This window comes from Eubalaena glacialis, chromosome 9 (genome assembly GCF_028564815.1).
Source record: "Eubalaena glacialis isolate mEubGla1 chromosome 9, mEubGla1.1.hap2.+ XY, whole genome shotgun sequence".
NCBI lineage: Eukaryota > Metazoa > Chordata > Mammalia > Artiodactyla > Balaenidae > Eubalaena > Eubalaena glacialis.
Window position 1 is genome coordinate 106,314,416 of NC_083724.1, and position 68,001 is coordinate 106,382,416.

Here is a 68,001-nt window from a genome sequence, read left to right on the forward strand (position 1 = left end):
CAAAAACTAACAATGCCTCCTCAAATACGGTACACTAAAGTACAACCAACCATTTGTAGAGGATGCACACATGTGACAATGAATGCCAGACACATGAACTAACTTACGTGATTGGACATGCAAACACACATTCACATCTTTGAAAGTTCGCAACTTGAATTTTTGTTATGTAGGGGACTTATGTACTGTTGATGTTAATATTCTATATATGTCTATTACATCCATTTGGTCCATAGTGTTATTCGAGTTGGCTGTTTTCTTATTGATTTTCTGTCTGGATGATCTATCCAATGTTGAAAATGGGCTTTTGAGGTCCCTTACTATTATCGTATTGCTATTACTCCCTTTTGTTCTGTTCATATTTACTTTAAATATTTAGGTGCTCCACTGTTGGGTGCATGTATATATTTACAATTGTTATATTCTCTTGATAAACTGACCCCTTAATCACTATATAGTGACCTTATTTGTCTCTTGTGACCAATTTTGACTGAAAACCTATTTTACCTGATATAAGTATAGCCACTTCTGCTTTCATTTGGTTACCACTTGCATGGTATATCTTTCTCTATTCCTTTACTTTCATCTTAAGCATGTCCTTAAAGCTAAAGTGAGTTTTTTGTGGGCAGCATGTTGTTGGACCTTCATTTTTTAATCCATTCAGTCTCTCTGTTTTTGATTGGATAATTTAATCCATTTACACTTAAAGTACTCATTGCTAGGTAAGAACTTACTGTTTCTATTTTGTTAATTGTTTTCTGACTGTTTTATAGTTCCTTTGTCCCTTTCTTCTCTTCACATCTTCCTTTGTGGGTTTTTGTTTGTTTGTTTGTTTTGCTTTTGTTTTTGTAGAGGTAATTCCTTTCTCTTTCTGTTTTGTGTATCTACTAGAGGTTTTTTCTTTGTGGTTACCATGAGGCTTACATAAAATATATTATAGATATAACAGTCTATTTTAAGATAATAACAACTTACCTTCAATTTTATACAAAAGCTCTACACTCTTACTTGTCCTCCCTCCACCATTTATGTTATTGATGTCTCAGTTTACATCTTTTTGTATTGTGCATCTATTAACAAATTATTGTAGCCATGGTTATTTTTAATACTAAAGTCTTTTAACTTTAATAGAAACAAAAAATAATTTATATACCACCATTACAGTACTAGAGTATTCTGAATTTGACTATATATTTATCTTTACAAGTGAGTTTTATATTTTCATCTTTTTATGTTTTTACTTAGTGTCTTTTCATTTCAACTTGAAGAACTCCCTTGCAAGCTTTTCTTGTAAGCCAGGTCCAGTCGTGGTGAATTGCCTTAGCTTTTGTTTGTTTGGGGATGTCTTTATTTCTCCTTCTTTTTTGAATGACAGTTTTGTCAGGTATAATATTCCTGGCTTACAGGATTTTTCTTTCAGTACTTTGAATAGATTATCCTATTCCCTTCTAGCCTGCAAGTTTTCTGCTGAAAAATCCACTAATAGCCTTATGGAGTTCCCTTGTATGTGAAGAGTCATTTTTCTATTGCTGCTTTCAAAATTCTCTGTTTGTCTTTGACTTTCAACATTTTGACTGTAATGTGTCTCAGATGATCTTCTTTGGGTTGATCTTGCTTGGGGTCCTTTGAGCTTCATATACCTGGATGTCCATATGTCTCCCATGATTTGGGAATTTTTCAGCTATTTTTTTAACATCTTTATTGGAGTATAATTGTTTACATTGTTGTGCTCAGCTATTTTTTTTAAATAAGCTGTCTACCCATTTTCTTTCTCTCTTCCTCTGGGACATCCATGATGCAAATATCATTCACTTGATGATGTCCCATAATTCATGTAGGTTTTCTTCACTCTTTCAATTTTTTTTTTTCTTTTTATTGCTCAAACTGGCTAATTTCAAACAGCCTGGCTTCAAGTTCACTGATTCTTTCTTCTGTGTGATTGAGTCTGATGTTGAAACTCTCTGTTAATTTTTTTAAATTCTGTCATTGTACTTTTCAGCTCCAGGATTTCTGTTTGGTTTTTTTCCCCATGGTTTCTATTTCTTTATTAAGCTTCTCATTTTGTTCATACATTGTTTTCCTGATTTCATTTAGTTGTCTGTGTTCTCTTGCATTTCACTGAGTTTCCTTAAGATTGTTATTTTGAATTCTTTGTCAATCAATTAATAGATCTTCATTTCTTTGGGGTCAGTTACTGAAGCTTTAGTTTTCCTTTGGTTGTGTCATATTTGCATGATTCTTCACAATACATGTAGCCTTGCATTGATGTCTATGCATTTGAAGGAGAAAATACTGCTTCCAATCTTTACTGACTGGTTTTGGCAGGTAAAGACCTTCTCCTGTTGGTTTCCAGGCTGGTAAGATTACCTCCAGAATCACACTTGTGCTGAGTTGGAGCCAGGTCATGAGGCTGTTGCTGGGTCTGCAGTTAGTGGGTTTGTTACCAGGAACTTATGTGGGCATTCATCTTGTCTGGTCCCTAGGTAGATGGGATTGCTTCCAGGACTTTGTTCAGTAGAGTGGTGCTCTGGGGGCATGGGTGGGCTTGTCTCATGATGGGTGTCTTGGTGAAGAGAATTGCTCATGGATATGGCTGGTAGGCTTTGGAGCTGAATCATAGTTTCATTTGAGGTTCTGCTGTCAGATGAAAGTTGGCTTGCCTGCCTCCAGGCACACTGGTGGGAGCAAGTGGGTCCCTGGGTTTCCTGACAGGTTCCTGGGCCAACAAGTCTGCTTGTGGGCTGTGGATGAGAGGGATTGGAGCTGAGTATGGGTCCCTTTCAAGATCTCCCAGTGTACAAACAGAAGTGTCTCCTGCTGGCTCCCTGTACCAGCAGGATTACGTATGAACTGCAGCTGGGAGGGACTCCAGGAACTCTTAGACCACTGCCAAGAGGGGCTGGAGCTGGGTCATGAGTCACTTCATAGTCCACATCCAGACAGAGATATGCAAGCCATTTATCAAGGCAAAATTGGGCATGACTCCTCCTGAATCTTTAACATATTATGGTCTTGGTAGCAGGACCAAGGCCAAATGTGGCTATAGCCAATTTTAATGGGTGGTGGTGTTTCCAGGTCTGTAGCTGGGACCAAGGTCAGCAAGTCAGCTACCAAGGTTCAGGCCTGCCTTCTAAAAATGGCTCTCCTCAGGCTTGGACTCCACCAGGATTTCCAAATCTCCTACATGGATCTCAAAGCTCCCACAAGGGCACTTCTGTCCGTAGATGTTTACTAAATTATTATTGCTGAGGAAGGATGATTGAAGACCTCCTATTCTACCATCTTGCTATCTTCACTCCTCTTCAAGAGGCTGTCTTTAGATTTAAAGACACAAATACATTGTAAGTCAAATGATGGAAAAAGATATTCCATGCAAACATAATCAAAGGAGAGTTGGAGTGGCTATACTCATATCAGACAAAACAGACTTCAATTTTTTAAAAAGTTGTTACCAGAGACAAAAAAAAAAGACATTTTCTAATGATAAAAGGGTCAATGCTAATCAAGAAGATAGCAATTATAAACATATATGTACATAACAACAGAGCTCCCAAAACAGCAAAGCTCCAACATGAAGCAAAAACTGACAGAATTGAAGGGAGAGAAGACAATTCAGCAATAATAGTTGAAGACTTCCATACCCACTTCCAATAATGACTATAACAACTAGACAAAAGATCAAAGAGGAAATAGAGAACTTAAACAACACTATAATCCAACTAGACATAAAAGACATCTATAGAACACTGTACCCAACAACAGATGAATATACATTCTTTCAAATGACTACTCTCCAGGAAAGATCACACGTTAGTTCACAAAATAGTCTCAGTTAATTTTTAAATATTGAAACATACAAACTATATTCTTCAACAGCAATAAAATAAAATTAAAAATTATAGAAGAAAATTTGGAAATTTACAAATAGTGAAAATTAGACACTCCTAAAAAGCTGATGAGTCAAGAAAAACATCACAATGGAAATTAGAAAATATTATAAGGTGAATTAAAACAAAAAACAACATACCAAAACATGTGGGATATCAAAAGCTGTAAATTTGTAACTGTAAATGCCTACATTAAAAAAACAAAATCTCCAGCATTTATTTTTTCTAGATTTTTTTAAATTAATAAATTTATTTATTTATTTTTGGCTGTGTTGGGTCTCTGTTTCTGTGTGAGGGTTTTCTCTAGTTGCGGCAAGCGGGGGCCACTCTTCATTGCGGTGCGCGGGCCTCTCACTATCGCGGCCTCTCTTGTTGTGGAGCACAGGCTCCAGACGCGCAGGCTCAGTAGTTGTGGCTCACAGGCCCAGTTGCCCCGTGGCATGTGGGATCTTCCCAGACCAGGGCTCGAACCCATGTCCCCTGCATTGGCAGGCAGATTCTCAGCCACCGCGCCATCAGGGAAGCCCCAATTTTTTCTAGATTTTTTGATGATGGCCATTCTGACCGGTGTGAGATGATATCTCATTGTAGTTTTGATTTGCATTTCTCTAATGATTAATGATGTTGAGCATTCTTTCATGTGTTTGCTGGCAATCTGTATATGCTGGAGAGGGTGTGGAGAAAAGGGAACCCTCTTGCACTGTTGGTGGGAATGTAAATTGATACAGCCACTATGGAGAACAGTATGGAGGTTCCTTTAAAAACTAAAAATAGAACTACCATACGACCCAGCAATCCCACTACTGGGCATATACACTGAGAAAACCATAATTCAAAAAGAGTCATGTACCAAAATGGTCACTGCAGCTCTATTTACAATAGCCAGGACATGGAAGCAACCTAAGTGTCCATCGACAGATGAATGGATAAAGAAGATGTGGCACATATATACAATGGAATATTACTCAGCCATAAGAGGAAACAAAATTGAGTTACTTGTAGTGAGGTGGATGGAGTTAGAGTCTGTCATACAGAGTGAAGTAAGTCAGAAAGAGAAAAACAAATACAGTATGCTAACACATATATATGGAGTCTAAGGGGGAAAAAAAAGGTCATGAAGAACCTAGTGGTAAGACGGGAATAAAGAGACCTACTAGAGAATGGACTTGAGGATATGGGGAAGGGGAAGGGTAAGCTGTGACAAAGTGAGAGGGTGGCATGGACATATATACACTACCAAACATAAAATAGATAGCTAGTGGGAAGCAGCCGCATAGCACAGGGAGATCAGCTCGGTGCTTTTTGATCACCTAGAGGGGTGGGATAGGGAGGGTGGGAGGGAGGGAGATGCAAGAGGGAAGAGATATGGGAACATATGTATATGTATAACTGATTCACTTTGTTATAAAGCAGAAACTAACACACCATTGTAAAGCAATTATACTCCAATAAAGATGTTAAAAAAAAAAAGAAAATCTCAAATCAGTAACCTGACTTTCCACTTTAAGACACTAGAAAATGAAGAGCAAACTAAATCCAAAGCAAAAAAAAAAAAAAAGAAAGAAAGAAAGGAAATAAATATTATAGCAAGGATAAATTAAATAAACAATAAAGAGAATAAATGAAACTAAAATTTGGTTCTTTGAAAAGATCAGCAAAATTGACAAAACTTTAGCATAGAATGACCAAGAAAAAAGAGAGCAAATTCAAATTAACAAAATCAGTAATTAAGGAGCAGATGTTACTACTAACCTTACAGAAATAAAAGGTATCATAAAAGAATACTATGAACAAGTTTATGCCAACAAATCAGGTAACCTAGATGAAATGCACACATTTCTAGAAACTTACAAACTACCAAAACTGACTCAGAAAGAGACAGAAAATCTGAATAGACCCATAACAAGTAAAAAGAGTGAGTAGCAATCCAAAAACTTCCAATAAAGAAAACCCCAGGGCAAGATGGTTCCACTGGTGAATTCTATCAAATTTTTAAAGAAGAATTAATATTAACAGCTAATGTTTCAAAATGATAGAAAAAGAGGGAACACTTCTTAACTCATTCTATGAGGTCAGCATTATCATGATACCAAAAGCAAAGAATCTCAAGAAAAGAAATCTACAGACTAATACTTCTTGTAAAAATATATGCAGGGAATTCCCTGGTGATCCAGTGGTAAAGAATCCAACTTTCAATTCAGGGGATGCAGGTTCTATCCCTGGTTGGGGAACTAAGATCCCACATGCCACTGGGCAACTAAGCCCAAGGGCCACAACTACTGAGCTCGTGCACCTCAGTAAGAGAGCCCACATGCCACAACTACAGAGCCCACGATCCCAGGATCCCACATGCTGCAAAGAGAAAGAAGCCTGTACACTGCAACGAAAGATCGTGAATGCCTCAATGAAGATCCGGCATGCAGCAACAAAGACCTGACCCAGCCAAAAAAAAAGAAAAAATACTCAACAAAATATTAGCATACTGAATTCAGGATCATATTAAAAGGATTATATCCTATGATCAAGTGAGATTAACCTCTATAATGCAAGGGTGGTTCAACATATGAAAATCTGTCAAAGTAATATGCTCTATTAATAAAATAAAAGAAGAAACTCAATCCTTAATATGGTGCATTCAGGATTCAGGGCTTTCCACTCCATCAAGAAACTGCTCCAAGATAACCAATTACATTTTCATTTCAGAATTTTATAAATAGATTTTAGTCTTTCTCTTTCCTGAACCTTTGAGGATGTGAGACCCTATTGACCACTTGCTTTTAGTTCTCCTCTTTCCTATCCAGGCATTTCTCTTCAGTCTCTTTCATGAGTTCCTCTTCTTGTCTGACCTTGGAGAAGTAACCTTCTGTTCATACTTCCTAATGCTTCCTGGGACATAGTCATCCACTCCCTGGTTTATATACCACTTGTCTTATATTTCTAACCCAGGCTTCTCCCTTGCTCTCCAGAACCATGTGTCTTTCTGGACAATGAAAACTGAATTATTCAAGTTCAACATGGCTAAAATTGGATTCCTCATCATCCATGTCAAACCTTTTACTCTGCCTAAATTGTCTAATATATTTAACAGAATAACTACAAATCTATTCTTAAGCAATCCAACACAGTCACCCAAAGCACAACCTTGGAAGTCATTGCTGGCCTCTTCCTCAACACTCAAATTTCAAGGATTCACTGCTCCAAATCTTCATTACCTCTCCCCTGGACCATTACTGTAGTCTCCTAAATAGATTTTCCTCTTCTTCTCCCTTCAATTCATTTTCCACATTGCAACCAAATTGATATTTACAAAACTGATGTGGTGTTGTTACTGTAAATAATGATATTCAAAACATACTCAAGTGGGGCTTCCCTGGTGGCGCAGTGGTTGAGAATCTGCCTGCCAATGCAGGGGACACAGGTTCGAGTCCTGGTCTGGGAAGATCCCACATGCCACGGAGCAACTAGGCCCGTGAGCCACAACTACTGAGCCTGCGCGTCTGGAGCCTGTGCTCCGCAACAAGAGAGGCCGCGATAGTGAGAGGCCCATGCACCGCGATGAAGAGTGGGCCCTGCTTGCCGCAAGTGGAGAAAGCCCTCGCACAGAAATGAAGACCCAACACAGCCAAAAATAAATAAATAAATAAACAAATAAATTTTTTAAAAACATACACAAGCAATGTACCTGGACATGAGTGCACATGCACACACATGCAATAGCAATAGCATTATTTCAGTGCTTAAACAGTGCTGAATACTGGAAGGGTAAAAATGGTTTGCTCCATTAACTGCTAGATAAGGCCTTCTTCAAGACCCAGCTAAAACACTTCACTTTTTGTAAAAATATCTCCTAAAACCCCAACCCCTCTCCTCCCACACACACATATCCCATACCTCATATCTAGCTCCGGTCAACCACTAAGCATATCAATATCTTCTCCACAGCTCCAAGGTCCTTGAAGGATGAACTGTGTTTTTCATTTCATACCTTCAGTGCATATATCACTGTCTGACACAGTGTGATTTAGGAACTCAAGTGATATTTTTATTTGATTAATGGATTATTAAAGATACTATCCTAGATAGTGATAGTAGAGCCTGCTACTTGTTCTGAGACCAGTACAGTATATCACAATTTAATCTGTATACAGAGATATAGGAGAAAATATGAAGAAAATACCTCAAGTTTGGAAAACTGAGGAAAGACTAAAGAATCATCTCAACTTGAAAAATGGAGGTTGAGGAGGGATTTAAACATATCTTCAAACAAAGCCCATATGGTAAAAAAGAATTGCTCTTCAGGCACAGGAAACCAAGCTGCTCTGTTCCCAACTAGCTGTGGGAATTCAGCCTTGCTGCACTCATGCTTCTACCCCCATTAAATTACAGGGCTGGACACTGAGCTCCCTTACAGGGCTAGAGCTCTGTGATTCTAAAGTGATGCATTAAAAACAGAATAAATACAATATCGAATCATTACACTGTACACCTGAAACTAATATAATGCTATGTCAATTATACCTCAAGTTAAAAAAAAACAACAACAGAATAAAGAAAAATACACAAATGTCAGCACAAGGGGCTCTGTGAGATGCACAAAAGCATTTCCCCAGAGCAGAACTGGTTTAGGAATGAAGTGATTGTGAGAGGGGTTGTGGGGACTTGTTTGCTGAAGGGCATGATTATTAGGATGAATTTTCAACCATCCTGGAGAACTTATGTTGTGTTCTTCCCACAGGTGGTAGTGAGACTGACAGGGAAGTTTGAACCAGATTACCTAATCCTGAACCTCTCTGCTATTTTGATAAAAATTACAGGTCTAAGGAAGGTCTTTCTTTCCAGAAAGATTGCATCAACTCCTCTGGGCATGTAGAGAAATATCAGTAAAATGAGTCATCATTAATGCTTCTCATCATCAGAATAATCACAGCTGATAATTCTATAAGGTATGGCATGTTATAGGGTATGGTGGGGTTGGGGGGGCATTTTGTAAAAAGATAGTAGAATTTCGTCCTAAAATTCTATAAATCCAAATACAACTCTGAATATATTTTCACAGCAGTTTGAGCTTCCCTCCAGGCATCAGCAAGGTATGATCCTCCTGCTTTATCTTAAAAGAAGCTGCATGCTGGAATGAATTCACCGCTTTCTGAAAAAGACATGAAAAACCCAGGTGGCAGCTTGTGGCTCTATCGATGTTCTGCCATGACTCCTCTCCAAGTCTATATTTAGCATGATCTGATTGAGTGAGATCACATGCTCAGAGTAAACTAAGCCCAGAATATCAGCTATGATTTACTTCCAGAAGCAGTATAAATCTCCCTCTTAGAATTGTATTCGTTTGCTGCTGGCTAGGTTCCTTGTCCATTTTTATTACACCTCAAAGTTACAAATGTATAGAATTTTTAAATGGACAAGAGATATCTATCTATCAGATAGATATCTGCTCCACTGATTGTGCCCTGTAGGAACAGTTAATCATTTAAAAATATTAATTATGATCATTTGTTCAGGGATCCACTCATTCAGTGAAAAAAAAAAACAGCTTCCAGTCACCACCTACCTCACAGTGGATTTTCCACTGAGAGAAATAAATTCTGAATTTCTCTCAGCTACTGAAAATAGCAATTTCACCACAGCAGCAGAAAAATAACCCTAGTAGGTAAAGATATTTGAGCCAAGTTAGACTTTGGGAACATAGTGCCTTGACCTTGGGATGAGGCCAGAGAAAATTAGCTCCCTGTCCATTTATGGTGACTGAATCTGAGCTGGCTGGAGTGAGTGGGCACATCTTAGAAGAGAAAAAGTTGATATCTGTATTCCAGTGATCATAGCCTTACATATCCCAGGTGAGGTTGTGTGGCTGCCCTTCTCAAGACAATGCTGGGTCCTCTGCCTGCCTGGATGAGCACCTTTACCCCATGAGTCAGGAAGGGCAAGATAGGAGATGGCCATATGGAGCCTGGACTGGATGTGGCCAAGCCATTTCATTTTGCTCCTGGGGTTGAAGTTTTGTGCCCATTCAAAATCAGCTAGCCATTTCTTCCCAGGCAGAGCTTCAAACCCCACATCCACCTTGTGTACTCTCACTCCCACTCCAGAATGAGGAGAAAAGCCAATCAAACAAAACCAACCCAGAATTAACATAGAAGAATTAACAGAAAAGACCATTAAAATAGTTATTGCAAATGTTTTCCTTATGCTTTCAATGTTAAGTAAAGACTTGGAAAATATATTTTTAAATCACCTAATTCAAACCTTTTGACATGAAAACTATAATGTCTGAGAGAAAAAATAAACTAGATGAAATTAACAGTAGATTAGACATTGCAGAGGAAAAGATTAGTGACTTTGAAGACATAGCAATAGAAATTATCCAAACTCAATCTGCAAAAAATAAAATAAAAAAAGAATGAAATCAGAAAGAATCAGTAGGTTGTGGGACAACTTCAAAAGACACAGTATACATTTAATTGGAGGCCCTGAAGAAGACAGGACTGGGAGAACAGAAAAAATATTGGAAGAAATGGTGGACTTTTTTTTTTTCAAAGTTGATGAAACTCCACAGATGCTAAAGACTCAGTGAAGTTCAAGCACAAGAAACATGAAGAAAATCACACCAAGACACATCATAACTAAATTGCTTGAAATCAGTGGCAAGAATAAAATCTTAAGTCAGAGGGGAAAAAAACAATATGTACAGAGGGAAAAGCTAAGTAGAAGAGTAAAAACTATGCATATAAGAACACAGTGAAGTAACATCATGAAAGTATTGAAGGGGAAAAAAATCTGTTAATCTAGAACTCAATATCCATCAAAAATATCATTAATTTTAAAAAGCAAAATTCAGTGTATTTCAGATTTACAAAGGCTGAAAGAATACCTCATGAGTAGACTCATACATCAAGAAATGTTAAGGGGCATCCTTCAGGCAGACAGGTTATTATATTAGATGGAAACAGGGATCTAACAAAGGGACAAAGCACCAGAAATGGTATCTACATGAGTGAAAATATATGGTTGCTTCTTGTTGTTTAAATCTTTTTAAAAGATATTTGCTTCTACAAAAATAAAAACTATAGATTTTGAGATTTATAGCATGTATTAGAAAGTATGGTGGCAAATCTATAAGGGGTGAGAGGGGAGAAATGAAAGTATACTACTGTGGCATTCTTATATTATACATGCAGTGGTATAACATCACTTGAAAGTAGACCCTGATAAGTAAACCACAAACCCAAAGCAACCACTAAAATAACAAAATAAGGCATTTTTCTTAATTATCCAACTAAAAGAGAAGACACAAATTGCCAGTATCAGGAATGAGAGAAGTGACATCATCCCAGATTCCACATATATTAAAAAGAATTATAAGGAAAAACTATGAATGACTTTATGTGAATAAATATGATAACTTAACTGAAGTGGACAAATTCCTTAACATTCACAAGCTGCCAAAGCTCACTCAAGAAGAAAGAGATAACCTGATAGAAATAAAATAAATAAAAGCAATATAGTCAAAACAAATAAAACTCACTATTCTATCTGAGTAGATTCAGAGACTTAGAATCTCTGGAGTCTGCCTGGAATGACAGAATGTGATGACTGGCTTCCGCATTAGCTTACTGTTTAATTTAAATCTTGAAAGCAATCACGTTGTCATGAAGCTTGGCCAAGGCACTCCCATATGAAGAAACTGAATTTGTGGTTAAAACTGTTCCTACAAAGGAAACTCCAGAAAATTAAACAGAAGGGAATATATCCTAACTTATTCAATGAGGCCAGTTACTCTAATACCAAAACCAGACAAGGATATTACAAGAAAATAAAACTAAAGACTAATATTCTACATGAATATAAATGCAAAAATTCTAAACAAAATTTTAGTAAATCAAAGCCAATCATGTATAAAAGAGAAAATACATTATGTCAATTTGGGTTTACCAGGAATGTAAGGTTGGTTTAACATTTTAAAAATCAATGCAACTGAACATAGCAATAAGCTTTAAAATGTAAAAAATTAAAAATAAAAAAACTAAATAATTATTTCAATAGATACAGGAAAAGCACTCGACAAAATTTCACATGTATTTCTAATTTTTTAAAAACTCAGAAAATTAGAACCAAAAAGGACTTCCTCAACCTGATAAAGAACATCTACAGAAAAGCTATAGCTAACATAATAATTAGTGGTGATAACTGAATGCATTTCCCCCAAGATTCAAGAACAAGACAAAGATGCCTGCTCTCATGATGTCTAGTAAACACTGTGCTGGAGGTTCTGGCCAGTGTAAGCATGCAAGCAAAAGAGATAAAAGACATTTAGATTGAAAAGGAAGGAGCAAAATTGTTTTATTGATTTATGATCATCCATGTATAAAATTTGATAGAATCTATAAAAAAGCTGCTAGAACTAATACGTGAGTTTAGTGAGCTTGCAAAATTTGAGGTCAATTTACAACTGTTAATTCTATTTCTATATACTAGCAATGAACAATCAGAAGTTGGAATTAAGACAATACCATTTATAATAGCATTCAAAAATATAAAATACTTAGGGATAAATTTGACAAAAATGTGTAAGACCTGTACACTTACAACTATGAAATGCTAATGAAAGAAATTAAATAATACCTAAATAAATGGAGAGATATACCTTGTTCATGGATCAGAAGGCTCAATATTACTAAGATGTCAATTCTCTCCCAATTGTTCTGTAGATTCAAAGAAATCCCAACTGAATTCCCAACAGCTTTGTTTGGGTAGAAATTGATACTAATTCTAAAATTTATATGGAAATGCAAAGTACCTGGAGTGGCCAAAGCAACTATGAAAAAGGACAAAAGTTGGAGGTCCAACACTACCTGACCTCAAGTTTTTTATTATGTTGTAATAATCAAGACTGTGTAGAACTGATATCAAGATAGAAAAATAGATCAATGAACACAGTAAAGAACCCCAAAACAAACCCACACATTTATGGACAAATGATTTTTTTTGCAAAGATGTAAATGCAATTCAGTGGCGAAAGAATAGTCTTTTTCAACAAATAATGCTGAAATAATTAGACCTTCTATGTAAAAAATTTAAACTTTCATCCATACTCCACACCATATACAAAAATTAACTCCATGGGTCATGGACTTAAATGTAAACTATGTTTTCTACAGCAGCATCTGGTATGTAGGAATTTGAGAAAGGAATGACTGAACGGCCTGGTGGTACATCACAGACAGATTTTCCAAGGACTTTCAAAAAGTCATCATAATGGACTGAAAGACATCAGACCATTTTCATAGTTGCCAAGAGGCAGTAAATTGTGGGCCCAGTAAAGAAGATTTATAAGATTTCTATTTCCCAAAATCCCTAAAGAAAGAAAAGCAAAAAAAGGAAAACCAATCCACTATTAAAGGAAACCACAAAAAAAACAAATTGACTGACATTTTACTGCACTACATTTTTTCCTGTAAAACATAGGACATACTGATGTATCTTCAGAAATTTAAACAAACGTTTTCTGTGTCGTAGCCTCAAGAAATTCAAGCAATATAGTCAAAGCAAAGAAAACTCATTATTCAATTTGTCTGACTCTTTGAAGCTCTGGAGTTTGCCTGGGAAGTCAGAACACAATGACTGGATTCTGCATTAGCTTTCCATTCCATTCAAATCTTGAAGGCAATTCTGTCACGTGAAGGTCAGCCACGGCACACTCATGTAATGTGTCCCTTAGCAAATGGTGAGGAAACCGTGACACCTGGCCCAGGAAGCATCAGCTGTAACACTAAGAGCCACCCCAGTCATCTTTGCCTGTCCCATTTTCCCTTGCCCATCTTATGTGTACTTTAGGTTAAGATAGGGAATTCCCCAAAGAAGAGCAGCTCACCAAAACAAATGTTCCTGGGGTAATGAGCAAATTCATACTCCACTCTGCCACTGATCATGCATGCTTTTGCACATCTTGTGCAAGACCCTGAGTAAGAAGAATGATGACGGGCTTCCAGAGGTTTTCCAGTCCCTAAATGTGCTAACAACAGACCTTTTCTCTGTTCTTTATAGACTTAGCCCATGTTAAGCTCAGTATTCTTTTGCATCTAACAAGTTCAGGTGAGGATGGCTGTAACTCTTAACAAAATTTCCAAGATGTTCAATGGCTTTTGGGGGAGAAAGAGTCTACCTTCTGTGGTTGACAGGCAAATGGGAGCATACAGAGGTGGCCCTGATCCTAACAGAGAAAACAGGCAATGCAGTGAACATCTATCTGCCATTCATATCCTCTCATCTCTCTACAACTTGAAGGTTTCCCAAATGTGATTCTTACCAGAAAAGAAGCCAAATTTTCTTTTAAATGTATTGCTCATCCTAACTTCCTTTGCAGTTAGGATGTGGGCATGTGACTAGCTTCCATCCATCAGAGGCAGCCATGGGATACTCATCTACACAAGCTAGCAATGTGAGGACAGAGTGAGAGTAATAGCCTTCATCCTCGATGGCAACAGTTAGAGTTTCTGTCACCCAGTGCAGAGGAACCACTGGGCAGTAAGCTCAGGAGAGAATGTCCCTGAACTGGAGCTGGTAGACCAGCACTGTCCAAAAGAAGTCTCTGAGATTATAGAAATGTTCTGTACCATGCTGTCCATGGGGCTACTGGGTGCAACTGAGGAACTGGGTTTTTCTATTTTATTTTATTTTAATGAATTTAAGTTTAAATAGTAACTTGGCTAATGACTACCAGAAGAGACCTCTCCAGTTGAGAAGAAAGAGTCAAGCTTCCAGAAAATACATTACAGTGAACACATTACTGAACAACTATTAGCCTCCTCAAGGAGCAGCGGGGCATTGAGCGACACTTTCCATTTTCCCACTGGGAACACGAGTGCAGGACACAGTTGGGTACCTTTCAGCAATCACTCTCAGCAACTAAAGATTGCACCCTCCCGCCATCGGTACCCTGGCTTCTTACAGGCCAGCTGAGCCCACTTCCTTGCTCTGCCAATAATGAAATTGTAATTAAAACAACGTGTCTGAAAATCAGAATTTAACACCATGTAACAAGGACATGAAAAATTCTTTAAATCCTCTGACCTAATCATCCCACTTCTAGGAAGATACTCAAAGGAAATTAAGTGAAAAAGAGACAAAACTGTATCCCCAGAGATGTTACAACAGTGTTATTTCTAATGATCAAGAAGTGGGAACAGTCTAAATACCCAACAGCAAACTGTGCTTCAGCAGTAGAGTATTACGCAGCTGTTAAAAAGAGTTTGTGAAGAACATTGATGGAGAAGGGCTTTGAAAGCAAAAACGCTAGAGGAAACTGAAAGGAAAAGCAGCCTGTTTATGATGGTGGAAGTGGGAATGTGCTTTGGTTTTATTTCCTGCACTTTGCAAAATTTTCTCCTGGGGTGTTCTTAACCTGGAGTTATGGGCCCCCTGCTGGTAGAGGATCTCTAAGAATCCCCAAAACTGTATCCCAATATTGTGTGTACGTGCTGTGTTCCCACTTATGAAACAAGCTCTTGAAATGATGAAATCTTATTATTCCATTTTGGCTCTGACCACCAGGAAAACTGAGTCATTTTTTTTATAAGAAAACAAAGCATGAGGCTCTAACCATTCCCTTCCCTTATACAGGGTCCCCTTCTCGGGGCAAAGGAAAGTCATTTGTTGCCTACCAATCTCACCCCCAAGAGCCTGCGGGGCTCCGAGTGCCTCAAGAACTATGACAGCAATGGCTGAACGGGTTAATGGTGGGGTCTGAGGGCTGGAAGGAAGACCCACTTTCCCTTTGATATTTACACTCTTGGCTCAAGGGCCTTGCTTGTGTTTTTCGGTTGGTTGGTTTTGCACATTTTTCTTTCTTATTTGGGGGGGGGCATTTTTTTCAAAAGGCAGGAAATTTCTTGGCTCACTCCCCAGTCTGCCTGGACAGACGTCTCAAAAGACGTAAGAACATGTACCGGCATCCCCAGTGCAGATTCGTCCAGACCTGAGCCTGCAAAATTCTCCGCACTTCTTCCTGCTTCACAGAATCACAGGAATAAAAGATGTCACCAATCTCGCCTTCATTGGCTTTATCTCACTTACTTTCAAAATGCCCCAGGCAGGGGGTGTTTTGTGTCTCATTCATGTTCTAGAAACCTCACAGAAGGGTCCCCTAACACTTCTGCAGAGCTGAGTGCTCTTGGCCTACAGAGCTGAATGACCAGCCAGATCAACACCATGGGAGTGGCTGAGGGGACACACAGCCCCCAGCGCCAGTCGACAGCTTCACTGTGATGCCTGAAGGGTCATTTTTTTCATGACTCAACTTTTTGACTCCAGAATGCCTACACACCCGAGTTTCCTTGTGTGTGTACCCCCTTCCTGAGAAATTATAGAGGCGTGTGGAGAGAGGCCCCACACACACCGTGTTGCCTGGGGCCACTGTCACTCTACACACCGCTGCCCAGAGGGGTCACAAGGCTTCAAACACAACATCTCATTTCCTCTCCAAACACCCAAGTGCTGCATCATGTCCACCGTTAAACATGTTTCAAATGTGAGCTGGGCATGGGGGGACCCCAGGCCTCCCGACGGCCCAGCTCCTTGCTCTCCCAAAGTCAGATTTTTGGAGGGTTGAGGGGACAGCTTTACATTAAAAGCACACACTTTTGTTCATTTGCCGTGTTTACTAGCCGACACTAGCATTCCCTGCTCACGCTTCCCCCTCAGGCTGGCAGCTGAGGCCTGGGAGGGACTATCCTGGGAAACACACTGAGCCGCTGACCTTTCCCACAGTATCAGGGGCTCACTTGTATTTTTACCAACTCCTGCTCATGGTCCCAACCCACTTGGGGTTAGAATTCCATCCTAAATTGACAAAATCATTTTTGAAACATACCCCCAAATGCCAGGATGTCATCGCTATTTCCCACTTAGTTAAGTCACAGTTTCAATTTTTAAATTGCATTCCATGACTCTGTGCGTGAACGTCAGCCATGCTATGGTGGAGAGCTGTTCCTGCTTGCAGGGTATGCTGGCCCCAAGGTGCGTGAACGAGGCACAGAGGGTGGCCAGCATGAGGGGGCAATTTCCTCCAGGAAACCTAACTTTTTATTTTATATAAAAATACATAAATTTTATATGTAATATGTAATTTTGAAATTACATAAAGTATAACTGCATCATTTTATAGGTGAGTTTTGTGAAGACATACTAAGTAAAAAGGAAGAATCCAAAGTGAAGCTAAAATCCCACCAATGCAGAATAGACTTGGTGCACAGACACCCCTCCATGTGGCGATGCTGGTTCACACACCACAATGATATCATGGGCTCATCCTCTGCCTGCAATGAAGGAAGACGTTTTGCTGTTAATACTAAGAAACATCCCAAGTTCAGAATCACGAAAGGATCCACAAAATCCTGTTGCAGGAACCCATGTGGCTGACATGGAGCCCTCCCTCGGCCCCTGCGGAGATCTCAGAGGGTTGGCAGTCAGAATTGCCCATAGGGCCCACAGGTTGAGTGGAGAATTACTTTTTTTATTGGAACATTTCACATAGCTGGTGGTCAGCATGTCCTGACCTGTTGTCCATGGCAGGTTTGTGCTGTGTGTCCTGACTGGGACAGTGTGGGTGAGATGGTGGGGGCACAAACCTGCCAGGAGTAAAGTGGACAACACAGTGAATCCACAGTGTGTGTGTATGTCTGTGTATGTGTATCTATATAGTATTCTGGGGCAACACCATCTAAGTCCACAGCAAGAGACCCATTTTCTAGGGTTGTTATCAAACCAAACTTGGGTTTGCTATTGACACTTGGTTGTGGTTAAAGAAAGTATAGCATTTATTGCAAGGCACCAAGCAAGGAGAACAGGTAGCTAATGCTCAAAAGACCCAAAGTCTCAGATGGCTTTCCGGGAAGACTTTATAAAGACAGAGTGAGGGAGAGGGTCATGGGGAACAATAATCAGCTTGTGCACAGTTTTCTGATTGGTGGGTGGCGAGGTAACCAGGTGAGGTCACAGGGGTCAGCATTGTCAATCTTCAGGCTCCAGCTGGTCTGGAGTGGTCCCCTCATGGTCGCCACTCTCCATCTGATTGAGATCTTGTTTCTGTAAGACAACTGAGGTATGTGCGTTAGACTTTATCTTTACCTTTGAGACAGAACTAGGAGTCCTTGGAGCCGATCTATTGTTTAAGTTATGGTTATTTCTGTGCCTGACTGCCTCATCTTTGTTTCTGCATTCCTTTGTTTCTCCAATCATCAACTGCTGAGGCTTGTTTCTTTCTCTACTCATCGATGGCTTAGGATGCCACAGTATATTCCCATAGTCTTTTTCCTAGTCATCAGTAAGCAGGGAACTCTGGGGATTCTGTCACTGGGAAGGCCTCTACATAGGTCTGCTTGGTTTCATGGTGACATCCCCTTGCTCGCAGGCTGTTCACCTTCCTGCCAGCCCCCAGAGCAGGATCTGAGGTCTAGAAGCACCTGCCCCACAGCCCAGCAGGGCAGACAGATCCAAACATAACATTTCTTTTGTGTGATATTTTTGGGCATCTTTTCCACTAATTTCTGCAGGCCGAAGGGGGGGCGGTTTGTGAAAATGTATTATCTCCCCATTCAAGGAAGTCTCTGCAATCTGGAGAGAGACAAGACTTGTTTTACCAGCTCTTGCTCACTTTTATTCATTATTGAAGATTTTAAAGAAAAGGTAATAAGATAACGTGGACCATTCAGAAGGATGTCAGTAGTAAAATAACAAAAGTAGAGCATGGCACATCTGCGTGTGACCACACACTCTGAGTATCTGCAGGGATTTTACATTTTGACAAAAGTTCTCTCATAGTCAGGAATTCAGGATATAAGGATGGAGATATCTAAGAACATAAGCACCCGATGAATTTGGACAACAGTGAGTCAGTTAACATAGAATTATACTGGTAAGCCACTGTATTTGTAGTGCTGTGATTAGATTTCCTCAACCTGTGGAATTCTCACAAGGTTTCTATTTTTCTTTTTTTAACATAAAGGTAACAACTCCTCCACATCTGTTGGACAAAAACCAAGAAAGCCCTTTTTGGGTCCTCTCTGAGGTTAGTTTCAACACATCATGGTCAGTCATTGTATTTGTTTCCTATAGCTGCAGAAATAAAGTACCACAAACCTGGTGGCTTAAACAATAGCAATTTATACTCTCACAGTTCTAGAGGCCAGAAGTCCAAGATCAAGGTGTCAGCAGGGCTGTGCACCCTCTGAAGTCTCTAGGAGAGGATCCTTCCTTGCCTCTTCCAGCATCTTGTTGTTCCTTGGCTTGTAGCCACATCCCTCAATATCTGTCTCAGTCTTCACATGGCCACCTTCTCCTGGTCTCTCTGACTTCACGTGACTGCCTTCCCCCAGTGTGTCCTAATGTTTTCTTTTAAGAACACCACTCGTACTGGATTAGAGCTCACCCTGCTCCAGTATGATCTCATCTTAACTAATTACATTTGCAGTGACCCTATTTCCAAATAAGGTCACATTCTCAGGTACCAGGAGTCTGGGGGGAGGAGCACACATTCAACCCAACCCATACATACACAGTGTATAGAGTTTAGTACCTTCACTAAACTAAATCCACAACAAAATGAACCAGAAAGATATTTTGTGAAAGTTGGTGGACACTGATGACAAGGCACATGTAATAGCTATCAAAGCTGCCTTTAATTCTACCTTTGTATCATCTGATCAGAAATCTGGGTTTTCTCATCTTCTGAAATCAGTATAAATAAAAAATTCCCTGCAGTGTATACACAAACACACTCTGACATAAGGGAACTTTCTGGAGTGATGGAGATGTTCCATATTTCGGTGGTGTTTGAGTTGTACAGGTGTATGCATTTGTCAAAACTCATTGGATGGTTTAGATAAGATTTGTGAAGGAGAAAAAAGAACTGTAAAGTAGAAGTATGCATGATAAAGTGTTCTGGTGGAGTGAATGGATGTCTGTAACTTTCTTTGAAATGCTTCAAAAAATGAGGTGGATCACAGCAATTCCACTCCTAGGTACATACCCAAAAGAAAGGAAAGCAGGGACTTGAAAAGATATTTGTACACCCATATTCATAGCAGCATTATTTACAATATCCAAGATATAGAAGCAATCCAAGTGTTCATCAACAGAGGGATGGATAACAAAATGTGGTATACACATGCAATGGACAATTATTCAGCCCTAAAAAGGAAGGAAACCATGTCACATGCTACAACATGGATGAACCTTGAGGACATCATGCTGAGTGAAATCAGCCAGTCACAAAAAGACGTGTATGTGTATGAGGGACTCATATGAGGGACCTAGACTAGTGAAGTCATAGACACAGAAAGTAAGACAGTGCTTAGTAGGGGGAGAGGGAATGGGGACTTAGTGTTTAATAGGGAAAGAGTTTGAGTTTGGGAAGATGAAAAAGTTCCGGAGATGGATGTTGTGGTGGTTGCACAGCCATGTGAACGTACTTAATGCCACTAAACTGTACGTTTAAAAATAGTTAACACGGTAAGTTTTATATTATGTGTATTTTGCCACAATTTAAAAATTTAAAAATCCAAATAAAGTATGGAGTTTAATTAATTAAAAATATGAGGTGGATCAATATGGAGATGGATGGTTAGATATGGAAAACAAAAAACAAAAACAAAAGAAGTTCAATATTTTTGTAGAATCCAGTGGTAGGTGTCTGGGTCCTCACTCTCAATGTTTCTATATATTTGATGCTAAAATGGTGGGGAATCAGAGCAGCTGGAATGCTCTCAAGAGGGGGGAAGTAAGCAGAAAGGAGCCAGAGCTCCCAGGACGCGGCCCTGACTTCCGGACTGGTGGTTGAAATAGTGTGGCCGTGATGATGAAGCTGGGGCAAGGGCTGCTCCAGGTCCCCTGTGCCCCTGTGACTGGGGCATAGTCCTCACAGGAACTAAGATGTCACCATGTGGGTATTCACTTCCCAATAGTTGCATGGATGCTGCTACTCCATGCCAGTTGCAAACCCAGGTTCCCTGTCACCATGACACTTGTCGAGGAGAGATGATTAAAGCGGACAGTGGGGGCTCATTTGGCCATCATTTCCAAAGACACTATGGCAGTAATTTGATGAATGACCTACTTTCCTACACCTCACTGAAGCCTGTCACTTCTTAGAAAGGGCCATAGCCTCTCAGTACAATTGCCACCACCTCCCATCCTTTGACCACGACAGACATTAACAATGAAACCCAGAACTCCATCCTACCACGTCTCAGGGTCATTTCAACACAGAGCTGTCAGCAATCACTAACGTTCATTGAAGACTGGCCTTCAAAGTAGAAACTGTGGCCATCCTGAGGTCTAGACACTGGGTTCCAGAAGAGACAGGAAGCCAGTAAAATGTGTCCCAAGTGAGAAAGGGGCCAAGCAAGTTTCCACCCGTGCTGAAGCACAGGGCCATCGCTGCTCTGGGTGGTGGGGTAAGAGAAACAGAAGGCAGCTTCTGAAGCAAAGGAGGGAGAAAATGAATGTTTACTTTGCAAGTACGCCAAACATTTGGAGGAGCAGGGCCACATCTGGCAGATTTTCAACAAAGAACTTGCCTTTGTCCCTAAGCTGTAGCAGAAGCAAAGAAATGAGGTCCTAGAGAAAGTACGTCTGGGACAGAGCAGATGTCACCATAGGCAGAGAAGGGCTTTCACTCTCCATGACTCATCATGTTTGGCCGCAAGCTCGAGGAACCCCAGCAAGCATGGATCAGGTCAGCTACCACCCTGCGATAGAGGTTGCAGCAGAAGGCTCTGAAATCAGACGCTTCTGCTATGTGACCCTGCAGGAGTCACTTAACCTCTCTGAGCTTCAGTGTCCTGTCTGTGAAATGAGGAGCATGTGTCATGTGGCTGTTATGAAGGTTACATGAGTGATGCTTGTAAAACGTTTATCAACTGCCTGGCAGACAGTGGTGCTCAATAATGATGGGTGGTTTGTTGGTTGGTTAATTGTAATAGCAGTAGCTTTGCATTAGTAACAAGAACACCCATTACTATAATCCTCCTTCCCTGTGACCTAAGTGGCGGGTGAGGAATGGAACAGGCTGCCTTCCTGCAGCTCTTTGTGTGAAGCCACAGAGACTCCCCCCCACTACCGGCTTCAGCCCCATGCTGGGCCAGGGAAGCCCTCTTCACTCCCAGAACCCGTCCCTCCCCGGGGTGTTTGGTGGCAACGTCCCTTTTTGGAGGGGAGTGTGACCCAGGTGCCCCTAAGCTATCCAAGTTCCTCTAAAGAAGTCAGCATGGCTGGATAAAGGAATGAGTTCTTGCCCAACCAGGTCACACACTTTTATATCACCCTCGGGAAAGTGTGTAAAGGCACGTAAAGCATCCTGCCACTTTCTGCTAAAGCCCTGACTGCCGCCTGTCTTTGGAAGCCGGGGTCACCTTCCCTGGCTTGGCTCACACAGGCTGTGGGTATTCACAGCGCAGACAGCGTCTCCACCTGTCCCCCATCCCCACCTGCCTCCATTCTCCACTTTCCCCCCATCCCCACCCGACCCCCTTCTATCCCCAGGAGGTGCCACTAAGGAAGGAACAGCACAGCATCCCAGGATCCACACAGGAAAATTACTGTAGACACTTCACTCCCATTGACATTGAGCACAGACGTCTCAGGGAGCGGCTCCCAGTGCTGGAGACCCTCAGGGAGGCACTCAGTGAGACATCTGGCCTCCTTCTGGCTCCAGACACTGAATGCACCCAAGGAGGATCACCTGCACCCCCTGCTGGGCAGGGACCAAAAAAGGCACACCCAGGACGTGGAGACCAGGACTGGCTGCCCTCCTCTGTGAGCTGGGAGACCCTGGCTCCTCCCAAGAAGCTTCAGTGAGAGGCTTGTCTGTCTGGGACATGCAGAAGACATGACAAATAGTGTCTGAGGGAGAAATCAACTTGCAGTTTCTTTTAGTAACAGAAGAGGCTGTTCTCTGCCTGGGTTTTAAATCCATTTGTGAAGCATATTTTGTGCTTCAGGGGTCAGAGCATGGATTTTTTAAATTCAAAATTAGAATTAGTTTGATGCCATCACACAAGCCAAGTTTTATTCTCCCCCATCTCTCCCTCCAGCAATGGATTGGGAGCCGACACCTGCCTGGTGGCCAGGCTCAATCACTGGGCAGGAAGGACCCGCTCAGGGGAACCTCCTCACACCCCACCCTCCTGTGCAGCTCTGTACTCTCCTTGTCTGGCTCTGGGCTCCTCTCTCCACCGCAGCTCCATGGAGGGTGTGCACAGCCCTCACCCAGATGCACCCGTATCCCCTGGCCCCTCCAGGTACAGGGTCACCGTGGGCTGTTGGCAGCAATGCCACAGATACAACAGATTTCTTCAGATCTGTTCAGAAATGGACTAGTCGTTCTAATTTAAAAGGAGAGAAAGGATGATCACAGAGAGGGGGGATCTCTTAACAAAAATAACAGAAAAAAAACCTGCTGAGAAAATGACAAAATACTGTTTTTTATAAAGGCAAAGATGTGTTAGATGTCATGATAGGCACAAATCATCTAGCAGAGATCTTCAACATGTAAAGACTAACCATTCTGAAGCATCAAGCTCTGGCTCAGTATTGAAGCAATCAGGTGATCGGTTGTATAACGGGGGTGAAACTAAGAACCTCTATGAATCTGTAACTGTAGAGTTAAGGCTTATGTAGAACAGCCTCCATATAACACTGCATGATGAGGTTCTTATGTCACCTTGTATTGGTATTTTTTTACCTAAAAATTCTGAGGAAAATTTATCTTCAACTTGGAATTATAAATTCAGCAAAATATCAGTCATAAGTAAAAATAGACTAAAGACATTTTCGTTCATATAACGATTCACAAAATTGACTTTTCTTGCACCTTCCTTAAGGAGCTACTGGAGATAATCTCTGGCAAAATTAGGAAGACAAGGGAACAAAGAAACAGTGGGTCGAACCCAAGAGAGTAAGGGGAAGCTCCAGTATGAAAAATGTGCCTCGGGCCTAGAGAGCAAATAGTCCAGATTTAGTGAGCTATAGAAGTATTTGGAAGGTAACACTAGTGGGGGAAAAGGAGAACAAATGATAAAAATTAAACCTTTGGGGACAATATAAAAATATGTGAATAGAAAATTATACAAGTGGAAAAAAAGAAGCAATTACAAACTTCAAGAGAAACAAAAACTCCATAAAATAAGAAATGTTCACCTGGGGCCTCAATGAACAATATTTACACAGCTATACTAGTAATGTAAATATTGATTATTGACCCAACTGTACTAGAAGAAGTCAGAGAAGACATGGAAGAAAATCTGATTATAGAAAGCCCATCGAAAATGCCTAAAATTGATCAAATCAAGAAATAGCAGTATAAGCATATTGTCTAGAAGCATGGAAGTGAGGATCAGACGAAACAGCTAAACAGAAGTTTAAAAGTGACTGACCTCTGAAGAGTAGGGCTAGGGTACAGAGAAGGTGGTCAAGGGGTCCATTATTTTCATTTTGAGACTTTCAGTTGTGTTTAATAATTTCAATCACAAGTATGTTTTACATTAATAAATATTTATTAATTTCAATAAGTAAATATTCTTAATGATGACCAAGCTAAAATCTGCCCGTGAAAGGGCAGAAAGGAGAAGGGCAGCAATTATAGGTAAAGGCATATATTACATATACAGAGGCCAGAGGGCAGGGCCTCCAGAGAGCGGGTGAAGGCAAACCCTTGGAGACAGGCACAAAACCCAGGTGGGAGGGGAAGGTGGGAGCTGATGCAGACACCTGGAAAAGTTTGATGTCAATCATGATATTGATTCAAAATGAAATGTCTTGACTTTAGTTACTTTATTACTTTTCTAATCAATGCGGGGGAATATTTTATCCTTGTATTTCTGGACACCTGATAGAGAGGTGAATTTGTCTGTAATGTGCTGTTGCTGCTGCTGCTGCCACCTCATTTATGCACAAGACTGGGACGTGTTCAGGGAAACTATGCAACAAAAACCCAAGAAGTGAGACTCCCAGCCATGAGAGTGAACGTGGTTCCTGGAGAAAACTGTGCATATAACCATAAGGCATTTGCTTGGATTCAAAAGGTTGTTAATATAACTTCTCAGGAAAAAAATCATCTAGCATAATTGCACAGAACTGACCAGTTTTCCAAGACAATGACAGAATTTCAGCTCCATCTATGTTTTAAGTGGTGTGTTCGGCTCCAAAAACTTAAGGAACTAGTTTCTCAATGGACATCTTTGTTGATGTGTTGGGTTGTGTCTTTATTTGCAACATGCACACATTTGAGAAAGGACAGAGCTGTGTAACATACACATAATAAAATGAAGAGGCAATTGCTTTCTCATTATTTTATTAACAATTTGGTGCTTAATGCCATATAAGCAGTGATGTTCGCACCGCACTCGTGGGAGACGGCTTGCAAACGTGGCTGATAATTTGTCTCCCTACGTTCACACCCTCAGGCAGCCTTCTTCCACATTGACTTTGCACAGAGCCACCAGTGGAAAGACAGCAAATGTGATGCAAGCAGAGACTTGAACCGAGCTGCATCCGCTTGGCATCCCCAAGTTTCCATGGGAACAAGCCCAAGTGAGCCTGCTGGGGGATTAATGTCCACAAGGAGCAGAACCAAGTTGCCCGGATGCCCGCCTGCCCTCTGACCACAGATGCATGGAAGAGTCCAGAAGAGACCGCTGAGTTGGCCTAACAGGATCTTAGACTTGTAAGCAGAAGAAAATGGGTTGTTGTTTTATGCCTCTAAATTTGGGGATGCTTGTCATGCAGCAAAAGCTAACAGTGCAATTCCCTCACTTAAACTGCTCTTTTAATGGGCAATTTAATCTTCCCCTTCCCCCAAAAAAGTCTCTTTCTTTTTAGAAAGATGTGGCTACAGAGTAGCAAAGAGCAAAACTCTCTGCAACTCAAATATTCTTCCAGAATCTAGGTGTGGGATGACAGAACCAGTGAGTGAGAACTGAGAGGGAACTCTGAGAAGAAGGGATTAACAGGAAAAGAAATCAGGGCCTCCTGTAAGGACATATGCCAAACGCCACAGGCTCACGTTCACTGACACCAGCCACAACTCTTGTCATCTTGCCCGTGACAAGATGGGATCACCTCTAAAAAATAGAACCTTCCCAACTGTAGAGAAAATCTTATATGTCACCAGGTGCTCTGTGGAATAAAGTCCATTCAAAATATGCTTTTATTGATCTGGAAACAAGGCATTTGCAAATAAATGGATTAACAGGAGAGTTACCTCATTTAAAATCACCCGCACTCACTATTAAGTAAAAAAAAAAGAGTGGTACTATTTGCTTTGATTGTCCTTAACCACACCCTGCCCCCCATTTTGGAGCTCATTGATTAGGAACTGAGGACAAGCCCCATCCTGCACAGGCCTCCCCACTTCCGCACTGTTCCAGTTGCCATCTGTCCTTCCCTGCAGGGCCTGAAGACAGAAGGTCCTCCAGAAGGGGTGGGCAATGGTGGGCCTGGAAGACTAAACTGTCAGACGGTGAAAGTCAGTGCATTCAAAGGCCAGTGTTGAGACTCGCACTAATTACAAAGGGGAAGATCACCTCCCAGAGGAGAAACCTGGCAGGCCCACCTGAACAGGTGATCCAAGTCGGCACCACCAGTGATGGCACACTGACGTCATGGGGCTCATGATACGATGCACTGAAGGGGATACTGTCGCATATTGTATTCTCACCAAAAAGGCATGACCTAAACTGAATTGCGAGAAAACATCAGGCAAGCCCAAATTGAGTGACATGTGACAAACTCTGGCCATTACTCTTCAAAAGTCTGAGGGTCGTGAAAGACAAAGAAAGGCAGAGGAACATTCCGGACTAAAAGAGATCAAGGACACTTGACAACTAAATGTAACATGTGAGACTGGGCTGGGCCCTGGCCCAGAAAAAGAACATCAGCAGAGCCATGGATGAAATTTGAATGAGGTTGATGGACTTGTTCACAGTGCTGCATCGAGGCGAAGTCCCTGGTTTGACCATCATCACATAACTATGCAAGATGCTAACACTAGGGGAACAGATGGGAAATCTCTGTGCTATTTTTGCAACTTGAAGTGTCCAAAGTCATTTCAAAATAAAAAGTTTTTAAATTTTAAAAATAAAATCTCTTCAAAATTTAACAAGAAGGAAAAAGTAGAGAGGAGAAGAGGAGGGGGGGAGTAAGAGGAGGAGGAGGGGAGGAGAGAAAGGAAGAGGGGGAGGAGGGGAGCCATGTTTAGCTGCATTTTATCTACTGAAGAAAAGCGAAGAAAGGCCAACTGACACCCCGAGGCATCGGAGTGCTGGGCTGTGGAAAGGCAGCATCAGTGGGGTGGTAATAGGAAGGGACAGAGACCACCTGTGTGTATCCCCCAGCTTTGCCTTCTGACAGGGACAAATGTGTCACATTTGCCAATATGCCCAAATCTTGATGTTCTAAAAGCACCCACACACACACACATACATAGCAAGAAATTCAGTCTTTGGTCCCCACCCCAAAATGACTGTCGGGATGACATGGACTTGGATTGCCCACCCACCACCTGCAGGGCCTGGCTCTGGGTAGGCGGGCCCTCTGCCCCGTCCACCACTGTCCTCTGCTGCCCCGACAAGCTGGATGCAACTCACCTCTCTGGAACTCCTTGAGGAGGCCCCCTTAAAGCCCTGGACTCTAGGCTCCCTCCATGCATTCCAGGTTCTGAGGCTGACCCTCCAGGCTGGCTCCTGACACTGAAGAAGTCAAGAGATGCGCTCTGTGTGTGCCACTCTGACGGTGGAGATGGCTGCCAGCGCAGGGACCGCGAGGGGGCAGTGTGGACACGTCACAGGCCAGCCCTGCAGCATCCTCAGGTCTGCCTCCAGACTTCCACACCTGGAAGCCAGGAGAAAGGAACCGCACTGATGTGCTGGCCAGTGGTGGGACTGCAGGTTATTTCTATTCTCTTTCTGTCCTTTATTTTTATATATATAAATTTATTTATTTTATTTATTTACTTTTGGCTCCTTTGGTTCTTTGTTGCTGTGTGCGGCTTTCTCTAGTTGCGGCGGGCAGGGGCTACTCTTCGTTGCGGTGCCTGGGCTTCTCATTGCGGTGGCTTGTCTTGTTGCAGAGCACAGGCTCTAGGCATGCAGGCTTCAGTAGTTGTGGCTCACAGGCTCTAGAGCACAGGCTCAGTAGTTGTGGCACACGGGCTTAGTTGCTCTGCGGCATGTGGGATCTCGAACCCATGATCCCTGCATTGGCAGGTGGATTCTTAACCACTGCGCCACCAGGGAAGCCCTCTGTCCTTTTTTGTATCTTCCAAATTTCCTGTAATTAATAAATAACTTTCATGACCAAATCATGGTCAATAGAGGTCCATTTCTCTTTTTGCATCATGTGTACCCACATTTTTCAAATTCACACCTTCCTCCTACAAAGACCCTGGGCAGGGCCATGGGCACTCCAGACACCACCACCCCCAACCCCCCAGCAAGGGGAGCCACACACCAGAGACGTGCTGTGCCAGGCTCTCCTGGTCCACCGGGGTCCGGGACCCCCTTCCTTAGCCAAGGCGGCTCCGTACCCTGTGTCCAGTTACTTTCATTGTAACTGAATCCCGTTTCCCCTTATAAATTAAAAACACCTGCCCTTTGCATTCTCAGGACTTTTCTAGGGACTATTCCACCCCTGACTTTCCTTCAGAGCGATCAGTTCCCAAATTCTTAGTTGTTTTAAGTGATGCCTTACAAATTTCCCACCTTCCACCTCAGTTGTGAAGACAAGGCTGAACTCAGAGCCCCGTGGGGACTGGATGGGCAGTGGTGGCCATACTGGGGACGGCCCAAGGCTCTGACAGCGGCCGCCTATGCAGCAGCCAGCCCTGTACTCAGGGTCACCAGGGTCCCCTCAGGCCCCGCGTTCTCCTCGAGGCCTCACACAAAGAGACTTCCCCAACGTCCTTGTAGAGTGTCTGTGCCCCTGCCTAGGGAAGCACCGCAAACACTCCCGCACCAGCCGGTCTTGTGGGCTCTCAGGGGTGGGAAGGAGCAAAAGGTTCGTCCACCCCACCCGGCCTGGAGCCCCCGCACCACACGATGCCCCCCGGGCTCGCCTGCACACCCCATCCTCGTGCAGGAGATGACAGCTTCACCGCGGGACACAAGGCGTGGCCTCAGGCCCACGTGACGCTGAGCAGGCAGCCAGCCCTCTTCCTCATACCCAGGCGGCAGCTGGGTCCCCCGCACTTTCAGAGCCAAAACCACCACATTTCTCCTCAGAAACAACACAGTATTGTCACAGGGACTGTGTTCAGGCCGACTCTTGCTTTAAACTATAACTCAGACCTCGAGGCTGCAGTAAGCCGTGGAAGTGTGAGGAAAAGCCATTAATAGCGGAAATAAGCATAAAGGCAAAGAACTGGAGAGTCAATTCTTCATCCTAATGCCAAGAATTGTTCAGAAATCCATGCAGTTCAATCCCTCACTTTGTCCAGGACTCTGACAGGTACTCCCCCTCGTGGTGCAACATTTATGTGTTTCAACATGTTTCTGCACAATTATCTCCTTCCCCTCCTCTCCCCGCCCTCCTCCATTCTCCCCTCCTCCCACTCCCTCCCCCATTTGCTTGCCCTCACCCTCCCTCTGAGACCATCCTTCTCTCCTACTTCCCTCTGTGCCCCCCGCCCCAGGCCTCGGGCCCCCAGGCTCCTGCCCGCCTTCCCGCCCTCCTACCCCGCTGTCCCCCACAGCATCTCAGCTGCCCCTGGACTATCAAATGAGTGTCATGAGGCCCCTACCTCAGCCTCTGCCCAGAAGGTCTCCGCCACAAGCCTGGATGCAGGACACATTTCAGGTGGGAAGATGGGAAACCCCACCTACCGCTAGGTGGAGGGACGGCTGACCCCTCTCTGCTGGAAGTCCTTCCACGTGGCCAGGTCGAGAGGAAGCCGTTCATGGAGACATTCTGGCAGGGGCATGGCAGGGCAGGGTCCCGAGGAGGCCCACGGCCTCAGGTGCCCGCACCTACACAGCCCCAGAGGGAAGAGAGGCCACCTTGCCTCCTGCTGCCCAGGACCTCCAAGCTGCCCACAGTCCCACAAAGGGCAGAGCTCTGCCTTGTCTCCCATTTCTGGGGGGACCCCTCCCTCGCAAGAAGGTGTGAGTTGAATAGAATCCTTCCAGGGCACCTGGGACTCTTCCACGCACTTCAGCCAGGAGCCGCCAAAATGAGAAAGGAGGAGCCAGCTGCTGAAGCAGGTGTGAAAGTCGAGAGACCCAGGTTCGTCCCAGTCCCACCTGTGGTTCCCACTCAGGAGGGTCCAGTAGGCGGTGACGACATCCCAGGCCAGGGGGCACAGGTGCCGCGTGGTGGTGGCGGGTGGGAGGGCTCATGCTTCAACACAGCATCCTCCCTCCCTCACCTGAATCACAAGAATGAAAGGGGAGCTTACCACCAAGTCTTTTGGTAATCTTTTTTAAGCTTCAAAGTGTGGTTTAAAAATCAGTTAAGGAATTCTACAAGAAAAAAAATGGTTTAAAATAAGTCATCTGACATGCATCACCCAGAATGGCAATGAAATCTCTGTCCTCGGGCTCTTGCCCTCAGGTGAAGACACCTGTGCTCAAACCACCCAGCCCCTGCCAGGACCTCCACCTAAGTTTGCAGAACACATGGAGCTCCTCCCCCAGCCTTTGCAGGAACTCTTTCAAGTCCAGAAAACACTCCCACCAGGCTGGCAACCTCCCTCCATCCAGATCAGCTGAAAACTCTTCTTCTCAGGGCCCCCCCAGTGAATAACTATGTAAGGAAGCCACCCCCACCCCAAACCTACCTCTCACATTCTATTTCCTTTATTACACTCAACACAGTGGGCAAATGTTGGGCTTACTTATTGCTTATTCTTGTACAATCACTGCCTCTCCCACGAGCTATCAAGTCCTGTCAATTGAGAGCTGTCTCTCTCCCCTCAGATCTCCAGCAGAGCAGATGCATGATAATGGTTTCCCCACATTCCTTTCCCCTATCCCTGTCTTAATAAACCACTTTATTTCTGTCACTACGGATGTCAAATGTCTGAACATTTTCGTATAAATGAAATCAAACAATACATAATCTTTGTGACTGGCTACTTTCACTGAGCATAATATTTTTAAGGTTCATCCATGTTGTATCATGTGTCAGTACTGCAATAATTTTTATTGTTGAATAATAATCCGACGTACACATATACCACATTTAACTATCCGATCATCAATTAATGGGCATTTGGATTGTTTCCACTGTCTGGTTCTTTTGAATAATGCTGCTATGAACATTTGTGCACAAGTTTTTCCATGGACATATGTTTTCACTTCTCATGGGTATATACATACAAGTGGAATTGCTGGACCATATGTAAACCTATGTTAACTTTTTAAAGAAACTAAAAAACTGTTGTACAAAGAGGCTGCATCCCCTTACACCCGCAGCAGCACTGTGAAGTTTCCAGTGTCTGCAATCCTCCCCAACCTCGTTACTAACCATCTGTCATCTATTACAGCCAGCCTAGTGGCTGTGAAGAGGTATCTCACGGTAGTTTCCATTTGCAGATAATGAGTCACGTTAGCACCTTTTCATGTACTAATTGACCATTTGTATATCTTCTCTGGAGAAATGTGTCTACAGATCTTTTGCTCTTTTCATTACGGTAAAATACTCCAAACATAAAATGTACCACCTTAACCACTTTTAAGTGTACAGCTCAGCAGTTTTAAGGATATTCACACTGTTGTGCAATAACCTCCAGAACTTTTCATACCCATTAAATGACAACTCCCTGTTTCTCCTTTCCCCAGGCCTGGCAGCCTCTACTCCACATTCCATTTCCGGGAGTTTGACCACTTGCTTGTGAGTACACTGAGTAACTACATTTCCCCTGGTAGCATGATCCTAGGTAAACAATTTCCATTTTATTATGGAACTCTTCTGGGCATTGACCTCTCTACAGGAGCATTTCTCAGACATTACCCAAGACATCAAGGGAATTTCAGATTTCAAGATTAAGTCCTTCAGTCATAAGGGCAGTTTCAATTCATCCCTGATGACAAGCTAGTCATTGCCCCTCAAATGGAAATTCTCTAGTCCAAAGTCCCAATAGATGTCACTGGGTGGCACTCATGGGCTTTTATCGTAAGCCCCAGTCTACACCTGATTCAAGGCTACTGACTCTACAGAGAATTTGTTCACATCAGCACTCCAGCCACTATTCTATACTGTTTGAAATTAACAACCTGTGAGGGCTCGAGCATCTTATTGGTTCCCATCGACATGTCCAATCAATACTACCTGAAGGACAGATGTACCTGCCTTCTGTTTTACAATTCTGGGGGGGAGGAAATATCCATCTCCACCACATATGCAGGTAAAAGAGATGCAGCCACTTCACAAAAAGCCTATGCAGACATGCCCAATTTTGACCAAATCTTCACCTTAATCCATCAACCTTTGCATTCCTGACTACAGGACTTCACCAACAGGTTTTTGCTTTACAGTACCAAATAAGGGAAGTGCCCCCCAGCCAGACATTATGCCCATGCCCAGAAAGCATTCAGGTGAAGGAGACACAACTTCTTCACATTTATGTTTTACATCCCAAATTTCATCCAAACTTCCGCTTTATCAACACTTGTGGTCCTATATTCTTTCTGTGCAATTATAGCACCTGTTGGGACTCCACCAATGGGTTTTGGTACCACGGTCCATGGGCTCCCGTGTCACAGAGTCCCAGAGACTTCCCTGCCCCCCGACCGTCCTATATTCATGTGCATTTGGCTTTGGGTCACCAGCAGGGGACTGAACCAAGAAACCCTGGCCTTTTTGTCACTCTTTCTCTTGATTCAATTGCTGGACCATCACCCCATGTGATTGCAGGTATGGTTTCCTGTTGCCATCTTTGACTTGGGCCTTTCCAAATTCCTCCAAGCTAGAGTAAATAAAGCAGCTTTGTTGCTTTGATGTTGGGGAACCAGCAGGGGCTCCTGTTGGTCCAGTCATCCTTTGTTTGGACCATTTGTTTGGACCTTTGTTTGGACCATTAGAAGCTGCTTTATTCACCCCATTTCTTCATAACTTCAGGATTTCCACTCCACGGCACAAGTCCCTTGACTCTCTCTCCCCTCATCTGTCCGCCTTCCCTTGGCCATCAGTCTAGCCTTCTTTGTCATGTGTTGCTTCGGCACACCTTTTTCTTTTGGAAGTGGCTCTGAGACGAGAGGCTGTAATTTGAGTTGGGCCTGCATCTGGATACCCACCACATCCTCCAGTGGGGGCCCTGAGACACGAGGCTATAGTTCCCTGGCCACAAGCTAAGCTTGACCTTTCTCTTTCTTTGTAGCTCTCACATAGAATAATAACCAAGGGATTGTATCTTTTGTTCTTTCCATATTATTTTGCATTTCCTTACAGATCCAGTGAGCCAACTGCCCAGAATTTGGATCCATCATCTCTAAATTCCATTAGTCACTTACCTTCAGTAACTGACCTCAGCACAGCAGCTGCTCCATACCATGGGTAGAGACCCTATGGCTACTCAGGAATCAAAGCTTCCTTGTTCCCCGCCCTTTCATCCTTTCTCCCCGCAAACCACGTTCTTCAGTGATTTGGGTAATTTCAGTGATTTCAGCGAATTCCACTTTTTCCTGACACTAACTCTTCTGTTGCCACCCCAGCTGGTATACTGCAATTTGATTCTGGCACTAAATACCCAGAGTTAGCACTTACCCCACAAGTTAGAAGGCATAGTCCCCAAGAAGACTTCCCTTACTTCAGAGGCCAGCTGCACTTTGGAGTTTCCCAAGCCACCCATACTTCAGTCCAACTGACTACCAATCCCACGTCTTCCCAACAACCCCCGCAGGTCTGGTAATTCACTAGAAGCTCACAGAACTCAAAAAGGTGCTATGCTTCTGATTAAGTTTTATTATAAAGGATACAGATCAGGAACAGCCAAATGAAGAGATGCATGGCGTGAAGTCTGTGAGGGTCCCAAACACAGAGCTTCTGTGTACTCTTCCTGTACATCAAACTACTTCATCTCCCACCACATCCACATGTTCACCAACCAGGAAGCACCACTGAGCTTTGGTGTCCAGAGTTTTTGTTGAAGTTTTACGCCATCAGCACGACCAATTGAATCTCCAGCTTCTCCTCTCCCCCTGCCCCGGAGATTTGGGAAGTTTGGCTGATATTATGGGGCTCAAAGCCCCAACCCTCTAACCATGCGGTTGGTGTTTCTGGCTTAGCCACCCCATCCTGAAACTATCTATGGGTCCATCAGGAGTCACCTCATTAGCATAAATTCATATGTGGTCCAAGGGCTCATTAACAATAAGACACTCCTATCATTGAGGAATTTCTAAGGGTTTAGAAGCTCTGTGCCAGGATCCCAGGACAAAGACTAGACGTATCCTTTATTATACAACATATACTTACTCCTAAACCCAACTAGAGGGTCTCCAGCCACAGAGCCTGTCCAAGAAGGCTGCTGCCTCAGCCACATGCCCCAAGGGAAACAGCCCTCCACCTGAACCCCCGGCTGGCATTGGTCACACTCCCCTGGCCTGATGCCCACTTTCCTCGTGGTAAGATTCCATTTACCTCCTTGGGGTTGTTTCCTGCATCCAGGTTCTAATCATCATTAGCTCCAAGAAGGAATGGGGTGGTATCTTCTCCCTGTCCTGCCCCTGTCCCCCAGGCCCCACTGTGGATGTCCCAGTGACTCCTTTCTCAGGGACCATCTCTGCAGGTCACTGGGATGAGAGAATCTACCCTCACTGGGGGCATACATCACATCCCTCGGTCTCTGGACATCTACTCACTTTTCCATCTGTTCAGTGAGCAGAGACCACTTAAGTCTGTTAGGCAGAATCAGACACGGCCACATGGCCAGGATTCCAAGTCAGGTGCTCTGTAACCAAGCTCTCACCACCCATTTAAAACCCCTGCCCAAGTGTCCTGTGATGGGGAAAATATTTCTCTGTGACTAGACGTGATCTGGCTGAGGTCTCCGTGGAGATGTGTGTGGGTGCTGTTCGATTCTGCAGGAATCTATGGCCTGCAGCTCCGTGGCTTGCCGGGCAGCAGTTTATTTGGTGGGATGTTCCCACATGCTCAAGGCTAGACTCGGCGGCACCACCAGATGGGACAAAGCCCTTTATGAATATTACAGGACAGGACAGGACTAAATCTGCTGACCTGGGAGTTAGCCGCTGAGTTAATTCGACCCTGGCTTGGAAACAACAGCTCTGCCATGGCAACCTCCACTTCGTGTGGCAGGTCCCACTCACCCGCACTTGCACCCAGGTTACCGAGGCAGCCGACAGCCTCAAACGGTGGGAGGACAGAAAGAGGGTTTCAACCAGCAAGAAAACACTGGTTCCAAGTCTGCTGGCTAGCTCAGCGGCCTCTATGATTTTCCCACCTGCAGGACTCAGTGCAAGTCTATACCGGAGTCCCTTCCCCACACACTTCCATTTCCAAAGCTCTGAGCATTTAAAGACATTGAGCCAGCACTGGGTTCCTCTAGTTAAACTTGGCATTCTCTGGAGCTAACAAATGAATAATAGTATTGATCATAATAATAGCCAACACTTACATAATATTTACTATGTACCAGATGCTTTTTTTAGAAATTTGTGTGTATTGTTAATCCATTTAATCTCCAACAGCCTTACGAAAGAGGTGTGATAATATCTCCACTTTACAAATGAGGAAGTTGAGGCCTGACAAGGTGAGCAAAGGCACCTAAGAGGTTTTATCTAAATAAAGGATTTAACCCCAGCACCATATTCTCTATTCGCCAAAAGAAAAGCACACTTTGAAAAGTACAAAACAAACAAAACCTAGTCACCCCCTTTGGAAAGCTGTCCCGTGCACACTGCACTGGAGAGTGGATGACACCCCGGATGGGCACCAAAGTCTGCAGAGGCAGGTGGCACGTCGCTGTGCATGGCAAGATCCAGGGGCACAAAATGAGCAATCTTATATATGAATATCTCTGCAAATAGCCTCAATAAAATATTAACAAGTTTAATTCGAACGCTCATTAAAATAATAATAAACCACGGCCAAGTAGGATTTACCCCTCAGGAACGCAAGGATAATTCAAATTAGGACATCAATTCACACAGTTCACCACATTAGTAAGTCAAAGAAGAAAACCACATAATTATCTGCAGAGAAGCTAAAATGGCATTTTAGAAAATTCAGCATCCATTCCTGATTAAATTTTTAAAACACTTAGTGGATATTTTCTTATTATGAAACACTTAATAATAAGTGGATATTTTCTTATTATGATAAAAAAGAATCTTAAACCAAAAATAAGCACCAATCTTGATAGTGAAATACCAGAAACATTCTCATTATGTATCCGCTTTTATTAAATGTTGATTTAAGGTGAGAGAGGAACACAAGAGCTGGAAATTGTGAAGAAGAAGACAAAGCCATCATATTGGAAACTGATGCCACCATGTGCTCAGGAAATCCAGACACAACTTAGTAACCATAATAAAAGCCATAAGGTGGCTGGTGACAAATTCACATGCTGGAGGAGCTTCTTTTCTATGTATAGATAAAAACCAGTTTGAGGGAGGAAAAAAAAAGAAGAGATCTCTCTTTACAAAGGCAACAGCTAACAAATACATGTGAAAAGAAACAAGACAGATGCAGGGCTGTGCAGGAAGACTCCAGCAAGAGACAGAAAACAAATGAATAAAAGGCCGAGCAGATGTCATAGCTGGATAGCAGCTCAGTAATGGAGCAGTGTCGGTTCTCATCACACATAAAAATTAAATGTGGACACACTGGCATCACAGGAAGGGAGGCATTTAATCTTTATTTTTAACATGGACAGTCTTTACTTTTGGTCAAGAGACAGAGATGCTCTTTTCTTTAATAATTAAAGCAGATGAGATGTACAATGTATGTTTGACAGGCCACAAACAGGCTGCTTTAGTTAGCATAAAATTCAAGTTAACTCATGTATAAGCCAGAATGACTTCCCCATACCTCAGTATGTGAAAATTTCTTTTTTCAGTGTGCATTGGTGTACAGGGCCGCAAGCAGGCAACAGGTCACCCATCTCTATATTCTGACCCCAGCCCCACATGTGGGAAACCCTCAGTCTGAGTGTATTTTAATATTGTGTCGATAAGCAAAACTTTCTGTGTGATCTCTTATTATTTGCCCTACTGAGGCAGGAGATAGATAGGCTCCAGGCTGAGCCGCTGGAGTTCATGCCCTGTAGACAGAAACTCCAAAATAGCAGGAGGGAAGAGAAGCTGAGCCCTGCCTAGATAAGAGATAAAAGACCACTATTCCTCATTCTCGAAGTCAAGGAGAACTTCCCAACTACACATGCACAGAAAGGCTCCTTGAAGGTCAAAAAGGGAGGGGGGGTGTCACCCCACAGTAGGTGATGTCAACCTACCCATAGGCCTCTTCGCTAGAATCCATCTTGGCTAAGAGATGCGTGCACACACATGGAAGGACCCTGAGATAAACCAAATACAGACTCAGAACCAGACAAAGCAAGATGGTTGGCCAAAGGAAACCTGGAAGAAATGCCCCATATAAGTGATTCAAACTACCACGGGGGCACGACTCTCTCTCTGAGTCTGCCCATGTGTCTATCCCCACTTACCCCTTTTCCTCCTAATAAACACTTTGTTTCACTACTTTCCATTTCTTTGTGGAAATTCATTTTCTGCAAAGCCACACAGGCCAAGGCCTTGTCACTGGCCACTGGTCTGGTGGCTAGGATTTAGCACTCTCACTGCCGCGGCCTGAGTTCAATCTCTGGCTGGGAACCAAAATCCTGCTTCAAGCTGCTGCAGGCCGAGGCCACCCGAGATCACTACTACAATTTAAACTGCTTTTCTTTTTTTTCTTTCTCTTTTTCTCTTTTTTTTTTTTTTCCTTTTTATTGAAAGTTAACAGAAATGAACAGCTCCATGTATTCTCACAAAGTGCACACACCTGTGTCACCAGCACCCCGGGGCACCCTTGTGGTTTGTTTCATTTCCAACCCCTCCCCCAGGGCAATGGCCATCCTGATTGCTAACCACACAGATCAATTTCACCTGTTTCAGCACTAGCCCAGTGAAAACCTCCCTCTTGGACTCTCTGTGTCTGATTGACTTCACCCCATGCTAATTGTTGAAATTCATCAATATCATTGTGTGCAGCTGCAGGTCCTTGCTTTGTAAATATATTGCAGATGATTTACTGATTCTGCGACTGATGGGCCATGAGCTACTTCCAGTTCAGGGCTGTTGCCAATAGCGCTGCTGTGCACATCCTCATTTGTGTTTTCTGGTGATCTGTTGGTATAGACCTTGGAATCCCGGAGTTCCAGGGTATGCAAAGTTTCAGCTTTAGCAGAATCTGTCAAACAAGTTTCCATAATGACTGCATTAATCCATGCTCCCACAGTGGTGCTCTCTGCACTTGAAATTTTCCATCTTTGTAACTGAGTCTTCCTGGTGGGTGTGATTGGTATCATATCTTGGATTTGTGCGTTTCACTTTTTATCCTTTGGGCAGAGGTCCATGTGCAGTGTCATCATTAGCCAACATGAGGCTCACCTCTTATTTTTATTTGTTCCCATGTTTATGTCCCTTTTGTATCTCCACAGCCCTCCTCCAGCACCAGGAACTCATGCTGTAGGTCTTGTGCATACTTTGGTTTGCATGTGTTCTTGGGCCGTGTGTGGGGTTTTCTTGCATGTATGCATATTTTCAATGACATAAATGACAATACTGCATACCCATCTCATAGCTCACTCTGTGTTTTGCTTTCTTCACTCAGCATGCCACTCTTAATAGCCATCCATGCTGCTTGTACTCAGGTCACTGGTGAAAACGTGTTGGAAAATGACCATCTGTCTCTCAGGTCAAGGCCAGCCGCCTGCACAAGATGCTGATTCCAGGGCCAGGTGACCTGCAGCAACAATCCCAGGCATTGCTGGCAGTCTTCTACAGCCTGTTTTTGCTCTTCAGTCTTCCAAGATCTGCAGAATCAAGGCACCCTGAATACTTTTCTCTTTTTGCCACGTGGAGCATGGTTTCCACGTTATGTTATTTGAACCTCTAATCTGAGGCCTCTAGCTGCTGCGTGTCCTGCCCTGGCGCCATCTGCCACAGTGCACCTCTTCACTCTCCTGGGGGTGGACACACAGCCCTCCAAGCCCAGCTGGGCTCTTGCAACTCATATCCAATGACTGAGGGGGTTAGCATCTCCTGAGGGGCCTGTGAGCCTCTTGGCCCCCTCTTCTGTAACACATCCGTTCATGCCTTTTGCACATTCCCCACTGTCCTTTCTTGTCACTTGCAGGAACTTCACAGACAACGTGGGGAGGAACCTCATGGTTTCCTGAGATCATCTGCTTTCAGCCACTGCAAACGTTTTCTCTCTTAATCAATTGTCCATTAGTTCTGTCACAGAAATATTCAATTTTTATGTAAACTAGAGTCATAAGAGCTCTATTTATCACCTGCGCTTTGGGGGTTTTGTCTAAGCAGCTCTTGAGCCAGCCTGAGATTTGTTAACATAGGAAGGAAATCTCATGCTTTCATCCCCGTACTACCCTCCACGCCCAGCCCTGCTCCTGCACCCCCGAGGGCTCTGCAGTGATCAAGGTCGCCACACCCAAGAGTCTCTGGGCCTTTTCAGCCTACACCCTGGTCACCAGCCCCTTGGGAAGGCAGGAACCCGTGGCAAGTGGAATGTGGATGACGGTAGGGAAGATTCATCTCCACAGGGAAGACGGGGCTGGAGGGACAACGAGGCCAGAGCAGGCAGATAGATGCATCCAGCTGGTCCAGGAGCCGCTATTGTGCCCAAGGTGACAGGTCTTTTCTTAACATCTGCACTGAAGCCAGAATTCACACTACCATGTGAAGATCTGTGTTCAGATTTCCTGATGCTGAAAGAAAGGGAGACTGTGCAATGATTCCTGAGGAAACTGCAGCCCCCCTTTCTGCTCAGGGTTTCTGCCAGCTGCACCTTCCTCTGAGAATGATGGTCCTTACGCAGGTGCGCCCACCTCCTTCTAAGAGCCTGCAGAAAGGGGAAGGGGCTGCGCCACTCTGGGAGGGCTCACTGGCTTTGCTGGGTCACCCTGAAAGGTGTCAGAATCCCCAGTCTCTCCCGCCTGCAATCTCAGGACTTGGCTTTGCTGGACGTGGGGAGTGAACCTGGCCAGGAGAGCAGCCCCAAGAGGAAGTGAGCCATCTGGGAGGCTCCCTGCGGGGAGGATGCACAATCTTTCTACTTATTCCATTTATTTTGCCATTTCAGGTTAGAAGGACTCACATCATCACTGTTGCCCTGAACTTTGAGTTTAAATGGACTAGGTGGACTTCCCTGGTGGTGCAGTGGTTAAGAATCCGCCTGCCAATGAAGGGGACACGGGTTCTAGTCCTGGTCTGGGAAGATCCCACATGCTGCGGAGCAACTAGGCCCGTGCGCCACAACTACTGGGCCTGCGCTCTAGAGCCCGCGAGCCACAACTACTGAGCCGGCGTGCCACAACTACTGAAGTCCGTGCGCCTAGAGCCCGTGCTCCGCAACAAGAGAAGCCACCACAATGAGAAGCCCGCGCACCGCAACAGGAGAAGCCACCACAATGAGAAGCCCGTGCACCGCAACGAAGAGTAGCCCCCGCTTGCCGCAACTAGAGAAAGCCCGCGCGCAGCAACGATGACCCAACGCAGCCAAAAATAAATAAATAAATAAAAATAAATAACTGTAAATGGACTGGGCGAGTTGGATGAGGTTACACCTGGCGGGAAGTGCAGAGCATGGAATGTAGATTCCGTCGTAGAGCTGGGGTCAGGAGCGGCTGCGGGCACTGAGGGGGATGAGAGCACATGAGTGAATGTACTTGGGAAAGAGAGCGCCCTTTGCAGTTACTGTCGTGTTGTCGCTGTTGTTGTGGAGGACAAGCAGTGGAAGCTGGCTGGTCGTGGAGGACCAGCCTGCTAGGTGCCGAAGCACTGAGTCTCAGATGAGCCCCTGTGGCAGCCATCTCTCCGGGGTCTCAGGAGAGCGGGGCATCTTGGGTTAGCCACAATCAGCCTCCAGTCTCCAGAGAGCTGCTATTGCTCCTCGTGGTGTCCACCCATTCGCCATGCTGCCGGCAGGCCGCAACGTCCACCTGCCCAGCCCCAAGCAGAGGCCTCCGGCTCCTTGTCCCACACCCCAGAGGCCACCTTGGGTGGGCAGCACAGGAGAGAAGGTGGACCTGAAGGGAAAGAGGTCCCTGAAAGGCTGTCACCCACTCCTTCTCCTCCTCTGTTGTTTCTGGGTTGTCTGAGTTTACTGAGAAACTCAGAATGTATTAGTTAGAGTAGATGTCTCTGCTCGGTGCAGAGTGCTTTCAGGAGATTGAGTGTTGGGTGCTGTTGTGTGCTGTTATGAGCTGAATTGTATCCCCCCCCCCAAAATCCATATATTGAATTACCCTCAGTACTGCAGAATGTGACTGTATTTGGAGATAGGGTCTCTACAGAGGTGATTAGGTTAAAATGAGGTAGTTAGGGTGGGTCCTAATCCAATATGACTGGTGGCCCTATAAGAAGAAGAGATTGGGACACAGACACACAGAGAGAACACCACGTGAGGACACAGGGAGCAGGTGGCTGCCTACAAGCCAAGGAGAGAGGCCTCAGGAGAAACAACCCTGGTCACACCTTGATCTTGGACTTCCAGCCTCCAGAACTGTGAGAAATAAATGTCTATTGTTTAAGCCACTCTGTGTGTGGTGCTTTGTTATGCAGCCCAAGCTGACTGATACAGGTGCCAAGAGGTTGAAAATGGGGACAGGGAGCCCTGTGAGTATGGAGTGACCTGCCACTTGGGAACAGAGGGCTTGTCTCCTCCCCTTTGGACCTAGGTCCTGGAAGCCTTTGCAGGGAGAAGGAGGCACAATCATCTGCCCCTTAAACAAGTCCTCAAATGACGTTTGCTAAATGAAGCAAGGGTGAACCAACAGCTGTAGGGCAGTTCCTGAAATGTGAAGGAGAGACCTTTGCTCCAGGGGGTTATTATATCGATAAAATAAAATGAGGTGGTGAACTGACTCCTCCTGTAATTTTCTTCCCCTGGCTCAAAGGTTCTTGAGTGGAGAGGGATACTGTTGAGTTCTTTGTTTGTTGGTTTCCATCTCATTTGCTCCGGGTGGTTGGGGCTTGGAAGCACATCTGTAACTGCACAGCCAGTCGGGGTCTCTCTGGGGACAAGGCAGATGCTCTGGGGCTGGGTTACTCCTGCCTGTCTCAGGCTGTTGGTGGGCGCCTCCCCACCTGAGCACAGGGAAGGAGGAAAACCATTCCTAACCCACCAATTCTGCAAATTGGGATGAACTCAGACAGCAAAAGTGGTTCGTTTGTGTATGTGAGTGTCTATTTAATCAACTGTACCTTAAGAACATCCTCACAGTGTAAGCACCCAGAAACCCTGGCACAGCTGGCTGCAGGGCCGGGAACCTCACCACAGAAGCTCTGACGCCCCCCTGGAAGGGGAGCCACCCAAGTCCGCGGTTTCTTGGGTCTCTCTTGAAACTGGGAGAGGGAGGAGGAAAGAAGGGCCTTGTTGGCTGAGGTGTACAAAAGCGCAGCCTGCAAAGATATTTGCCACAATTACAAATGTTGCCTCTCTTCTCCTGCAATCCCAAAGCCTCACAAACCTTTTTCCCACAAAATCTGCTCTGTGGACACAGAAAATCCCCAGCCCATCCCCTTTGTCCTGTCAACCTGAGGCTTCATTTCAGCCAAATGGTTATGTTGATTCTCCCAGGAAAACCTGCTCAATGAGCGCCATGTGGGGCGTGATGCTGGCCTTACAAAGGATGCTTGGCGAATCTGTTTGGGAGAAAATGTCATGGAGCAAACCTGCCCCTGGAGGGAAAGAAAGACACGCGGGGCACGGTCTTGGGCACATCCTCCATCCTTCAGTGAGCGCTGCTATATGTCATCACCTCCAGGGCCCTAAGGACAGAAATGCTGCTGGATGACTTCCTTCAATGCAGAGAGAGATTCTCCCATCCAACTCACAGCAGATGGTCGCCATCCATGTAGAGAAGTAATCACACCCTGGGAATGGCCTCAGACCTGCTCTCTGGAGAAAGGGTACTGAGATCCCAATCATACGACCGTGGTGTCAGGTGGGCAGCTGCCCTTGCAGGTTCTGCCAACTCTGCCCTCCTCTCTCACCTGTGAGCCTAAACCCTGCCTGAGGTCCCCATGCTCTGTTGCAGACCATTTAATGAAATGTTTAATGTCTGCCAGCCTAGATGCTTGACGAGCACCAGATACTTGTCGAATGAATGGATGCATGAATGTATTAGTTAATATCCAAAACCTTGTATTAAAACAATGTATTTTCCCCCAAACTGAAGATGATTATTTGTAACAAATAAAATCATCATGATACATACGTAAGGGAAAGAGACTAAAGATAATGACTTTTTCTGTTTCAGAAAAGGAAAGCAAGAAAGTAAAAGGACAAAAGAAAAATGATTTATCTTATGCCCAATCACTGAGAATGCTAACCCCCAAATCATAAGGCCTTAATCCAGGGATTTATATTTACCTGGAATAATAAGAGACGCATTTTATATAACGTATGAGGGAGACATGGTCTGCCGCGTCCCTAGCCAGCCTTCTCGCTGTTACTCCACAGCCAGAGAGAGAATGGTTTCTTTATCCTGTAGACTCGCCGCTTCCCGCAGCCACTAAGAGCCCTCCAGGTCAGCCCAGGTCCCGAGTGAGGAGAAGGCAGCATCAGGAGAACAAGGAAAGTGATGCAAATTGAACCAGAGTCACTAAAACACTCTATGAGAGGAGGAACTGAGAGAGAAGGAGAAGGGATGTGGGGAGCCCGGTGTGTGGGAGTCGACAGGAGATTCTGGAGGGAGCTTTGGGAAGCAGAGGCAAGGTGAGTTTTCGATGTGTAGTTTGGGGCTGTAGAATGGATCTCCATAATTATTTTTCAATGATGCAAGTAACAAATGGAATTCCTTTTCAATTACTATTGCCTACGAGTAATTGTTCTTTGAGGGAGAGACTGTGCCCATGGGATACTGGATTACAGGTGGCTTTCACACGGAGTAGAAAGCTACTGTCCAGGATTTCAGGCCTAAGATTCACAGCTAGGTCCACCCGGATTAAATCATCCTTTTAGACCCTAATCAAGGGCACATTTACCACTGCTCCCTATCCATGGTGTAAAGTGGCGGGGTCCAACCAGGCGCAAGTGTTCTCATTCTCATACTCCAACGACAAAGGCAGAGAAATATTGTAGAAATAACACTGAACGTGCAATGACAACTGCAGAGATATTGTCAAGATTAGAAATTCACGTTTAAAGCAGAAAGCTAGATTTACACAGCATTTTGTCAGTTCACTAAATCAAATAAAATTTTTCAAAGGAACCATCCTTGTGGCATTGCAAACTTAAAATGAACTCTTCTCAACTCTCAGGCAAACAAGCAGTTTGAACATCTGCATGCAATTTCACTCCCTGACAGAGCCATTAAAATGATAGCAAAAGGTTTTTTTAAATTATGGGAAAACAAAAGAGGGAATAATAAGAAATGTTTGGAAGCTCTAAAAGTGAGAGGGGGCAGTGGTGGCTGCCCTTACAGGCCCGCACACCCGGAGGATCCTGGCCAGCACTGGGGAAGTGGGAACCAACTGGTTTACAGCCGGAAATCCTAAAGGCCTGGGACCCAGCAGCTCCAGACGCCCCGTGAGGTAGGCACACGGCACCTATGAGGGCCGTGCAGTCTGTTCATGAAGTCGTCAGACCCTAGATTCCCTCCCCACTCCGTTGCCCTGGGTGACCCACCTCCTCTCCCAGAGGTGACCAGTGAGTTCTTTTGGTGGGAGAGACACAGCTGAAGGAGTGGTGCCAAAGTGAACTCAGGGAAATCAGGTGAAAATGTGTGCTCCCCGCCAGCCCCCAGATTCCTGGCAGCCAGTCCTCTGCCTGCCAACAGGGGATGGGAGGATGTTTCCTGACCCATGTGACCAGCTCAGGAGGAAAGTCTCACCAACAAAATGGCCCAGCAAGATCACTCTAAAGGGGAACTCAAAGTTACCAAGCCCACTGGCGTTCCACTTAGTTCCCCGAACCCCATCGGTGTCCCACTTAAAAGACAAGAATACACTGCTTTCATGGAAGTAGAACAAAATACTATTAAAGAAGGAGAGAAAGGAAAGGAGGGAAAGACTCAGAAAACACATGTGGTGTTGTGCATGGTGTGTAGTGTGTGTGTGGTGTATATGTGGTGTGGTGTTTGTGTGTGTGGTGTGTGTGTGCATGTTCTCTCAGTGGCTGCCCTGCACAAGCACACAATCAGCAACATGTTTTCTCAAGTGAAATTGCTGAGGAGAGACCTCCCGGGGTTTGCACGTGGTTCTTGCACAGAAGTGAGTGGCTGGACATCCTCAGCCTGCAGCAAATACTGCCTGCTTATCAGGCAGCCTGGGCATGAGAAAAGATGCCACAATTATGGGCTCAGTGTAATGATTTCAACAAATTTAGTACACAGACACCTCTTACAGCAGTGCTTCTCTAAAATCAGCACACACACGGACACCCGAGAATCCTGATGGAATGCAGGGCTAGTGGGGCCACAGCTGTGGTCTGGGTGTGCCCCTAAAATTCACATGTTAAATCCCTAACCTCCAATACGATGATACTTTGAGGTGGGCCTTTGGGAGGTGATTAGGATTAGACAAGGTCATGAGGGTGGGCTCTCCCAATGGGATTAGTGCCTTTATAAAAAGAGACGTCAGAGCTCTCGCTCCACGGGAGGACACAGTGAGAAGCCAGCTGTCTGGAAGCAGGAAGACAGCCCCCAACAGCAACCAACCACACAGCACCTTGGTCTCGGACATCAGCCTCCAGAACTGTGAGAAATAACTGTCAGTGTATTTTGTCGTGGCGGCCAGAGCTGACCACGACAGCCAGGATGGCTGCATTTCTCATTCTCCCCAACCCATACTTATTGTTGTCAACAACCATACTGCTGCTGGTGGTCCAGGACAACACAAGGGTCTCCAGGTTGTAGGATAAAGATGGGAATCAATGAGTACTCACAGGGAAAGTACTGGTGGGTGACTTTAGTGGGACACATACATGTAGCACAGCATCGACAGTGGCTTTACCTCTGGATGATAGGATTTTTCCCTCTGTTTTTTCCACAGTGAGCATGTTTTGCTATTGTAATACGGTGGCCAAAGGCACCTGTAGAAATAGCAAACAGTTCCATAGTTCTCTGATAGAAAGCTGGATATACTCTGCCTGGAGAAAAATTAACTGTTAGGGATGTTATAATAGTAAAAAAAAATATCTTCTGGTAACAATAATACCGTAAAGGACACATTACACTCCCAGCCTGAGCCACACCCTCGGGGAGGAGGCATGTGCCCTGCAGGGTTGGTGCAGCTGTGGGGTAGCCTCTCTCTGGGACCCCTCTCTCCCTTCAGGTGCCAAATGACCACACATGCAACCCCGTGCAGCTCCCAAGCCCACAGCACCGCGCTGCTCCAGCCCCCAGGGTCAGCACGCTGCCTGGGCTCCCTCATGGCAGCTAATGAGCATGTTTACCAGGAGGGACATATCTCTACTTTTTAAGAAGTCTGGTTGTGGTTAACACACACACACGTGCACACATGGTTTGTGGACTTTACAGCTACAAGAGATGCCCACCCACCCCTAAGAATGTGTGATTAAAAATACCATAATCAGATCTTAAATGTTTTCATCGCAAAAAAGCAATGGTAACAATGTGATGTGATGAAGAAGGTAGCTAACACTATGGTGCTGGGGAAAATACCATAGTTAAGTGAATATACCATCTCTTGTTTTGGGAAGAAAACTGCAGTTTTACACTCTATTTCTGGGGCGAATAATGACCAGGTTACCTCCATCAAATATGTCCTTAGTCAACCCACGGACCCCAATGATGCTGGGTCTCAGTCTCAGTGGAGAGAACTTGACTGATGGGCGGGGCGGGGGGGAGGGGGGGGAGATCAAAGTGACTGCGCCATGGAGTCCCTAGCCCTGCTCTAATTAAGCCAACGATGTGGCCTCACCCTCACGGACTCAGCTCTCATGTTCTGGGTTTAGCAGGGCAACCAGAGGCCTTCTTCACTTTTTACCCAGCACTGCCCCACAGAGGGCCTCGTTAGGGAAACATGGGGATTCCTGCATCCTACAAGGGACAGCTTTGCTCCAAATTCCCAGCTGAGGGACCCAGCAGGCCAAGTGGGTCAGCAGATGGGCACCAGGCTAAAGGTGGCTGCCTGGTATTTCACGATTCCAATTGTGTGGATGAGAATGCAGCTGGCCGTCTCCAGCAGGCCGGCCAGCGAGAGGAGAGGCTCAGGAGCTCGTAACTGGCACCACACACAGCCCTCTTGCTATCAGCAAAGATATACACTACTATATATAAAATAGATAACCAACAAGGACCTACTGTATAGCACAGGGAACTCTACTCAATTTCTTGTAATAACCTATAATGGAAGAGAGTGTTAAAAAAAGAATATGTATAGTTATATATTGAATATATATGTATAACTGAATCGCTTTGTTGTACACCTGAAACTAACACAACATTGTAAATCAACTACATTTCAATAAAAATTAAAAAAAAAAAAGATTATGTGTGAACTTTCGTTTACCTGGATCAATCAGCATCTTTTAGAAGATGTGGAGGTTTGATCTTGAAGATGTGACTATGCAGCCTTGAAATTTTCTTTTCTTTCTAAGATACTGTGATGCTATTAAAAGCAAGTGTAAGAAAAGAAAACAAAGAGAAGAAAAGAATCCCAAGAAGACTCATAATTAAAAACTATCAAAAGAGTCATGTACCAAAATGTTCATTGCAGCTCTATTTACAATAGCCAGGACATGAAAGCAACCTAAGTGTCCATCAACAGATGAATGGATAAAGAAGATGTGGCACATATATACAATGGAATATTACTCAGCCATAAAAAGGAACGAAACTGAGTTATTTGTAGTGAGGTGGATGGACCTAGAGACTGTTTTACAGAGTGAAGTAAGTCAGAAAGAGAAAAACAAATACCGTATGCTAACACATATATATGGAATCTACAAAAAAAAAAGAAAAGAAAAGAAAAAAAATAGTCAGAAGAACCTGGGGCAAGACAGGAATAAAGATGCAGACCTACTAGAGAATGGACTTGAGGATATGGGGAGGGGGAAAGGTAAGCTGGGGCAAAGTGAGAGAGTGGCATGGACATATATACATTACCAAACGTAAAATAGATAGCTAGTGGAAAGCAGCCGCATAGCACAGGGAGATCAGCTCGGTGCTTTGTGACCACCTAGAGGGGTGGGATAGTGAGGGTGGGAGGGAGGGAGATGCAAGAGGGAAGAGATATGGGGACATATGTACATGTATAACTGATTCACTTTGTTATAAAGCAGAAACTAACACACCATTGTAAAGCAATTATACTCCAATAAAGATGTTAAAAAAATAAAAATAAAATAAAATAAAAAAATAAAAAATAAAAAAGATAAATAAAAACTATCCCCTTTGAAAAACCGAACGAAGTGTTTGAGAATGGTATTTCTTGAGTGCTTCACTTTCCTCGTAAGGGCACTTGGTTTGCCAGGAGAAAGAAGGAAATCAGAGGGCTCCAGGTGGAAATAGGTTTGTTTATTAAAGCAAATAGATTCTGCAAACTGTAGTAATAAATATACTTGTGAAAGCATAACATTAAAATAAAGGCATCTCCAGAAAATGTATCAATACATATGCTATTTCACCTGAAGAGCCTGTATAAATACATGTTTTGCATAGATTTCCAACAGCTCAGTTTGAACACACTTAAGCTCATGTGAAGAAAGCTATGCTAAGAATAATAAAAATAACTACAAACAAGGCTACAGGGAGGGCATTCCCTGAGCAATAGTTTCTTGCCATCACAGCTGAGTGTTTCTGCTCTGAAAGAAACCACCAGCATCGAGAAAGGAAACAGGATGCTCCTCTTCTCTGTCATGTTCACGCTGCAGCAACACGAGTGACACACACCTGTCCAGGTCCCCGGAGATCTCCCCCCAGCTCAACCGGAGAAATTCTGGAAGATGTCAGCTGCCTCCACCCAGCTCTGGAAGCAGGCCAGCCCCCGCTCCCGGATCTGCTTCCGCCCTTTGTCAGTGATGACGTCCCCGCTCGGTTTCACGATCACAAGCCTGGGGATGGCCATGATGTGGTACCTGGTCCTCAGCTCACTGTGGGAGAGAAGAGGGCGACCGAGGGTCAGCGTGGGACAGGCCAGGCTGCTGCACGTCTGCAGGGACCAGCGCCTCCCCAGCGCCAGCTGAGCCTGCAAAGCCTTAGAACCCAGCCTGCCTGGTGAGCCCTCCCACTGGGCTGAGGATTCCTTTGGGCTCTTTTCTTCTTGCTGCTAGCTGGGTCCAAGACAGTGCTGTCGCAGAGGAATGTCAGCAGTGATGGAACTGTTCTGCATCTGTGCTGCCCAATGTCGCAGCCACAGCCACATGTGACTACGGAGCACTTGGAATCTGGCTGGTGAGCCTGAGGAACTGAATTTTGGGTTTTAGTTAATTTTATTTATTTATTTATTTATGTATTGGCTGCCCTAAGTGGCTTGTGGGATCTTAGTTCCCTGACCAGGGATTGAATCCCGGGCCACGGAAGTGAAAGCACTGAGTCATAACCCATAGACTGCCAGGGAATTCCCTGTTTTTGTCAGTTTTAAATTTAAGTAGCCACATGTGGCTAGTGGCTGCCAAATTGCACAGTGCAATTTTAAACCCACAAATAACCCAATAAATTTGTATCCCTCCTACATCTCAGGAGGTTTAAATACATCAGGTACGTAGAATAGCAAAAGTTAAAATTCCATGAGTTCTAGATAAATACAAAGGCTTACTAGACTTTCTGCCTTACAGATTCAAGGACACACTGATTAACATTATGGGAGAAACATTTTACTGTCACATGTAACCGCTTGAGTGACCATTTCACAAAATTATTTGTATTCATTTAAGGAAAGGAGTATCTGCCTTCTTAGTTTTGCAAGTCTCCCCATAACCTTCACAGGGATTAGTACCCTCAAGACAGGACAGCTGGGTGCAAATCCCCGTCCTGTTACCACAGCCAGCTTGCCAGGGCCTCACATTAACTGTAGTCTGATTTCCCTCATCTGTCGCCCTCAGGGTTGTAAAACTGAGTGGAAGGAAAAATGCACTTGAGACCCTCCTGTTACTAAATCTCCCCTGTGACGCCTCCATCAGGCCCTTCCTGCTGCTTTCCAGTATCCAAGGCCAAGACAAATCTTAATTCAAGCAGGAAGAAAAACACAATACCTACACCCAATGGAGAGAAAATATGGCTTGTTTTCAAACATCTATGAAATGGTGACAAAACGAGCCATGTTCTAGGTCATAAAGGGATCTTAATATATTTCAAATAATCAGTGATACACAGACCACTTAATGACATAATGGAATTGGAAACCAATAAGCAATAATTTTTGGAATCAGTTAAGAATTAAATAACCATATATTATATATGAAATCATAATGCCCACATACTATGGGTCCCAAGCTATAGATACAATTAGACACAGAGAGTTATGTCTTACACACTCTTATCCAGAACTAAAAGGCCTCTATATAGATGAGTTCTGCATTTCATTCAAGAAGCTAGGAAAACAATGATGAAGCAATTACAAGGAAAGTAGAAAGAAGGCAAAAGAAGATTGAGGACAGAAATCACTGGACAAGGAAATGAATCAACATGGGGTGAGCAACAAAGCCAAACCCGATTCTTAGACTGAAAAACAGAGCAAAGCTCTACCAAGATTGAGAAGGAAAAAGGGACGACACGGGGATGTCAGGAACCAGGTGGGGCTTTGAGGAGTGAGAAGGAGGTTTGAAGACAGTTCATTGTTCCAGCTTCTTTTCAAAGAGTCACCCAGTGTGGGTCCTCAAATCCCCACCCTGGCAGCCTCTGCTTGGGGACAGCTGTAACCTTGGAACCATGCAGGAAAGACACATAACAACCCTCCTCCCCCGAAGTCATCTCCATCTCCTCTGGGCACTGTGTCCAGAGAGAATAGACCAAGCCTCAGAAAGGAAAGAGCCTTGTTGCTGGGCAGAATGAAGTGGTAACTCTGGGCATTTTAACCATTTCGGGGAAATCTGAGAGCCCATTTCCTCCTCGCTCTGTGTGCAGTTGCAGCATTGGCTCCCTCCCTCCACCTAAAGCAGCGCATCCTTATCCCTGGCACAACTGCTTCTGGGTTGCCATGGCAACTTCTGTCTTCAGTCTCTTTCCATCTCAGCCACTGGCAGACCGTTACCGAGCAAATCTCTCTACTTGCTCTGAGCATCCATCAAACAAGTGCCCTGCAGGCGCCAAGCACTGAACAATGTCTGGTCCAACATTAGAGACTACAGAGACATGCCCCCACCCCAGACACATACTCTTAGCACAGGGGTGGCACTGGCTCGAGCTATAGAGGGCATAGGCCTCTGGGGCCCGACCTGCTCCCAGTGTCCCTAGTGGCACAAAGGAGGAGCTACTAGGCAGAGAAGCGGGGGCTCCAGGGTTGGAGGATGCAGCATGTGTATGACCTGTGGAGGTGGAAAAGTGTGTAGAGTACTCTGGAACATCCGTTTTCCAGTCTGGCAGAACACAGGTGGAAAGGGAAGAAAACAAGGTGATCGTGGGTCAAATGCTGGAGGGGAGTGTGCGAGACATGGACTGAGTGGGTCTCACATGCCAGGCAGCAAATGACAGAAATTCCTGCTGGCGAAGTCAGAAGCTGTTACTTGGCTCTTGGGCCCATAACAAAGGGAAGGAAGGCAGGACAGAACCTGGTCTTCGATGCTGTCCCCTCTCTCAGGCCTCTTGCCCACCTGCACACAGGCATCTGGGCGGGACCTGAGAGCCCGCCCTTGGCCCACGCTGCCCCTAGCTGTAGGGACATCAGTAAACAACTGCCTCTCTAGGCCGGGTCTTGTATGCCGGCTGCACTGGACAGCCAAGATCCACGGACAGGTGAGTGGCTCTAGGCATTCTCTTCCTGCAGGTGCATCTGCAGCGGCACCTCCAGCCACGCCTGGGGTAACCCCAGGCGGAAGGGGGTGTGTGTGGGTTCTGTGGTGATCTATCTCCTCCTGAGCCTCAGGCTGGTCAGCAGAAATCCAGTGCACAGCAGATGACGTGCTTTGGCCGCTGAGGGAAGACAGCCTGGGGTCCCTCACCATGACTGGTTGGTGATGACGGTCCTGGACCCATCTTCTCACAGCACCAAGCAGATGCCGTGCTCTGCACAAATTAAGAACTTCCGAAAAGGCCTCCTGGAGGCTTCCTACATTCTTTAGTTCTCCTTGGTGGCAGCTATTTCCATTTTTGCTCATGATCTGATTCCAAAATGCAGGCTGGGATAAACAGAATTTAGGGCCTAGCTCCAAGAACTTCCCACAGAATACCACATTTCCTAACTTCTAAATTGCAATGACAGGATTAACAAAGTTCAGTCTGGAAAGGGGGAGGCACAAGGAGCTAACTTCCCCCCAAAGAACCACCCCCCTCCAGATTCCTCCAAGGTCAGGCTGGCCCACCTGAGCTGGCCGAGTGCAGTCGCCCTGAACAGCTCAGCACCTGTAGTGGACTGAATGGGCCTTGACCAGATAACCCGGGACGCGGAGGGAGCACGGCAACCCCTCCCCACCCCACTCCTAGCAAGGTTGTGCTGAGGCTCAGTGTCCCCTGGGATAGGAAGCCGTAGCCGAAAGGACAGGTTCCAGAGCCAGGAGCACCAGTCCCTGTGCCTCAAAACCGTGAAATGGGCAACAGACACAAAGTCCTGGTACACAACCAGCTGACAACGCTCTGAACTCGTGCATCAGCGCAGTCCTCATCCGTCCTGTGAGGTATCATTATACTCGGAGGTTGAATACCTTACCTACAGTCACCCCACGAATAGGTCCCACAGCTGGGCTCTGCCCAGGGCCTGAGCTTATTACTAACACTGTCACTCTGTCACTTTCAAAACGAAGTATGTTCTTTCAAAAGCTGTGCATAACTTGAACGCTAAGCAAATCAAACATTTTACAACCACCACTAGATGTGAAGGTATATGAATCCTTCCGCCAAGTAAATCACAGGCATTTGGATTTATCATCGAAGACTTTCCTAATCCTGCTGTGAGTGAGGCCTCGGGAAGCAGGCACCACCTCCCTCGAGGGCCTGGGCCTCACCTCTTCCTCGGCATCACCAAAAGCATGTGCTGGAGGAAAATGACTCCTCCAGGGAACTTTCCAAAGTTACCTTCCATTTTTAATTGTCAGCCATCTCAGAATAATTAATTTAGGGTGGGGGGGAGGAAATGTCACAACTGAATATTAATCCCCAGAGAAATGCAACACATGCTGCTATAAAACAGAACCCAGAAATTCACCTCCATATTTGTTAAGGGACGGTGGTGTAATGCACTTTGTGAAGAGCAATAAACCTACATGTGGACTCTTAACACCAGATGAGACCCCAACATGCCAGACAATCGGTGTCTGTGTTCCATCCCTCCCCCTCCCCCTCCCCCTCCCCTCCCCCTCCCCCTCCCCTCCCCTCCCCTCCCCCCTCCCCTCCCCCTCCCCTCCCCTCCCCCTCCCTCCCCCTCCCCCTCCCCCTCCCCTCCCCTCCCCCCTCCCCCTCCCCTCCCCTCCCCTCCCCCTCCCTCCCCCTCCCCCTCCCCCTCCCCTCCCCTCCCCCCTCCCCCTCCCCTCCCCTCCCCTCTCCCCCTCCCCTCCCCTCCCCTCCCCCTCCCCTCCCCTCCCCCTCCCCTCCCCTCCCCCTCCCCCTCCCCTCCCCCTCCCCTCCCCCTCCTCCCCTTCCCCTCCCCTCTCCACTCCTCCTCCCCTCCCCTCCTCCTCCCCTCCCCCCTCCTCCCCCTCCCCTCCTCCCCCCGCTTCTCCCTCCTCCTCTCCATGGAGCTCATGACCACAGCCAATAGAGCACTAGGGTCAATTTCCAGTTTGCTCACAAACTCTGAAATCCAGCAGAGCTGAGGTTCCCTGCCATGTAACATCTTTTCTAAAGCAAGGGTGGGGCAAGATCCCTTCAGAGAGCAAGGATTTTTGTCACCTCTGACAAGTCTCCTCAAGAGTCCAGGAACCTGCTTCTTTCTACAGTTATAGGAGCAGGAGACGCCTTAATGAAATTTCAGTCACTGCCAGTAAAAATGAAACTGCAACGTGGCCTGGCACTAAGTTCCTCCAGCCCTTGAGTCCTGACCCTTCCCCCGCAGCACCCGGCCCCCAGTCCCGTACTACTGGCCCACAGCAGTCAACCCATGGTCTCCAGTTCTGACCTGAACGGCCTTTCTGGGTCTCCCTCTTCCGCTCTCCAGATAAGGGGCGGTTTCTTCCCTGCGCTGTAGGATGGGGCATCCCCGGGCTGTGATTTACCAGAGCGGGCTTCCTGGACCGCAGCATCAGCATCACCAGAACTCCTTATAAATTCAGATTCCCGGAGCCTCAGACCCACTGAGTCAGAGGCTAGAGTAGGCCACTGTCCAGGCTCACCAAAAGCCCACGGTGATGCAGATGCTCCCTGTCAGCCAACCGCTAGAGCCTCCCTGGGAAGCCGAAGCAGGGACTACGATGTAGCTGAGAGAGGCTCAAACGGGTTGGGGTGGAGGTGGGGTTATCAAAGAGCTCCCGACGGCTGGGAGAAGCACAGGGATGAGGGATTGGGATGGGGGCTGGGGGGCGCGCCCAACAGCTCCCAGAACCCCCAAACCGTCCCCACTCACTGCCGGTAGGGGTCGTGGAAGGGCAGCGCCAGCCAGGCGCCGTGCAGCTCCCGCATGAAGTCCAGCATCTCCTGCGCGCTGCCGTCGGCGGACACGAAGACCACCTCGAAGGGGGCGGACGGCCGCGCCTGGTCCACTAGCTCCGCGTAGAAGTCGCAGAGCAGCGGCGTGAAATCGCGGCTGGGCGCGCACCGGCCCGCGGCGAAGTACAGCGCCACCACCTTGTTCTGCAGCGCCGCCTCGGCCTCCACCCACGTGCCGTCGTAGGTCACCAGGCGCCGCCCGCCCAGCACGTCCACCATGGCCGGGAGCCGGGACAGCTGCGGCAGGAGGACACCTGCGGCGGAAGGACACCTGCCGGGAGACGCGGGGCAGTGAGCCGCAGCGCACGGACACCTGCGGGAAAACGAGGCGGAGGAGGGGCGGCAGTGAGCGCAGGTGGCTGATCACCTGCAGGCGGACGGTCACCTGGGGCCGGTGGCGGTCACCGTCCGCCTGCAGCCAGCCGAAGGGACTGGCTGACTCCCTTCGCACAGCCGGGCACTCGGACCTCAGCACGGGCCAGAGCCTCGGCCTCCGGCTGAAGTAGGGGCGTCCGTACTGGGGAGAGGGGGGTACACTCACAGACAGCCGCGAACCCAGACGCAGCGGCCGCAGCAGCGGCACACACAGCACCCGCCTCCAGGGAGCCGAGGGGGGCCCCGCCCCCGCTCCTTCTGCCCCCGCGTCCCGCCCCAACGCCCTCCTCTGCAGCCCCCTTCACCTCCCACCCACCTGCGCAGCTCTCGGTCGTGCGCGGCAAGCCTTCTCCGCGCTCCCGGCGACGCACTCTTCTCCCCCCTCTCCCATGCCCTCCCCCTCCGCACCCTCCCCTGAGCCCCGCCTGTCGCACCCTCGCCCCAGGTCCCGCTGGCGCTCGCCCCACCCCGCGCTCGGTCGCTCCCCGCCTGCCCCAGGGGTCCCGGCGACGCGCGCGGGAGGGTAAGAGCGGTTCCACCTTTAGGGGGTAGGGACCCGGCGTTGGGGACACCTGGGCCCTGTTCTTTCCTGGGGTTTGCACCGAAGTACTGCGCTCTGGCTGGGAGGGTCCCTGCAAGAAACTGGAGGCGGTTCTTAAAGAATGTGTTATTCCGAGAACCAGAGTGTTACTGTGCCCGGCACTGGGATTCAACAGCGAGCAAAATAGTTTCAACTCCCTGCCCGGAATGGGTGAGGCACTCGCGCGGGGCGCAGAATTCAAGGGATTTAGCGCCAAAAAACTCAGTGATCAAGATAAATAGTATTCTGATGCAATATTTTAAGTTTTCAAAATTAATGCAAAAAAAAAAAAAGTTAGTGGTGAACAAAACATCAAATATGTGAGTAAGGACAGGATCCCACCCTGCCCTTGGGCGCCGGACCGCGTTCCTCTCGCCCTGGGTCCCGGCCCGTGCCCTGCCTCGCGGAGTTTATATTCCCGTGGGGACAAGAGAAAAACCAAAGTGAATGAGGAAAACAGAGTGCATGCGATGGAGAGAGAAGGGAAGGGAAGCGGCGCGAAATGAATGAGCGCCGGTGAAGGAGGGGTCGCGGGCAGAAGAGACGCGGGCAGAACAGCCGCTCGCTGTTCCCGGTTCTCTGCGCCCCCCGCCCCCAACCCCGCTTCCCAGTGAAATGGGACGAAAATGCGCAGACACTGTTCGCTACCAGCCAGGGCTAAGGGAAATTCTGTCGGAGGACTGATGCTGTTCCATGAAGCGCGCTGCCAAAGCCTTGATTCACTGTCCTCTTGGAAGACTCAGGGGAATTTATAGGCGAATCGGAGAAAAAAAAAATTTTTTTTGAGAGGAACTAGGAGAACTATAAATCTTGCATATAGAGGTGCCTGACTTTTCTTAAAACTCAGAACTAAGATGAATGTAGCTAAACTCTAAATATCATGAAGACTATTTTGTGATGTTTGGCGTTTCTTCTTTTATCACCACAGTGAGCAAAGTAGAGAACATTCATTTTAGTAACGGTGCCACCAGCCCACCAAGAAATTCCCAATTATTCGTATAAATACTGTGTGCCCTCAGAGTGCTGGGGGAGGGGTGGATGTCCCTTTCTGGGAGAACAGCCCACTCAGGTACCATGGTGAAGTGGGGACAGCCCTCCAGGAAAGAGAGATCCTGGGGAGAACAGTGCACCAGCACCCCTCCTCACCTAGAGACCCTTCTCCTGTGGCTGCTCTGAGTGTGTGTGTGTGTGTGTGTGTGTGTGTGTGTGTGTAAGCAGGGGACCCTGCTCTCAAGAGCCTTCCTCATGAGGGACACAGGCACAGCTCCAGTTCTGCGTCTAATGGGTGTTCTCAACCAGTCTAGGAAGGGACTTCCCAGGATCCTTCCTGAAGCGTGATCTTGTGTCATTCGCTTCTGACCCCATCCCACTGGCTGGTCCTTAAGGTGGGAGGGGGCTGCAGGTGCCATGAAAGGAAGCCCAGGACCCTCTCCTTGCCTCTTCTGGAACCAAGTCTCCTACACATGTTCCTCCACGGAGCACAGGAGCAGCCACAAATGGAGTCCTGGAAACTAGATTAGGTGACTCCTTAGTTCATACCCAACTTCCTTCCAGGGCAACAAAGAGTGCCTGGATTGCTGGCATCTGCTAATCAGCTTTATGTGTCCTGGATAATCTCCACGGAGCCAGGCAGCATTCTTACTGCTGATGCTTGAGAGCAGCCCCATGAGGGCTTCCTCACACCTGCCCTCCCTCCCCAGCCCCATCTCCCTGACCCCTGCCACTATAAAAATAGTTTGCTACTTACATACTCTACCCTATCATCCATTTCCCACCTGAATTTAAGGGCAATCTTTTCTGCATTTTCTCCTGTCTGATAGCTTCGGTTCTGTTAAAGACTCTCCTTGGCCGAACTTTAGACAGGCTCCTTTGAACCCTCTTCTCTACTAGGCCTCATCCTTCTGATAGGGATAGAGTAGGATAATCAAATAGCTAGTTTAAAAATCCCACTGAGGGATTATAGATAGGGAAATTTAGGGGGCTTTGGGAGAACATTGTAAGTTAATGATCACTCAAGAAAGCAATCAGAAAATTGTGAAACAAAGCAGGCTTGCTTAATAATGAAACTAACAACAAAACTATACATCAAGTCAATGACGCCTGCATCCTGCTGGTTGAGGTTAGGTAATTAAGACCCCTAGGACAAGCTCCTCTGTGTGCACTAAAATGTAGGGGAAAGGTGACATACCAAAGTAAAAGACCCTCATTATACTGAAACCTGAGATGATTTACCATATTTTAGCATATGTTACCACCCTGCTGCTGATTCGAATAGCATCATGACAGTCCTGGTTTGACTATGTAGGGACCAAAAAACTCCCCCGCCCAATGTGAAGGAGGAGCTGATTATGGAAGCTTGAGGTCTACTCAAGAATGAGGAATAACGTGGTCTTCTCCCCCTCCCCACTTTTCCTTTGATTATAAAAATGTAGCCCGCTAAGTTCTCAGGGCAGAGCCCTCTTGCCTGCCTGCTTGTATCCTTCACAAGCGTCCTATACAAATAAATCACTTCTTATCTATCACTTTGCCTCTCACTGAATTCTTTCCATGCTAACACATAAACTGAGCTCCACCAAGCCCTGAGACATGTTCTGTGGTTTCACTCGGGGCCCATGCTCAGCCTGCCTCAGCAGTGTTAGCAAAGAATCCTGCTAAGTCATCCCTCACCCGTGAACTGACCACTCTACCCTGCCTTCAGCAAGACTCCTAAGTAGGTTTAGCAAGAATACCTCACCCTTGATGTCTCCTCTCAGTAATTTTCCATTCGACGGTGCCTCAACCCCCCTTTCTTGGCCATAAATCCGCACTTGTCCTTGCCTTTGGAATTGAGTTTAACTCTTTCCCCTATTGCAGGGGAAAGTTGCCTTTAACTAGTCTCTGGCTCTATTTCTTTTGGAACGGTTATCAACGGCTGTGACACCTCGGTTTGCTTATAACCGTGACATCGACTGAAAGGCAGAATGTTTCCGGAGCTACTACTGGCTGACTGGGTACATGGGGTCTTCAAAGGCTCTCTGGGGAGAAACTCTACAGTAAAATCATGACTCTACGTTTCTGTGTTCAGCATGCACGATCCCCCCACTTCTGAATGAGACTATTTTTCATTACGGAAATTCCTTTTCTAAGCAGGAATATTTGAGAAGTTCCCATCAGTGCACCTCTGCTCAGTCCTGCCTTTTGTTGACACACTGAATTGCTTCTCCACGCCAAAAGAGGAGCATGTGAAAAACATGAGACCCTAGGCTACCTGACATAAAGTTGACTTTTTCTTTTCACTGCCAAAATGTACAAATGATGATTCATTTCTGTCTACTACCACTTATGAATATACAAATAGAACTATGGGAACGTTTTCTGCTCTGATCAGCATAGCAAACAAATTAGACATCTCAGTGTGCAAATATTACATTTTAAATTCCCTGGCTTTAAATATTCATGCTTATGTTATTTATTTTCCTGTATTTAAATATGTGTTACTAGGGATTGGTATCATGAGGTTTTCATGACTCGTTTTCAAAAGAGTGTTTGGCCCATTGCAGGGAAGGGACATTGAAGTGACAAACAGAAGCCTGGGTTTGTCAGTGATGAGCTGTGGGGCCATGGGCAAGTCATCCTCAGTGGGCACTGGCTTCTCAGAGAGGACTTAACATTTAGCAGTCAAAACAGGCCTAGTGTTGGACTGAGGAAGTGCTCCTTGGTCCCACCAGCTTCTTACCAGTGATGCTTTTAGATAATTCTAGAAGCAGTTAGATTGCTCCACCAGATGGCTTGGAACAGAAAAGTGCAGGTGTGAGAGAAGATGGCAGCATGTCTCACTCAGCTTGGGCTGCCATAACAAAGAATCACAAGCTGGGTGGCTCAAGCAACAGAAAGTTACTTTCTTACAGTTCTGGAGGCTGGAAGTCCAAGTTCAAGGTTCTGGTGCTAGCTCCCTTCCTGGCTTTTAGACCACCTTTTCACTGTGTCCACACATGGCAGAGAGACAGAGAGAGAGAGAGATCTTCCTTGTCTTATAAGGCCATGGTCCTATTGGCTTAAGGCCCCACCCTTATGACCCTGTGTGATGTTGTGATTTATAATAAAAAATATTTATTTGGTCTTTGTCTCCCATTCCTGGCACAGGGCTCCTAAAACCCTTGGGATTTCCTAAGTGATGAGAGCAATAAAGGTATCTTTTTTATGTTAATGAGGTGACTTTTGGAATACACCTAAGGATGGGAGCTGGTTACCAGAGGAACTAACCAGGTGCTTAGGGGGTTAGAACTTTCAATCCCACCCCCTGATCTCCAGGGAAGAGAGAGGGACTGGAAGTTGGATCAATCACCAACCAACTGCCAAAGGTTTAATCATTCTCTCAGCAGGCTGAGAGTGTGACCAACTAGTATAGTATTACTCTGGGTTCCCACTGTTGATGTAGCCAGGCTGAAGAATCACATATTCAGTGTTTCTGCTAGTTGAGTTGTCAGGACAGAGTGTCATGTAGTCACTGTTACCAACAGTTGCATTGTCATCATAGGCATAGGATGTCAGATCATTGAGTTCTTCAAGTTGTCTAATCCTGACAGATATCATTTGATGTGTGAGTGGCTGCCGAAAGGTATTTAAAACCCTTAAGGGAATACAACACACTAGAGAGGTTAATATGATGACTATAAGGAGAATGATAACCAAGGATTGAAAAATTCCCCTGAGCAGAGATTCCCAGAAGCCAAGATTTAACCAACTGAATAACTTAGTTAGGTTATAATCAAATTCAGGTTTTACTTTTCTAAGTCAATCTACATTATTTTTTAGTAATTTACATAGACACAACATGATGTATTAGCAAACACATATCCTCATGATTACTTAGGACAGGATGAACATGAGGATGTTTTATTTCAGGAGGCAGAGTTAGGTGAGCTTCCATCTAAATTAGGCCTCTGTATGATGTGGGCAAACAGGTAATTTAATCAGGCATTTCTATGGAAACAAAGGAAAAATAAAAGTTAATAGTTCAAGCAAATTATAAATTCAGTTTCCAATTTTGGAGAGAAGCCAGCTGAGAAATTTTCTAGATTTGAGTCTGAAGCATCTTTAGATGATGGAATGAGGTTGGCAGTTTCAATCTGATGGATTTTCCTGGTTTGCAGTTTGACAATCTTTGATCACGTCCTCAGCGGTTCTATACAGCAACAGGCATGAACGTTGTCCACATATAATCTGTTGTGGTGAGTTCTCTGAGTTCTATAAGTAGTGATGAAATAAAATTCATATTCTATAGCAAGATGAGAAAAAATTTAAACATAAAATTTTTCTTTGCCCATTTGGGCTCCTCCCGCCCGTTTATTGTGTACTGTGCATCTGCATTAATGAGATCTCCTTAGGAAATAATCTTCTTAATCCTGTAAGGGGCCCTGATAACCCATTACACATAGATCTGGATTGCATAAACTGTCAATAATATGTCATTTAACATACAGCCCTCTGTCTCAAAAACTTAAATAACTATGCTTTGACCTCTAACAGGTGGAACAGTTCTCGGAGCTTTCTGGGAAGCTGTTCCCAGGTTATAATGCTCAATTTGGCTCAAATAAAATTCTGTGGTAGGACATGTGGACTGGCGTCTCCTCTCTCCTTTTGACCTTTCCCTTCTTCTGGTTGGTGGTAGCTTATTAGTTCCGAGTTCCTTACCAGGACCTCCTGTTGTAAGGTAACTCATGTTGGTGGATACTAGCTTGCCTGGCCAGGGTGGGCGGTTTCAGTCAGTGTTTCCCCTAACAGCACTGGCTTCTCAGTACTCCTCAGGTGTTCTGATGAGTTCTCCTGTTATTGGATCTCATTGTTTGAGTGACGGTCCTGAAAATTTTATTCCAGCTGTTTTACTTAAGACTTGAAGTCATAAGGGGCACCAGTGCATTTCCTAGGCAGGGACCTAAAGGCATCTGTTCAGGACATCCAGGGAAACATAGATGGCTGGGGTTTTGTTAAATTTGTTTTAAACAAGTTGATATATGGTCTGAATAAAACTTTTGCTAGTTAAATGAGAGACTGAATTATTCAACTCCAAAGAACAAGGAGACTGACTACTACAACCATTGTGGGGGGCTGGGGGGAGTGGAAGGAGGGCGTGAGGGCTGAGACAGAGGCCGATAACTTAGTGTTGCAGGAAGGGGGACACCTTCCAGGGCCCGAGAGTGGGCTCTTGTCTGACACTTGGAAATGAATTGTCCAGGGAGACACACGTGCTGACAAAGCAAGAGACTTTATTGGGAAGAGGCACCTGGGTGGAGAGCATAAGCGTAAGGGAACCCAGGAGGACTGCTCTGCCACGTGGCTCGCAGTCTCGGGTTTTACGGTAATTGGGTTAGTTTCCGGGTTGTCTCTGGCCAATCATTCTGACTCAGGGTCCTTTCTGGTGGCGCGTGCAACCGCTTAGCCAAGGTGGATTCCAGCGAGGAGGATTCTGGGAGGTTGTTAGGACATGTGGACTGGTGTCTCCTCTCTCCTTTCGACCTTTTCCGTATTCTTCTGGTTGGTGGTGGCTTGTTAGTTCTGTGTTCCTTACCAGGATCACCTGTCGTAAAATAACTCATGCAAATTGTTACTGTCTTTGCCTGGCCAGGATGGGTGGTTTCAGTCAGTGTTTCCCCTAACATTAGCACTTGGGCAGTTTTAGACTGTCGCAGGGGGAAACCGAGACCTATAAGAGAGTTGAATTGACCCAAGGGTAACTCCTTGGGGAGCTAGACTCAGAAGCAACACACATTTGATTCACCACACTGTCCTCAGAAAGTTGTTCAGATCATATCTCATACCTGAATTAGCTTACCAAATTAATAATGGGAAATTTTACCTCAAAGGCCAAACAGCTCCCAGGCAGACAGCCACCTATGGGAATACCAGCTGGGTTTACGTATGCTTGCAAGTACTTGATTAGGAATTAAAGGAAATCAGGCCCTGAAATGGCCAAAATTGGGTTCTTTTGGCACTCCAAAACATTTTGTGCACAGTTAAACCTGGCAGTCTTCTGGATCTCTGTCTGCAGGCTCTACTGGAAACAAGAGCGGTAAGTTTTTCTCTTTTCTAAAATTAGGTTAGCAGGGGAAAATATTTGTAGAGCTAGTTCCTTGGATCCTTTGAATTGGAAAGTCTTATAATTTGTTAAAATTTTAGAGAGATCTTATTTCAAACTACTGTACCTATTTTATTCAATAATTAGTATGCAGAAGCCCCAAAAGGCTTCAAAATTCCAAAATAGCCTCATTGAAAGATTTGTTGTAGAAGGCTAACTAAAGGTTAATGATATAAAAGGTACCTAAAACTTCAACTACTGCTCCCCTTTACCCTCATTTATTTGAGTACTTATTCTAGTAATCCTGTCCGAATTGCCTTTCCACTCTAAAGACACTATTAAGTGGTTACCTTTAGAAATGGGACCACCTGAGGCTGTAGGCAAGCCTCTTCAGCTCAAAGGCCCAACTGAGGGTCATAGTTAAAGAATCTCTTAAACCCAGGAAGGATCCTCAAAAGTGCTTCTAAATGGGTTACCAAGATGGGAGGAGGCCACCAGTCTGACTAAACTGACCAAAGCTGATATTCAGAGCGTTAACAGGAATTTTTTTTCTTTTTTTTGTGTGTGTGTGGGGGGCTGCTCCCCTAAGCTAAATGAAGGAAAGTAAAACATTCCAACATAGGTGAATGGGTGTGCCAGTCCTTTGATATCATTGACATGGCCACCCAATTCTTTGAGGAATTAAAAACAACCATCCTTGTTTTACAATTTAGTTTTTAAAGGACCAGCGGTGTGGCTCCAGAAACAATCCAAAGCCCACCAACCCTTTTGCCAATCCCCAAACCTCACCTATTTATCTTAAAAGGTTTGTAAGTCTTGAGAAAAATTTTCTGGCCTTAAGGGAACAAATTCCTCCTAGGAGGAACTTGCCTTTCTTCTATGCCTTTGAGATGCAAATGTTGTACCTGGTCTTCTCCAGGTATTCTTATCTCTAACATCTTTTTATTTTATTTTATTATTTTTTTAACATCTTTATTGGAGTATAATTGCTCTACAATGGTGTGTTAGTTTCTGCTTTATAACAAAGTGAATCAGCTATACATATACATATATCCCCATATCTCCTCCCTCTTGCATCTCCCTCCCACCCTCCCTATCCCACCCCTCTAGATGATCGGTCACAAAGCCCCAAGCTGATCTCCCTGTGCTATGCAGCTGCTTCCCACTAGCTCTCTATTTTACATTTGGTAGTGTATATATGTCCATGTCACTCTCTCACTTCATCCCAGCTTACCCTTCCCCCTCCCTCTACCATCTTTTTAAAAGTGCAATTTCAGGAAGGTAAAACCAAAGGTGGGGGGTAGATAATTTAGAACTTCACTTGTCAAGGACAAATAGAAATCTTAAGTGTCTTTATAAATATTAGTAAAAAGGGTGGACTTCCCTGGTGGTTAGGAGTCTGCCCGCCAATGCAGGGGACACGGGTTCTAGCCTTGGTCCAGGAGGATCCCACATGCCGTGGAGTAACTAAGCCTGTGCGCCACAACTACTGAGCCTGCTCTCTAGAGCCCGCAACCCACAACTACTGAGCCCACGTGCCACAACTATTGAAGCCCACACGCCTAGAGCCAGTGCTCCACAACGGGAGAGGCCACCACAATGAGAAGCCCGTGCACCGCAACGAGGTGTAGCCCCCGCTCGCTGAAACTGGAGGGAGCCCGCATACAGCAGCGGGGACCCAACGCAGCCAAAAATAAATTTAAAAAAAAAGGATTTAGCCACCTCATCAGACAACCTTGATTTGTTCCATTTGCCAGAAACACAATTTGAATCCAACCTCTTTTGTAACTGATGGGTATTATGTTAAAATTATTTTAACTGATTCATAGCTGACATTTTGGAATGGGAACTATGGGGTCTCTGTGTGTGTTTGTATGTATCTATATATGTGTGTTGTAAATGTGTGGTATTGCCAAAATTAATTTGTAAAAGAGCTCTATTTAATTGGCTTAAGGTGCACTTATGAAACCGTGCACCTCAGATTGGGACTTGAACCCACGTGCCAGGACTCGAACCCAGCCAAAACCCGGTCTTCCAACTGAGATCACACACCTGGTTTCAGGACTTAATGAAGCTCAGGTTCTTGATGTCTCATCACAGAAAGAATTCAGTGAGAGACAAAGTGATAGGTAAGAAGTGGATTTATTTAGAGAGAAACATACTCCACAGACAGAGTGTGGGCCATCTCAGAAGGTGAGAGTGACACCAGCCTATGGGGTTGTCAGTTTTTATAGGGGTGGGTAATTTCATAGGCTAATGAGTGGCAGGAGAATGCCAGCTACTTTAGGAAGGAGCGGGGATTTCCAGGAATTGGGCCACCGCCCACTTTTTGATCCTTATGGTAGGTCTTGGAACTGTCATGGCTCCTGTGGGTGTGTCACTTAGCTTGCTGATGTGAGGGTATACTGAGGCTCAAGGTCTAGTGGAAGTCAACTTGTCCGCCATCTTGGACCCATTTGGTTCTAATCAGTTTATGTCATATCCTCGGGCTATGTCATTCTTTCAAATGTTGTGCCCTGCCTCCTTCCCTCCTGTTTCATTTATATAAATACTCAGAAATATAAAGGAAACTGTCCAGAATGAATTTCAGGTTCATATAATCTGGGAAATATTCAGCATTGAATTAATATCTGGTATTAAAGTTAGCTTAAGATTGTTGTTTTAGGAGAGAGGGGCAAGATGGCGGAAGAGTAAGACGCGGAGATCACCTTCCTCCCCACAGATACATGAGAAATACATCTACACGTGGAACTGCTCCTACAGAACACCCACTGAACGCTGGCAGAAGACCTCAGACCTCCCAAAAGGCAAGAAAATCCCCACGTACTTGGGTAGGGCAAAAGAAAAAAGAAATAACAGAGACAAAAGAATAGGGATGGGACCTGCACCAGTGGGAGGGAGCTGTGAAGGAGAAAAGGTTTCCACACACTAGGAAGCCCCTTTGTGGGCAGAGACTGCGGGTAGCAGAGGGGGGAAGCTTCGGAGCCACGGAGGAGAGCGCAGCCACAGTGGTGCGGAGGGCAAAGCGGAGATTCCCGCACAGAGGAGCGGTGCCGACCAGCACTCACCAGCCCGAGAGGCTTGTCTGCTCAGCCGCCGGGGCGGGCGGGGCCTGGGAGCTGGGGCTCGGGCTTCAGTGCTAGCCGGGAGGGAGTCCGGGAAAAAGACTGCAGTTGCCGAAGAGGCAAGAGACTTTTTCTTGCCTCTTTGTTTCGCGGCGCGCAAGGAGAGGGGATTCAGAGCGCCGCCTAAACGAGCTCCAGAGACGGGCGCGAGCCGCGGCTATCAGCGCGGATCCCACAGCAACAGGGACGCAGAGGGAAAAACGGAGAGATTCCCGCACAGAGGCTCGGCGCCGAGCAGCACTCACCAGCCCGAGAGGCTTGTCTGCTCACCCGCCGGGGCGGGCGGGGGCTGGGAGCTGAGGCGCGGGCTTCGGTCGGATCCCAGGGAGAGGACTGGGGTTGGCTGCGTGAACACAGCCTGAAGGGGCTAGCGCACCACAACTAGCCGGGAGGGTGCACGAGAAAAAGTCTGCAGCTGCCGAAGAGGCAAGAGACTTTTTCTTGCCTCTTTGTTTCGCGGCGTGCAAGGAGAGGGGATTCAGAGCGCCACTTAAACGAACTCCAGAGACGGGCGCGAGCCGCGGCTATCAGCGCGGACCCCAGAGACGGGCATGAGACGCTAAGGCTGCTGCTGCCGCCACCAAAAAGCCTGTGGGCGAGCACAGGTCATTCGCCACACCGCCCCTCCCGGGAGCCTGTGCAGCCCACCACGGCCAGGCTCCCGTAATCTGGGGACAACTTCCCCGGGAGAGCGCACGGCGCGCCTCAGGCTGCTGCAACGTCACGCCGGCTTCTGCCACCGCAGGCTCGCCCCGCCTCCTCCATACCGCTCCCTCCCCCCCCCCGGCCTGACTGAGCCAGAGCCCCCGAATCAGCTGCTCCTTTAACCCCGTTCTGTCTGGGCGGGGAACAGACGCCCTCAGGCGACCTACACGGAGAGGCGGGTCCAAATCCAAAGCTGAACCCCGGGAGCTGTACGAACAAAGAAGAGAAAGGGAAATCTCTCCCAGCAGCCTCAGAAGCAGCGGATTAAAGCTCCACAAACAACTTGATGTGCCTGCATCTGTTGAATACCTGAACAGACAACGAATCATCCCAAATTTAGGAGGTGGACTTTGGGAGCAGGATATATTAACTTTTCCCCTTTTCCTTTTTTTGTGAGTGTATATGTGTATGCTTCTGGGTGAGATTTTGTCTGTATAGCTTTGCTCTCACCGTTAGTCCTAGGGTTAGGTCCGTCCGTTTGTTTTTTTTTTTGCTTAAAAAAATTTTTTTTCCCTAATAAATGTTTTCTTAATAATTTTTTCTTTATTTTCTATTTTTAAAAAATTTAAAAAATTTTTTAATAAGTTTTTTCATATTTTTTATTTTAAAAAATTAAAAAATTTTTTTCTTAATAAATTTTTTCTTAATTTTTTTCTTATTTTTAGTATAAAAAATTAATAAATCTATTTTTAAAAATTAAAAAAAATTTTTTTCTTAATAAATTTATTCTTAATAATTTTTTTCTTATTTTTTATTATAATTGCTTTATTTTATTTTATTTTATCCTCTTTCTTTCTTTCTTTACATTTTTTCTCCCTTTTATTCTGAGCCGTGTGGATGAAAGGCTCTTGGTGCTCCAGCCAGGCATCAGGGCTGTGCCTCTGAGGTGGGAGAGCCAACTTCAGGACACTGGTCCACAAGAGACCTCCCAGCTCCACGTAATATCAAATGGCGAAAATCTCTCAGAGATCTCCATCTCAACATCAAGACCCAGCTTCACTCAACGACCAGCAAGCTACAGTGCTGGACACCCTATGCCAAACAACTAGCAAGACAGGAACACAGCCCCATCCATTAACAGAGAGGCTGGCTAAAATCATAATAAGGCCACAGACACCCCAAAACACACCACCAGACGTGGACGAGCCCACCAGAAAGACAAGATCCAGCCTCATCCACCAGAACACAGGCACTAGTTCCCTCCACCAGGAAACCTACACAACCCACTGAACCAACCTTAGCCACTGGGGACAGATACCAAAAACAACAGGAACTACGAACCTGTAGCCTGTGAAAAGGAGACCCCAAACACAGTA

At 45.5% G+C, this 68,001-nt stretch overlaps 1 protein-coding gene across 3 annotated transcripts; it reads right to left on the minus strand.

Annotated features, from left to right (window-relative positions):
* Positions 1-48,819: 48,819 nt before the first annotated feature.
* NXNL2 (nucleoredoxin like 2) lies at positions 48,820-55,815 on the minus strand. 3 transcript variants are annotated; one of them, XM_061199385.1, is made up of 3 exons: positions 55,761-55,815; positions 54,764-55,159; positions 48,820-49,205 (listed from the first exon to the last, which is right to left on the minus strand). In XM_061199385.1, the coding sequence occupies exons 2-3, from the start codon at positions 55,063-55,065 to the stop codon at positions 49,037-49,039; spliced, it is 471 nt and encodes a 156-aa protein (XP_061055368.1). In that variant the 5' UTR covers positions 55,066-55,159; positions 55,761-55,815; the 3' UTR covers positions 48,820-49,036. The 3 variants fall into 3 exon arrangements, with proteins under 3 accessions (XP_061055368.1, XP_061055370.1, XP_061055369.1); XM_061199387.1 differs by having other exon boundaries at positions 54,764-55,117; positions 55,761-55,794; XM_061199386.1 differs by lacking the exon at positions 55,761-55,815 and adding an exon at positions 55,538-55,565.
* Positions 55,816-68,001: the final 12,186 nt, after the last annotated feature.

Bases quoted from the DNA above. Each gene is read 5' to 3' on its own strand.
- NXNL2 (XM_061199385.1), bottom strand. From the start codon at position 55,065: ATGGTGGACGTGCTGGGCGGGCGGCGCCTGGTGACCTACGACGGCACG. The intron at 49,206-54,763 runs GTGAGTGGGGAC...TCTCTCCCACAG, and splicing joins TTCCACGACCCCTACCGGCA to TGAGCTGAGGACCAGGTACC.